Source organism: Pinus tabuliformis, chromosome 6 (assembly GCF_031772625.1).
Source record: "Pinus tabuliformis cultivar Carrire ecotype Pingquan chromosome 6, CPIR1, whole genome shotgun sequence".
In the NCBI taxonomy this organism is placed as follows: domain Eukaryota; kingdom Viridiplantae; phylum Streptophyta; class Pinopsida; order Pinales; family Pinaceae; genus Pinus; species Pinus tabuliformis.
In genome coordinates, this window is record NC_142292.1 from 1,685,535,265 (window position 1) to 1,685,607,353 (window position 72,089).

Here is a 72,089-nt window from a genome sequence, read left to right on the forward strand (position 1 = left end):
TTTCTCCAAAATTGCTATTGTTGTCTTTTTGCATTTGAATGGAAATATTTTCCAAGCTTTGTAAAACCACTTCGTCACCATTTATTTGCACATCCGAATTGGGATTCTCATTTGTATTGGAAGGGGATGGAACAAAGCTTGAATCAATTTCATATGGATTGGGAATGGTTGGAAGAGAACTAATATATTTAAACCAATCTAATGATTCTTCTTCCGTAGGTTTATCTTTGTCGCTAAATCTTAAACAATTCAAGTGAAATCGAATATGAAAATCATTAACAGATTCATGTTTAAACCTTCGTAGATATTCAATTTCTTGACATACCTGTTCATAATCGTAGCCGTCAAATTTACAAATGAAAATTGTAACAAATTGATCCCAACTATGGATTGAGGCAACTGGAAGAGTTTTGCACCAGCTTCTGGCTTTTGCCGCAAATGTGAGAGTAAAAATTCTGCATAAAATGCCTTCATCAATTCCTTGAAAATCGTAATTTGAAATGTTTTGAATAAATTGAAAGACATGGTTAAAAGCAGAAGAATTCCTCTTACCATTGAATTTTACCTGAGACAAGAGTCTTACCACTTCGGGTGGAGTATTGGAAGATGCACGTCCATGGATACAACTCCAAATTGGAAGTTTAAGAGGAGCCATCACAATAAATAAAATATTAAAATTGAAAAGACTCTAATAGACAAATAATCTCAGGCCCTCCTTCTAGCGCCAAAAATGTTGATGCCTCGAAAATCACTGCAACAACATTGGGGGATAACCACCCGGTCCGGACCTTAAAAGCAGCTCCTTTTCCGTTTGGTGTGGTGGCTCCAACTGTTCATCTAGGTCCAGTTACCTTCTCCCTATTGCTATTGGTTTATAATGTATCTTTAACTACCAATAGACAGGGACATCAGATCACTTCTCCTTGCTGATCAGGCAAGAGAATGACCCTTAAGCTGATTTGGGCTCAGCCAAGCCACAACTAAAGTTTTGCCTCTTTGAGGAGAGGACTTAACAGAGTGTATAATTTACTCTAAATGCAAAATTATTCTATGATGCAAGCAAAAGAAACTAATCTAAATCCTATCTTAATTAGGCAGATATAGATCTAACCCAACTAAGAGCAAGATAATTAAAATATTGGGATTTAAATATGTCTTGTTTATAATGAATATCAAGTTAATGAAGTAGTTCAATTAACTGATATTATGGTTACCAAAACACAATCTATTGAGACCTTAAAACTGAAATAATAAATCAAGAACATTCAGGAAGTAGTTCTCAAAATGATATTGATTATCAAATCAATAAACCCAAAAATTGAATAATGATATGTAGAAATAGTTCACACACATTATTATTCAATAAATCAGTTTCATAAGACAGATTTCAAAGTAAGTAGTTACTCCAAAATGAGAAATTAATCCATAAAAACAGAGATACATAATAACAAGACTGAGACAAATTACTCATATTGACAATAGTGCACAAACATGAATAAAATGACACATTCATATCACCATAAAAATAAAACTGATATTTGAAACAGTAGTATTAGAAATACCAATTTATTGCATCCATTTCTCTGTTCTTGGTCTCCAACAGCCCTTTACATTGCTTGAACTTTTGCCTTCAAAACTAGAGCCACAATAGTGCAAGCTTTGTTTCTCATGCATAATTCAATATACAAAGGGAAAATCCTCAATAATCCCCAGATCTGAGATTTTTCACTCCTCCCTCCTACAACTCTAAATTCCAATTACAATAGTGCTTTCAGAAGCTCTAAAATTGCAGAGGAGAGCAGCCCCTATTACATTCTGCAATCTATTACTTATACTATCTGTGAAGGAATTCTTGAGAGGAAAGTTTGGTAAAGAGAAATCTGCCAAATCTCATTGCTGGAGCATTCTCATTGCTTGAAATCCTTTTCTCCATATCTTTTCCACTGTTTTCCTGCAAAAGAAATCAAAATAAATTAAAATGCAATCAAAATATCATTTCTGGCAATTAAATCAAACTCAATCAAATTCTATTTTAAATAAATAATTGAAAATAAAATATCAGCTCTGTATTGATGCTTGTAATGATTTGATTGGCAAAGGATATCATTGGCCAATGGATCTGCAATTAGAAGAGGCTTTGGACAAATGAAATTGAAAACAATAACTTAGAAAATTGATTTTGTTTTCAAAATTCGGAGCCTGATCTTCTGCCTGATTTTTGGCCCAATAAATGACCAAATCTGTCAATGAAATCTGCTCAGAAATATTCTCCTTGATTTTCTCTTTCCAATGAGCCGTCCTGGGCCTCATTTGGCCAAGTATAACTCAATTTATGAGCCTCCAAAGTTGATGAGTCAAATTTGGCATGAATCTGGAAATTCTGTTGCTGGGCTAAAAATCAGAATTTAAATTAAAAATCTAATCCTGAATTAGTCCTTAATTAATTCTAATTTAATTGCTAATTATAAACTGACTAACGAATATCTAATTAACTATTTATAAATAAATTAAATCTAATTAAAAACTAATTCTAAATAATATTTAAATCTAAATCTAAATTAATTAATTAAATGTTATAAATTAATTAATCTGGACTATTAATTAAATAATATATATTAATTTAACTAATATAATATATTACATATTAATTAATTTAATTAATATAATATAATATATTACATTTAACATATATAAACTAATATTATACTAATATTTATATTAACCTACACTACTTACCTTCTCCACTCATACGTATGAGTGTTCTTTTAAAAAAAACTTCAAACTAACATAAAACTTAAAACATGCTTAATACCCCATGTGTAATAAAACTTAATACCCCATGTCTTATCGTGCCATCGTGGAGAAGGCTTTCGGCATTTCGGCGTGGAGAATATCGGGGTTCTTTATAACATGTTGCGATGTCAAAGTATCGCATCGGGGCATCGGTGACTTTATTTTTCGCAATCGGAGAGTCGGGAAGGATGTGATATCGGGGCATTAACTTATATCAAACAAAAACTCTCGATGCGATTCATTGCCCTTTGGTTATCGGCACTTGGGATTTTCGCTCATCGGCATTTCGCATGGGATGGGTAATGAGATTTCGGCCCTTTTAAAATGTGTTGCGAATAAAAGTTGCCGAAGCGATTAAAACAATTTTTATTATATATTATTTTTTTTGTTTTAAATTTTAACTTAATTAAATTAATTAATTTAATTAATTCAAAATTTAATTTTAAACTTAAATTTTTATTTTCTTGTTTTATTTTTATGAACATAAGTTTTTAAACTATAGCTAAAAATAAAACTACAGCTACTTAGAAAATAAATGAAAAATAATAAAAATAAACTACAGCCACTTGAATGTTTGTTTTTTCGAGATTAAGATTTGATTAGAAAATTGGAGTGAATTTCTTAAGTCCCGATGCTTAATTATTTGGCTGCATAATGAAAAATGTTAGTAAAACCCTCTACGAGTTAATATTTAAACTGAATGCGTTATTGGACTAATTTATTTACAAAATGCAATATGGTACATTTTATGCATTTTTAACCCAGGCTAGATAAATGATGAGACTTCAAAGGAGTGCCATTTTCAAACCGGTTGACCAAATGAGGCGAAACAAGCGTCAATGTGAAGCTTATAAAAAATCGATTCTAGCAAAGCAATCAAAACAAGAATCCAAAGAAAACTAAAAATTAACGAAAGCGTAGGGCAATTAACTAAAATAAAACCAAAAAGGTGCTTAGCCAAAATTTTTATAGAAAGGGTCCCCATTATTCGAAGCGGACGCATCAATAATGGGGGGTGTTGTATTTTTACCACAACATATACATGCAAGGGTGTAAACAAATAAAAATATAAGTAAAGTGGAGGTATGGTAAATAAATAAAACGTATTTTTATACGTATTCAAAAGGTATGGTAAATAAATAAAAATATAAATAAACTAGACGTATGGTAAATAAATAAAACCTCTTTTTATATTTAGTCCATAACCCTCGTTCTATTTATGAAGGCTCAAAAAAGAGGTTTTATTTAAGTGAATCCTATGGGCCAAATAAATGAGAGGTATGGTAAACAAATAAAACATTTTTTTATATTTACTCCATAAGTCACCTTATATTTATGAACACTCAAAAAAATGCGTTATATTTAGGTGAAACCTATGGGCAAATACTATGGGACAAATACCATGGGCTAGATTATTATTAATACCATGCAAAAGAACATTATTAACCCTAATATTAGTATTAATAAAAATAAAATTGGCACATGGTATTGACCCATGGTATTCACCAAAATGGAACATGGTATTGACCCATGGTATTCACCTGGAATGTAGCTTATTTAAATGGGTGAATTAAGCCAGCATAGATCCATATTTACTCTGGATCTACTAACCCCCGAGAGGTATCAAATATCGTATATCGTGATATGCAAACTAGCATAGAGTGAAAAAATATTTGATCCCTCTCCGGGCTTGGTGGATCAAGAGTAAAAATGGATGTTGTAATTTAATGTATGTTAAACATTTTAGCTTGGTTAAAATAAAAAATAAAATAAAAATCAACTATTAATTTTATTAATTTTTATAAATTACTAATAGTAATTTTTAAGCTCCAGGTTTATGATAACCCATGGTAATACCATGGTATTCATGTGAGCATAGACTATTTAAAGGGGAAATTCTATCATCTTAGATTCATCTTAATTCTGGGTCTACCAAGTGCTCAGAGGGATAAATAAATTTCATCCCCCTAAGAGTGGTAGATGTGGAGTTAAGATGGATATAGGTTGGTTTTTATGATAATGAAGATATTAAATAGACTTAGGAAATTATATTGTGAAAACATCTTAAGGTGAATGGTTAAAGCATAGACATTGGACAAGTATATTTGTATACTTCTGTTTTAAACTGAAACAAATTCAGGGCTAAAAGGAATGGATTGATTGCGCTAGTCATCCTTCTATAACTTTCCAACATAGGCTGGAGTAAACATATTGTAATTTGGGTAATTTTTCTAATTGCAAACAGGAACATACTTGTGTATTGGCAAGGTGGTTACGAGGTCCATAGAAGTGATGAATTTGAATTTTTCTTGGTTTTATATATAGTATTAGGTTTTTTCTCATGCTTTCTGTGAATGACACGGGTGAATTTTATCCTACACCCACTAGGTTATCGATATGTAATTTCGGTAATTTTGATTTCAAAAGATATTTTAAAGAAATGCAATGATTTCATTTGTGTATTCAATAAACACAATATTCTAATTGAATTCTGCATTTGTGGTTTACCTATACAGATTCCATGGAGAAGTATTAGTGGTGTGACATCAATTTTCCTCAAGAAGAGGTTTTAGTTTTACTCTTTTCTGGAAGCAAATAGTTTCTTCCAACATTTTTGAGTTCCATGAAAAATTTGAAAATCTTAATAGTATTCAATTATGGATTCAAGAGAGACATAGTATTCAATAATGGGTTAAAGAGATCCACACTGAATGATCTATCGGCCTTATCTTCACTTAGTTTAAGACTATTCACTTGGAGATTCTGCATGTGCCCCCACTTCAAGAGCATAGTAAATTCATGTAGAACTTAGAGAAGCTATCTTTAAGATTTTAGTGAAGATTGGAAAAATGTTTGGGTTCAATAACACCCAGTCGAGCATTAAGCTTCCAATAATGCTAGATTTTAACCTGGAGCACTTTTGTGATTTGGAGGAGATGCCCCCTCGTATTTGTGACACATCTTCAGTTGTGAATTGGACTATTACTAACTATCATTTCCTTCGAAAGTTACCTGATGACTTGGGTAGCTTCAACTCTTTAAGAATGTTAAGGAAGGAAAGAAAGTACATTATGCTAAGTTCTCTTATGCTTTTCAAATCCTTCTTGGATATCTACAACGTTTCAGGTAGGAAAGTACATTCTATTAATGAAAATTTGTCTTGATAGAAAGGCCCAATTTCAAATTCTAATGCTTTCAAAAAACATTGTATAATTGTAATGTTTCTAAAAGGAAAGCATATTTTTTCAATTTAAGTATCATGATCCCATATTCCAACTTATTTTTCAGTAACCCATTAGGCTTTGTAGTTTTGAATAAATCCATGTCTTTTGATAAGATCCTCTTCCAAATTAGAACATAGTTTCCTTTTGGAAATAACCACATACAATGTCTTGATTTTGTTATTGAGAAAATAGAGGTTGTGAAACAAGCTTGTGCCATACAAGGACTTGATTCATTGATTATGTATCAATTATGGCTCTTGATGTAACAATGTCTTGATTTTGTTGCTTGAAAATAGAGGTTATGCTTTACTATTTCACAGAATTTCTTACAATCTTTCCATAAGTATTGATTTGTAATCTCATTCACTGAGGGATGACAGTAATGACAAAGGTAATATTCCATGGTTTGAAGTTCCCCTCTTGCTAAATATTTAAATATATCACCACAATTTAACTGTTAGTTAAAGGAATTTTATTTGATTTGTAAACAATTCATTGCTTGATTTATAGATTTTGATTTTTTCCCTTTTTTATTTTTTTCTCAGATTTGGTATGAGATATCTTCCAAGATTTGGGTTCCCTAGTTTCCCCACCATAGCTACGAGGTTCAGATGCTATCATTAAATATTCTCGAAACGTTACAACTTTTCCAGTAAGTGTGCTTTGAAACATTGTTGTTGCTTTTCCATGGTGTTAATGCAAATAAGCACTACAACTAGTGCCATTATTTAGATTAAGTGCCGAAATCTAGGTGGTCTTGTAATGATGGAGTGATTGTTTTCTAGCTACTAAGGCCATATGCATTTTTATCTCTTATGTTGTCTAGAGATATTCAAATTCAGAATAAGAATTGAGGTCTCATTTCCATTGTAGATTGCAGTCAGTTTCTTGAACATAATATATAGTAGATTATCTTTTACTAATCAACTGTGGATGTGATCCCTCGCAAGAAAGGAAATTCAAAGTGACTAAAATTTCACATTGATTTGTCAAAACATCCACACGGGAAAGGAGATTCAAAGTGACACTGATTTCACATTGATTTGTCAAAATGGAGGCAAGAGAAAAGGAAAATTTGTATTCAACAATGCTCTTAATTTCATATGTACATGCACAGACATATTAGTAGAAAATATTGAAGGGTTGCCTAAGTAATATTTTCCATTCCACTACATTCTTTACAGCTTGTAAATAAATAACTCGGAACAATTCATTACACTACTTGTTATTCTTTATTAATCAGTGGTTAAGGTTTTGATATTGAACTGGCTAAGATTTTTCTTCCTTCTGTGAAATTGTGTGTTCTATAATGCTTCTTTTCCATTCACTATGTATAGCATATAAAGTGTGTCTAATGGAGTAGGAAGATTGGAAAGTCTTGTGATCCTTGAACTATGTTACAAGGCAGAAACCCAACGGGGCAGGGTAGGTGCATCCCCACAAAGGGGTCACAAATACCAAAGTTGGTATTGGCTAGTGCCTTGAGCTAGAAAATTTCCTTTACCCTTGTATTAGCAGTGAATCTGGAGAGGATTCTAATATTATCTTTATAAGATTTATATCAGTTAAGATTGATGAATAAAATTCATGAGACATGAACTAGGATTTCCTTGCAAGGTGGTTGTTGATTATTGGAAGCTATGATGGCCATTATGTCAGGCCATGTGGTCACACTCCCTTGATCGTGAGCATGATTATGATCAAGATGGAAGACTTCATAGTCGAGATTGATTGTTTAGCAGTGATAGTTAGTGGGCTCATTCACAAAAGCTTCTATTTCACTAATCCTTTTTATAGAGTTGTCAGATTCAATTTCCAAAGGTTTTAATTACACTATAGAGTTGAGTTCTGAGAGAGTTTTGATTCATAGTGTTAAGTATAGCATCTATGACACTTGAATGAAGACAAGCATAGTAAAGGCATCAGACTCTGTTATAAGATTACCTGCATATTATAAGGGACTTGGTTGGTTTTTTAATAATTTTATAAACAAGTTCCATGTCATGGAAATGTGAAAAAAAACAGTGATATTGCCACCATGTGGCTCTTGTCATATATGGTTTTATACTTTTTCAAAAAATTCTCTAAGAGTTCACAATGCTAAGATTCACTGGGACTTTACAAAGTTTTATTATTTAGTGAAAGACTTGCCAAGATCTTACAAGATTTTATAATTGAGTAAAATATTCGTCATGCCTGGTGAGAGATTCGCCAAAAAATTATATATACATATTATATTATTGATAAAATCGCCTTCCATTTTTCCTATATACCATGGAGATTCGCCCATTTATTATACATATAAATTTGGGGGGGTTCTTAAAATTTTCCCTGGAAATCATCAAACCTTGAAATGTAGAAGGTGCATTGGTTAGGCCAAAAGGCATGACCAAAAATTCATAATGACCTTCATGAGTTATAAATGTTGTTTTCGGAATGTCTTCAATCTTCATTCTGATTTGATGATATCCTGAACGAAGATCCAACTTGGTGAAGTAAATTGATCCTTGCAATTCATCAATGATAGGAATGGGAAATTTATCTTTAATAGTGATATTTTTGAGCTCCCTATAATCTGGATACATGCGCCATGATCCATCCTTCTTGTGCACCAATACTACTGGAGCAGAGAAAGAACTTTGACTAGGTTGAATTATACCAGCCTCTAGTATTTCTGAAACTATATGATCAATTTCACTCTTTTGGGCATAGGGATATCTGCACGGCCTGATGTTTGGTGGAACACTTCTTGGAATCAAATGAATAGCATGATCATGATCACGAATAGGTGGAAGACCTTTGAGATTCTCAAATACCTTGGAATGATTGTCCAAGACTTTTTGAAGATCTGGAGAAATAGATGATTTCGATGTGCGAACCTCTAGCGAACATAATTATGCAATTACACCTCGTTGTTCTTTCTTTAGAAGCTTTGTCATACCGTTAGAGTTGATTATCTTTCTTGGTTTCCCTGCAATACCCCTTAATTCAACTTCCTTTCCTTCCACAAAAAAATTCATGAAAAGTTCTTGAAAATTAAAAGCTATTGTACCCAGGGACTGTAGCCATTGGGCTCCTAGTACAACATCAGAACCACCCATTGGAATGGAAAGCATTGGGTATTCAATACATATTCTCCCATAGATAGCTTGATATTATGGCACTTTCCATAGCAATTTATGGTTCCTCCACTTGCAACCATCACTTGACACTCTGGTGTTGCATATAGGAAGCAATTCAATTCCTTTGCTATCTTACAATGAATAAAATTATGGGTACTTCCCGAATCAAGCAACACTATTACCTTTTTCTTCTTGATATGTCCTTTTATCTTGATAGTTTGAGGAGTGGTAATTCTATCCAATGCATTACAAGATATGGTCGGATTCATTTCTTCTTTATCTAGGGTTTGTTCCTAGAGTATATCCTCTTCTTTTGACATTTCTTGTTCCTTTTCTTCCTCCTCTTCACAATCTATGTAGAATAATTTTTTCTCAGGACACTTATGACCTTTAGTGTATTTGCTATCACAACTGTAACAAATCCCTTTTTCTCTTTTTTCTTCCAATTGTTTTGGTGTCAACCTTGTAGGTTGTGGAAGACTAGGGGAAACAACACTTCCATCTTTATAGTTGTGAGTGGTAGGCTTCCTAGTTGCCATAATTTTGCTTTCCATTTTTCTCGCTAACATGAATTCCTTCTCCAATGAAACAGGTTCACAGCCAAATAATGACGCTCAATTGTTCACTCCATTCACACAAAGGATTCTGCCACCTCTCAGAGATGTTATCTTAGCAAGACAGGTCAAAATGCAGTTTGGGGCTCCTCCTCAAGTGAAATCGATGTCGGATATATGTGATCTAAGGGAGAAGCTGGTAGACAGTAAGTCATCTTTATAACCTCTGCTCATCAAATCACTTATATTTTTAGAATTAGTTGCTAGTTAAGAGGAAGGTTGTTTGAAACCTCCTCGAATATTTTGTATAATCTATTTTTTAACTTTAGTTAGATATTATTTATACCCTTCTCATGCTTTTAGAGAAGGGTCTAGAATTTTATCAAAAACATTTGCAAAGAATGCACTTCTGTAAGTTTGTGAATGCCTTGATCAAATTATGGAACATGGTCATTTATTTTGAATATCAAACTACTTTCCTTTGTTGACGCACTACTGTATACTTGGAGAATAATTTGATTTGAAGAAAGGAGTTGATCTACGTCACTAGTTAAATGAGCAGGACTCCACACATATGGTACTTTTATCTTGTATGATTAGTCATGTTTTATTATATTAGTGATAACATTTCATTTTCATGAATTATATATGGAATATGTTCTTTCTGTTATGTGTTAATTGCACTACTGTATGATACCTAGCTGAAAGTATTTATTTTCATATATGATCATTGATATATGAAATATAGTTTATACATTTCTTTGACTAACTATTTAGTCAAAGAAATTATCTTTACATTTTTTCATCTCTATTTAATGCATGAATGATCTTTATTATCACATGTCAAACATATATCTTTTTAGATCGCATATCACACAAAATACCTAGGTTTATATTAGATTAAGTTAGCTAGATATTTGCATGCTAGAATAGGTCATTTAGTTATCATTATTCTTATTGAAATCGCTTGAAAACCACCCACTCTCATTTTCAAACCCACTCTGGGAAACTGGTCCCATCATCCCCAGTCGGAGCCACCACTTCAAACGGAAAAGGAGTTGTCTTTAAGGTCTAGACTAGGTGGTTATCCCCCATGTTGGAGCAGTAGAAATCTGAGGCTTCAACATTTTGGCACTAGAAGGAGGGCCATCCGACTATGAATGGCATATAAATCTAAAGATCAATTGAAAAACATTCATAAGAGTCAAAACCCCTCCACAACTTCTACTTCTTCTAGATCTCGTTCAAAATCTCCGGATCAAAAATCTGAAGTTGTAGAAACATCTCCCTCGTCTCCTGAAGTATTAAGACAACCACCTTCTTTAGATTACACTCCCGAGTCTCTCGAAGTTCACTCTTTGATACAGAAATTGGAATAGATATCCTTTTCTGCCAAGAAACCCGAGAAACCCGAGAAACTCAAAGCCTCTGAAGAAAGCATCACTTCCTTATTACGAGAAACTGGTGTATTAACTCGATTGCAAAGTGAAAGGCTCGGAGTAACTCCTTTTGAGTTCCCCATTCATTCACGACGTAAGAAATTTGCCACATAAAGATCTGACTAAGATACCAGCGAGGTCACTTCACTTTTCCCTCAATTTACTTCACCATTCACTTCCACTCAATCCACCTCTTCTCAACTATCCATTTCTTCAGCTAGTACTGCTACTAGTAGTACTAATCTAGTAGTAAGTTATTCACCACCCATATCTACTTCTAGGCTAGTCTTCACGTTTTCCCAATCCCCAAAGCAAGTTATGGCCAATCAACCTGCTCAACATTGCCCAAACCCTAATGATGTACTGGTTGTAAATCCAAATGCTCTCCCGGCAAACCCAGAAAAATGGTTACCTAAGTATAATCTTGATGATGGTCTTCCTGTTGATGAAAATATAAATAAGTTTATGTTAGCCATGAATCTCAATGGAGTTGAACATGAAGATGTTGTAATCAGACATTTTCCTTATATTTTCCAAGGATCTACAGATCTTGATATTTTTCCCTTCCAGCAAGCTCAATAAGAAATTGTGATACTTTTGAAGATATATTTCTTGAAAAATTTGGTGATGATAGGACTATAACATCTTTAATCAATGATCTTTCCAACCTAAAAACAAATTCAGGCAAAAGGATCAAAGACTTCAAATTGTTCAAAATCCCAGCTGCCTCTAAACCTGCAGTAGATGGACAAATAGAGTGGTACATATCCCTTCCTTCTAATATCACAATTTTTTTAGATAGAGCCAATAAGGCTACCCTTGTAGAAAACATGAAAGAATATCTATCTGTATAAAGAATAATTATTTCCTTAGAAAAGAGGTCACAGATAGAAGAAAGGAAATCAAAGAAAGTAACATTCAAGGAAGATTCAAAAAAGAAAGCTCGAAAGGACCCTTTCGACCTTGAAGGCCTTCAGAAGGTGTTAAAAACCATGTCAAATGAAATGGTCGAAATCAAGAAACAAGTTGCAGAGTCATCTGCTCCTAAGAAACCTTTTTTTCTCATTTAAGAGAAATCCTTCTTCTACATCTGAGCCACCAAATACTATTTCAAATGCTGAATCTGATCAAGAACCAGAAGAAGACTCACCAACCGAAGAAGAAGTCGAAACTGAAGAAGAAGTTGAGTTAAATGGAATGTGGGACTTCATTCTTCCAACTGAAGAGGAAGCACAAGCTATGCCAGTAACTACAAGAATTAAAAACTCTCCTGATACATCTACAACAATTCAAAAACAAAAAGTTACTACTCCTACAAAGGAGAAGAAAGTAAGTAAGAAATCTAAGACTACTCAAACTGATTCTATTCCATTAAATCCTCCAACCGCTTTTAAAACTTTAGTAATCTTAGATACAATGGAATATAACATAGTCAAAGATATGAAAAAGACAAGAGAAAATATTTCATTACATGAACTCACTAAACTCAAGCAACAACAAAAAATCTTACTTAGAGAGTTAAAAGCAGTTCCTGGAGCTCCCTTACCGTTTGATGTAGTCACTCAAGTTGCTTATGATATGGGAAAGCCTCCCTCATCTTCAAACAGAGTAAATCCCACGTATCTAGTTCTGATAGGTGATAGGTCTATTTCTCATACACCTCCATTTCTTCCTACTTATGATATTTTTAACAGAAATGTCCATAATTTCCTTGTTGGTTCAGGGGCCTCTTCAAATATTATGCCAAGGACTGTGTGCACCAAATTGAATATTACACCTCAAAAATATGTTGTACACATAGTTCAACTCGACAGAACGAAAGTAGAGGTACTTGGAGAAATGATATAGTTTCAACCAGGCTTTCCTCTAATCCAAAAGTTTCACAAATAATCAATATTCTAGTGGTTGATATCCCTAAATTTTATGGTTTAATTCTAAGTAGGGATTGGTTTGAAAAGTTACATAGATACTTTGCAACTGATTGGTCTCACATGTGGTTGCCACACAATGGTAAACCTAACCAAATCAGAGTAGACTGTGAGAAATTCATGAAGTACACAGTCACTGATCTCGAGGGAAGCAATGAACCTATAGCTTTCACCAATAACATCATTGAAAATTACTCAGCTGAGTCATTCTTGGGATCCTTTAATGCTCAAAGATCTCCCTTTTTGGATAATGTTGTAGTATCTCAGATAGAAATTTTTTCACAAACATATGCTTCTAAGTGTATAGATGTAGTTGATAAGCTTGTAGATAATTCGTTATTTTGGACTCTTTATTTTGATGGTTCCAAATCTGAAGATGGTGCAAGTGCAAGATGTATCTTAATCAGCCTGCAAGGAGAGAAAACCATGTTAGCCTATGGGCTTGAATTCCAATGCATTAGCAATACTGCAGAATATGAAGCATTGATTCAAGGGTTGTACAAAGCCATTGGCCTTAATGTCAAGTATTTGCAAGTATATGGAGACTCTGAAATAGTCATTAAATAGGTAAGAAACACAATCCATTGTGTGTCTGGGCATCTCAAATATTATCAATCCCTAGGCCAGAACCTTACTTCTCACTTTACTGCTTTCAACATTTCTTCAGTCCCCAGATTACAAAATGCAAGTGCTGACTTACTTGCCAATGTAGCATCTAAGCTTATACCTCTAGAGGAATTTAGTCCAGATAGATTTTCTATAGAGTTAGTTTTTAGACCATCCATCCCTGATAATGTGACAAATTGGAGAGTGTTTAATAATGATGTTGATATAATCAATTTCCTTACATCAAAAGGATCTTATGAAGAACAAATAATAGATGAACATGAACATGACTTGCAAATCAACTATAAACAATATCAAAACCCAATTCTGAACTTTGTAGTCAAAATGGAAGATCTCTATAATTTGAAAGACAGATTTAAGAAGATTACCAACTCCAAGACTCAGAGTTCTACTTTGAGATTTGAAGTGGTAAACCTAGGTACAACTGAAAAACCTCAAAATGTCAACCTAGGTCTTGGTTTATCATCCGAAGAAAGGATGTCATTCATTAAGTTGTTGAAAACATATAAAGGTGTCTTTGCCTGGGATTATTCAGATCTCAAGACCTATGATACCTCTGTAATTCAACATACTATATCGATGACCTCTAATGAGAAACCAGTTCAACAGAAGCTCAGAAAGATTCATCCAAACCTTGAAAGTCAAATCAAATATGAGTTGAACAAACTTCTAAAAGAAAAGATAATCTTTCTGTTAGATGCTCAAAATGGGTATCAAATATGGTTCCTGTCAGGAAAAAAAAATGGAGATGTTAGGATTTGTATTGATTTTAGGAACTTAAACATAGCTTGTCAAAAGGATAACTTTCCTTTGCCTACCATGGAGCAAATATTGCAATCAGTTGCAGGTTCTGAGTTAATGTCTTTTTTAGATGGTTTTTCAGGATACAAACAGATTCTTGTACATCTAGATGATAGATTGAAGACAACAATCAGTACCAAGTGGGGACATATGCTTATCAGAAGATTTCTTTTGGACTTATCAATGCAGGTGCCACATTTCAACGTGCCATGGATATTGCTTTTAAAGGTCTGATTAATAAATAAATTGTTATTTACCTAGATGACATCACAGTCTACTCTAGGAACATAAACAATCACTTGAATGACCTAAAGCATATTTTTTAAAGATGCAAGAAATATGGCATTTCTCTAAATCCCAAAAAGTCATACTTTGCTTTGGCAGAAGGCAAACTCCTCGGATTCATAGTGTCCAAGAAAGGAATTTATATTGATCTTGATAGAATCCAAGAAATTGAAAAGATTCCTCTCCCACATAATAAAAAGACCATGCAATCATTCCTAGGCCAGATTAATTTTGTAAAAAGATTTGTTCCAGATTTCTCACAGATTGTTCTACCCCTTCAATCAATGATAAGAAAGAATGCAGTCTTCAAATGGGGTAAAGATGAAAGAGAGTCATTTGAGTTAATAAAAAAATCCATTATCAATGCTCCTTCTTTAACAACTCCAGACTTTCTTAAACCTTTTGTATTGTACACATTGTTGAAAAATGTGCAACAAGAAATGTTAAATTTAGAATGTGCTAAAAATAGACCTGCTAAAAATAGCATGTCTAAAAATAGTAGTTTGGCCAGTGAGGTCATTGGCCACATTGGGTGAGAGGTGAAACTGCTAAAAATAGAAAGTTCTAAAAATAGCATTTTTGGGTCCCTTCCTATTTATAGCAGTCCCTAGTCTATCTATAGGAAGTAAAATTAATTTTGGTCTTAACAGTTGTTGGAAATATTAATTAATTAATTCAGTTGAGTTAATTAGTTAAGGAAATTCAAATTTGAAGTCTTTGTGAGCATGCACATGAGTTGTCCCACTAATTGAGGAATTTATCCTTAATTTCCTCCACTGATTGAGGAAATAAGTATGAGTTCTATAATGAGAGAATCAATTGACTTAGTTCTAACTAGTCAAGTCCAGTTATATTATTTTAACAAGTTGTTAAAACAATAAAATATAGTTTGTTAATGCTTGGATGCATGTGACAACTATTATTTTAGATAACTGAGGATTCACTCATGGATAACTGTTGCATGTCAGTTCTGTCAGAGACCCAGTTGAGATCAGATGTGGGACAGTGTACTATCAGATGCTTGGATATTTCTAGTAAGTATTCCTTGCATGGAGAAGGATCTATTATAGGAGATTGGAGGACTTGTGGCCTATATATTGAGGCCTAGGTAGTCCATGATTTTCATCTTCTGATTGAAGATCATCAGAGTACAGAGAGAGCAGGATAGCTATTGAGCTGATTCTTTTTGTATGTTGAAGAGGATTTCCACTTGATTGATAATACAGTGTTGGGGTTTTATGCTGGTGCTTTCCCTAGTGATATTATATGTGTTATGTGTGATTGATTTCTCTTGATCAGTTATGCATGTTTCTACTTGGTGTTGCTCATGAATTCGATTATGCTTCCACTTAATGTTTTGTAGAAGTAGAACAAGTATTATGCTTTAGGACATTGCATATATCGGTTTGTTCTACAGGTGAAATTTCTAAACACATTTTCATCTGATACATCATATACAACAATTTTAACACAGTTGGACGATCAAAACATCGAAGCACCTATCTCTTTTTTTAGTTCCAATTTACAGGGTGTCGAGCTAAACTACTCAGTTGTTGAGAAACATGCTTTTGTTGTCTTTAAAACCTTGAAACATTTCAGATCTTTTCTCCTCAAACCTCATACAAAAATAGTAGTACCTTACCCTGCAATAAAGCAATTATTGATTCAAAGAGAAGTGGGGGAGAAAAGATCCAATTGGGTCTTTGCACTTCAAGAGTACGATGCAGAAATACAGCCAGCTAAAATTGTTAGAGGACAATGTTTTTGCAGGATGCTAACTGGAGCTTCCCACTTATCAACAGAAGAAGACCAAGGTATTGAAGTGCAAATATCGGAGGTAAGCTTCAACAATGCACAATCACAGTATGTTGATTTGAAGTTTTATTTAAAGAATGGATATGCTCCTACACATCTCAATTATAAAACAAAACGTGCTTTAAGGTTGAAATCAAATCAATATGAATTAATTGATGATGTATTATTTAGAAAAAAATATGATTCAATATTATTAAGATGCCTAGAAAACCTGAAGCTGAAAAGGCTATGCAAGAGTTACATGATGGACCAATTGGAGGTCATTTCAGAGGAAACACCATAGCTCACAAAATCTTGCATGCAGGTTATTATTGGCCAACACTATTTAAGGATGCGCATGACTATGCAAGAAAATGCAAAACTTGTCAAACTGCAGCTAGAAGAGAAAAGAAACAAGCATTCTCGTTGCAACCAGTGAATATCCAACAACCATTTGAACAATGGGGATTAGATATAATTGGTGAGATTGTTCCTAACTCTTCCAAGCAACATCTGTACAGCTACTGATTATTTCACAAAATGGGTAGAAGTTGTCCTACTAAAGGTAGCTAATACAAAAAGTATTACAAACTTTGTTGATCAGTACATAATCACTAGGTTTGGCTTACCACAGCTTTAATGTTTGATAATGCATCTTATTTTTTCTGGAAATACTATGGTAGAATTTTCTTTAAAAAGAGGTTTCAAATTGAAGTATTCAACCAACTATTATCCACAAGGTAATGGATTAGCTGAATCAACAAACAAAAACCTTATCAAAATCATCAAGCGGACTATAGACCAAAATCATAGGAATCGGTACAAAGCATTGACATTTGCTCTTTGGGCAGATAGAATAACACAAAAGGCCTCAATCAGTTCTCTTTTTGCTTTAGTTTATGGAAAATAAGCAATTATCCCCACAAACATAGCAATCCCATCTCTCTCCCTAGTGCAATTTATTAATGAAAATCCTTCCTCTTCTCTTCAAGCAAGACAATTTCAGATCCTTAAGCTTGAAGAAGAAAGAGAAAAATCCAAAGCTACGCATTCCCATCATCAACAATTAGTCAAAGCCTCTTTTGATACAACCTCTGTCAGTCATAAAATTTTGAAGTAGGTGATCTAGTTTTGAAATGGGACAAAGCACATGAGGAAACAGGTAAGCATACCAAAATCCAAAGATTGTGGCTTGGCTCATTCCAAGTCATTGAGAAAATTGGTCCATCAACATTTCTTTTACAAGATTGGTCAGGTAGAATTGATTCCTTGCCCGTTAATGGGAAAATTTTGAAAAAATAATTTTCCTAGAAGATGATCTCTTCTAATTTTGTATCATATTGTCTTTAACATTCCTAGCAAAATAAAGGTTAGGTAGTATTTACTTTTGGCTTCTCAAAATAAAGTCTCTGATAATATTTTGATCTTTCGCTTCTATAAGTAGGAAAAGTTAAAGAAATAATTAGAGCATTTGAGTATCAAAGTGAACCTTATTTATTTGGAAAAGCTTGACCTTACTAAAACACTTATTCTACGAACAAGCTCTTATCTTTATAAAAGTATAGTTGCTTTGTTATCAGTCAAGAAAAGAATCTTTAACCTGGTAAGGACTTTCTACAGATGAGTATCTCAAAACCCTATTATTATCATCCAAAAGTCTTAAAAGGGATAATGATTCACCCCATTTGATAAAATTTTCTTTTTTCCGAGTGTAATTCTAAAATATACAAAACGTAAAAGATAATAAGTCTCATTACGAGCTTGTTTACCATGATCATAGGGGAATAATTAAACTGATATTACCAAAACTGCATATCAAAATAGGGTAATAGCCAATGATCTAATCAATCAAAGGACAAGGGGTCTCATCAAGAGCCAACTTGTTTAGTTTAGTTACACCCAGTGAATGGCATTTTCATTATGGGGTTACCAAGTCTATACATTGACTTTTAAGAACTTGAAAAGAAAAATTACATGAAAGGAAAAAACAAGGTCCAAATGAGAAAGAAAGCAAATGAATATCATTTTGAATTTTGAAAATTGCTTTGGATGGGACAATGAATCATTGTTGGTTAAAAGATAACCCTACCGAGGCTATGAACGCCTGTTGGTAGCAGAGGCTCTATCTATGATAAATGAGTAAACAACAAAAACTAATCTATAGAAGACACTTGTTATATCTCTTTAAATCTTAGTATTGACTGATGCAAACATTTGTATTTTTATCACTACAAGAGTAAAGTAGTTGAATAGATAGATTGAGTGAGTGATTATGATTTCAAAGAAATATTGTTTAGTTTATAACTCATGTAATTATTATCCCTATAACTCTTCTAATTTTTAAAGTTTTAGAAATTTCAAAAGATCAATCAGAGATAGTTGGTTCTCCCAAGTGAATCGCCAATTGTTGTACTATGTAACAACCCCCCCATTTATACGAGTAATAGTTAATATTTGACATATAAATGGGGACCCTTTTAAATTTTTAGCCTTTGAAAATAAATGCTAACTCTACAAATTGCCTTAAAACCTTAGAATACAACCCAGGCTTAGAACCTATATCGCAAATTGCATTTTGCAGTTTTCCATGTAAACAATTGTTAACATTCCATCGAAAATCCTGAAATGCAATATGCGATAGGTCCCCGCTGTGACTTTCCTATCGGAACACTTTATGAACACACGAATGCACTTCACAATTCGTAAATTAATAAAGCGTGCCATTGTGTCACCCCTTAAGAATTTGCAAAATGCAATATTGTGATTTTCGCAATCGCATTTCGCATTATCTCCAGGAAACGCTATATTACAATGTTTGAAAGTTGCGATGCCCAAATAAAGCATGAAGTGTGGGGAATTTACTAAGTTTTAATGTAATAATGAGTGCTTTTACACAGTAATTAATGTTTAGCAGCTCGAGGAGAGGAATTGATGTTTTCAAGTTATGGCTAGTTAACACTGAAATCTCATTCAAAATCTTCCCACATTTCAAAGTCATTTCAAAGAGCTCTCAGCCTTATTTTCCCTATATTGTGTGTGATGATATATCTCTTTTGTTTTAGGCAAGCTTCAAAAGAAATGTCATTATGGAAGGTGATGCAAAAGCAGAAGAAGTAGAGCATTTCAGAGTATGACGTATTCGAGATGTCGCCCATATTTGTTGATACAGTTTGCAGTGCCGATGGAGGAGTGACGACATAGGGAAGTCATATATAACAGGCTTGAAGATAAGTGGCCCAAAATTACTGTCACAAAGGCAACAACTGACTGATATGATTAGATGGGTGGTGGAAAATCTCAGTATTGAAGATAGACAATTCAGGAACTCAAAGATGGAGCTAATGGGGTCATTCAAAGTTGAATATTTAAAGCAAATGTATCATATTCCTAACCCTTAAGATATATATGACAAATCATGCCTAGCCAAATTCGTAAAGAATAATGAGGAACCCTTCAATATGATTCAAGGCTAGAGATTTCTAGAGAACAAATTCAAATGTGATAGGACGGCTATGTGCCCCATTGCTTCTTTAGAAAATCCCCATAACTATGTAGCTTCTATGTTATGTAGGATATAAGGATTACCTAATAATACCAATTTCTCTATAGAATGGGTCCCTTTGATAGATTCATGTGTCAATTCTCATATAACGAATTGGGCCACTATCCTATCTGATAATCTAGCCACTGCCATTTTCGAGTATCGTCAGAAGAGATCCACCTCCACAGAGAACCTTCCTCCATTTTATTTCAGTGCATATATCATGGATGCCATCTGTTTCTGTACTAAGTTTCCAATCATGGGTTGGAAACGGACTTTGCAAGACCTCTACCCCATTCATCTCAGACATAAACAAATGTGGGAATCCCATTATATACCCCATTTTTATAAAATATTCCATGGTGTTATTTTACCATTGCATCAGTTTATTTTTAATAAGAAAGCCCTCGGGTTTTCTAAAGAAGCCGCTACAACATGTACTCCCTTTGTATGTTTATGACAAGTTATTAGCAAGAGAAATAGCCCACCAGACTGTGGGAAAAGGCTTAACCAAGACCCTAAAAGATAACAAAAAGTCATTGTGGCCATCCTTTCCCATCCGGTGTGGTTCTTTTTCGTTGGAAAATTTCAACCATGCAAACAAGGAATTACTAAGCCTAGAGAGCCTCAGGCTCCATACTCTGCCAAAGAGGAAATTTGACCTAGACAAGATAGCACACAATATTACTACTGCAGTAAAGATCAAGCCCTTCAACCATGAAGCTAATGATTCTGAAGATCTTTTACAATCTGTTGAATCATTCGAACAAGCATTCGATTGGGCAAAGGAAAATTTAAATCCTGATGATTTTGAAAAGTTTCAGGAATTCAGAAGTCAGAGGCTCGAAACAATCCCATTGCATTTGTTAAGAGTTGATGACAAGTCTACAACCATTGTTGTAGAAATTCTCGTTGTACATTAACCTAATTATGCAATAGACTAAATCAAAACACTTAATCTACTTCTACAATCAAACTTGCGGAAGCTTAATCGATTTGAGCAAGATAAAACAGAACACATATAACAGAGAAGAAGAATCAATACATATGAAACACAGAAGAATACTCTAGGGAAAACCTTAGCTAAAAACCCCGCTATCTGTATTATCATACAAGTGGAAATAGCTCAAGATTACACAAAGCTTTAGCTCTCACAGCTATCCAGCTCTCAATACAATCTCTCACTCTGTTGCTCATAGACAGACTAGACAACTCATATGCCTTTCCCTCCGTCCTCCAAGCCTCCTATTTCCTTGCGTTGTTTTCCCTGGGTGTTCCAGCTATAACCTTGTGTGACACTGATCTCACACACTGCTCCAACACACTGTAAAACTGTGAAAATCTCAAGGAATGAATTCCTTCTACATGCAAGAGATTTTCTTATAGGAAAATTCTTGCAACTGATAATACATTTTCCCTGCCTTTAATCTCAACTAGGTCTTTGTCTGAACTGACATGCATGAGTTATTTATGAGAGAATATTCAGTTATCTAGAGTACACTAGTTTCATGCATGCATGGATTAACTGACTGAACTCGCAATTAGTTCCTAAAACTGTTTGGAACTAATTTAACTGGACTTAACTCAGTTAACTGAGCTAACTAATTACAACTCAAATACAACTCATTCTTATCTCCTTAATTAAGGGATAACTTCCTCAATCAAAGGGATAATTGTTGCATGACTTCACAAAGACATCATGTTTGAATTTCTCCAACTAATTAACTCAAGATGAATTAATTAATTATTTTTCAAACAGTTGGTGAGACTAAATTCGAATTTTAATTCTCAATTTTAACTTAAGGACAAATTAAAATTGGAATATTCTTGTTGCCACATTTCAACACACTCTCTCAATAAGAAAGGGATTATCTGCCACCCCGATCCTGGCTCTATGGAACTCGAATTTACACTTTGACAATGCCTTAGTCAAAATGTCAGCATCTTGCTCCTCGGTTGAAATATACGGCAACAACATGATCCTTCTCGCCACACAGTCTCTAAGATGATGATACTGAATGTCGATGTGCTTGGACTTGTCATGAAATACTGGATTTTCATAGAGTTTGATACAACTCTGATTATCATAATAGATCACAATTGGATCCATCCTCTAATCAAACAAACCAACTAGAATTTTCTGCATCCAAATGGCCTCACATGTTGCTTGACTTGCAGCCATGTATCCAGCCTCTGCTAAGCTGAGTGCAACTGACCTCTATTTCCTATTGTACCAAGAAACTGTAGCTGAACCAACGTTGAAAATTCCTCCTGATGTGCTCTTCCAATCTGATGGAATTCCTGCCCAATTTGCATCTGTAAAGCCCTGTAGCTTCACTCCCTCTATCTGTCTGTACCATAATCCACACTGAGATGTGCCTCTGAGGTATCTCAAAACATGCTTAGTGGCCTTCCAAAACAACTTGGTAGGCTAAACCATAGCTTCACTTAACTGGTTCACTGCATAGCACAAATTTGGTCGCGTGTTCACTAAGTACATCAGTGAACCCACAAGTTGTTGATAAATAGTAGCCTCTACTACTTCTCCTGAAGTAGAATCCTCCTTCCTCCAGTTACCTACTAGAGGAGTCTGCATGGGCTTGAACTTCTCCATGTGGAATCTCCTAAGTATCTCATTGGCATACTTGCCTTGAGACACAAACAAATCCCCATCCTTCTGCCACACTTCCATGCCAAGGAAGTAATGCATGAGACCCATGTCTTTCATCTCGAATTCCCTTGAAAGGTCCTCCTTGCAAGACATGATCAACGTATCATCACCTGTCAATATGAGATCATCAACATAAAGAACAATGACAACTACTTACCTTCTACCATGATGTGGTACAGGTTCGCATCCGCTTCACTCTTGTGAAGCCCAACCCAGTGAAGTAGTTGTCGATCTTAGTGTACCAAGCACGAGGTGCTTGCTTCAGCCCGTACAAAGCTCTCTTGAGTCAGCACACAGGCGACTCATGATCGAAGGTCTCAAAACCTTCTGGTTGCTCTATGTACACCTCTTCCTCAATCTTGTCATTAAGAGAAGCGGTCTTCACATCCATCTGATGGATCTTCCAACCCATCTGTGCTGATATTACCAACATCGATCTGATAGATGAGTACCTTGTTGTAGGAGCAAAAGTCTCATCATAGTCGATCCCCTCGACCTGTGAGAAACCACGGGAAACAAATCTTGCCTCATGTTTCTCCACACTACCATCAGCAGCTTGCTTTACCTTGTAAAGCCAACATGAACTCACAATTGACTTGTTCTTTGGTCTTGGAACCACATCCCAAACACTATTCTGAACTATGGAGTCATACTCCTCCACCATAGCATCAACCCAAATCGGCTGCTGCACTACTTCCTCAAAGGAAGATGGCCCGGTCTCAACACATTCCCCAACAATGGCCATGTATCTAGTGTACCTATCAGGTGACCTCCTTTGTCTGCGTTGAGAAGATGGTTCTCCCACATTCTCTCTTGCATCTGAAAACAATTTTTCAGCTTCTCTCGTGTGCTTCCATCCCTCTCTAGAAGACTCTGCTTGAGTGGATGCCTCCACTGTCGAAACCTCTGCATGCGGCTACTCCGCATCAGTTTGAGGCTCCTCCTCCTTAGGAACCAAAACTTCCTCCACAACCTGTAGTTGGAGCTCCTTCTCAAGGGAAACTCCCATGGCCTTTTTCTCATCAAACTTGAGATCTCTGCGAACTGCAGTCCTCCAACTGGTAGGCAAGTACACCCAATAGTTATGCAGTGTATTAGTGTACCCCACAAGTATTCCCAACTTAGTTTTCAGCTCAAGTTTCTTCCGGGCATCCTTGGTCACGTGGAAATATACCGATGTGCCAAAGATCCTGAAGTGACCCACATCTGGTCTCTTCCTGGAGAAAGCTTCCTCTACTCTCTTCATCCCAAGAATGCGATGCGGGCTTCTATTTTGAAAATAGACTGTTGTGTTGCATGCCTCAACCCACAAATGAAATGGTTGGCCTTGGTCATGCAACATCGCCCGAGATGCCCCCACAATTGTTATGTTCTTCCTCAACTCCCATCGGCAATTATCCTAAAGGTGACTGAAATTCCTCCTTTAGATGTGTTCTACAACCCACTGCATAAGGATGTAGTAAGAAGACAAAGGAAAAGAAGGAGAGTGGAAACACCCGAGATCCCACGAGAGAATGATACAATGGACATAGTGTGGAAGGATATTCCTTCCAATCCGGCTGAAAATTTGACCAGACTTTCACAGTTTACAGGGCTATGCAACTTCCACCATGGATAAGTCCACTGAGGTATCTATTTTGTTAAGGGAAAGGGAATAAAAGATAGCGTAGCTCGAGCAACAACTTGAAATTGAGAAGGAAAGTGTGAACAAGTAGCCCAATTGCAATAGAATATGGAGGTATTAAAGATAAGCCATGAAGTAGACATCTCTGCGAAGAACATGCAAATCCAAGAATTGCAAGAAGCCATGGAAAAATATAAATATGTCCCTACCATTGATGAATTCATCAAAGAGGCATTAGAACTAAATTCCCTTCTATCAAAACTATTGGGTGTGGAGCATGATTATCATCCTAATTTAGAGGTCTTTGTTTCAGTCGGATGTATACCCTAGGAAGATTGTACACCCCTCCATGCGAGGGGAGGCGTGGGGGGGACTTGTCCCCCCCCCCGCAGGGGTTCGGGGGGGGTATTCCCCCCCGGCTAGGGGGTCCAGGGGCTAGCAGTCCCCCGGTGGGAGTTTCGGGGGCAGCGCCCCCGAAGCTAAAAACAGATGTAAAATTGCCTTGTAAAAGTATAGTAATTTCTAGTCAATCTGGGCCATTCATTAGGTGGATGATCTAACGGTAGAATTTATGTCTAGTTTAGGGTTTTGTGCCCTAGAAGGAAACCCCTCTCTTTGTATGAGGGTATTGTATTGAGGCTGTGGAATATATGTGTATTCTCAGAGCGAGAAATAGAGATGTGAGACTGTGATAGAAAAGAGAGGATATTGCAGTGGATCTGTTGTAGGATATGTCTCTTCATTTTGCTGGATAATAGAAAGGAAGGACTGGCTATTCAGGGTGCAGGTAGCCCAAACTGGGTGAACCATGTATATCCGTGTCTCTCTGATTTTATGTGTTTGTGTTTTTCTGCATATTATATGTCTTGCATTTCTCTATCATATAAAGTATTTTTCTAACAACTGGTATCAGAGCCGAAGGTCTATTTGGCTAATAAACTCGCAGGAAAGAAGGGTTTCTCATTCGAGTGGGAGAAATGGTGGAAGATGGTAAGTTTAGGGTCGAGAAATTTAATGGCCAAAACTTCCCGCTGTGGAAGATGCAGATGGAAGGTTATTTGTATTAGAAAGATTTGTACCTACCACTGAGCGGAAAAACAAAGAAGCCGACGGCTATGACAGATGAAGAATGGAACATTCTCAATGGAAAGGCACTCGTAATAGTATGATTGTGCCTCGTAGCATCAGTCGCCTTCAACATTTCAAAGGAAACAATGACAAAGGGTTTGATTCAGGTGTTGGCAAAACTATATGAAAAACCCTCGGCCTCATACAAGGTATTTCTTATGAAACGGTTATTTAATATGAAGATGTCAGAAGGTGGATCTGTTGTAGACCATTTAAATGATTTTAATACAGTTACAAGTTAGTTAAGTTATGTAGGGGTAAACTTTGATGATGAAGTTAGAGCTCTGTTTTTCTTATGCTCATTGCCAGAAAGTTGGAATGGTTTAGTAATGGCCATTAGTAACTTTGTTTCTAGATCTAGTACTTTAAAGTTTGATGATGTTGTTGGTGCTATCCTTAGTGAGGAAATGTGACGGAAAAGCTCCGATGAGACATCGGGTAATGCTGTGAGTGCAGAGTCTAGGGGGAGAAGAATGGAGAGAGGAAAGAGCTCAGGATATCGCAGTAAATCAAGGAAAGGCAGATCCAAGTCCAAATCAGGGATAGTGTGCTGGAAATGTGGAAAGAAAGGACACCTAAAGAAATATTGTAGATCTCGGGAGGGAAAAGAAGGAGATGCATAGCAAGAAAACAATCATGAAAGAAATGTGATAGGTGAGGTGTTACAATATGCTTTGATTCTTTCTTTCGAAAATATTACTGATTCCTGGGTGGTAGATTCAAGGGCCTCATTCCATGCCACACCTGATAAGAAATATTTTCATGACTATGTTCAAGGAAATTTTGGACAAGTCCATTTGGGTGATGATAAACCTTGTAAAATTGTTGGAATGGGTAAGGTTCTTGTAAAACATTAGAATGGAAACAAATGGCTACTAAAGGAGGTAAGGCGTGTTCCAGATCTGAAGAAAAATCTGATTTCAACAGGGTAGTTAGGCTGTGAAGGTTGTGTGACAACTTTCACAGATAAATCTTGGAAGGTCACCAAAGGAGCCTTGGTAATATTAAAAGGCAAAAAGATTGGTACATTGTATTTATGCAATGGTATTTTTAACTCTGTTAATGCTTTAACTTCCAAAGGAGCAGATGCAGCATTATGGCATCATAGGCTCGGACACATGAGTGAGAAGGGGATGAAGATTCTTCACTCAAGGAATTTCTTGTTGGGTTTGAAGAATGTTGATTTGGACATCTGTGAGAATTGTATTTATGGAAAACAGAAGAGAGTCAGATTTCTCAGAGCTGGGAAAGAAAAGAAGAGTGAAAAATTAGAGCTTGTGCATACAGTTGTATGGGGACTTGCTCAAGTATCATCTCTCGGTGGCTCTCGTTATTATGTTACTATTATTGATGATGCAACTAGAAAAACTTGGATTTATTGTATTCAGAATAAATCTGATGTATTTGATACTTTCAAGAAATGGAAAGCTTTGGTTGAGATTGAGACATGAAAGAAATTGAAGTGTCTCATATCAGACAATGGAGGTGAATATTGCAGCAAAGAGTTTGATAGGGACTGTTCAGAGCATGGAATTCACAGAGAGAAGACAGTTCCAAGAACACCACAAGAAAATTGTGTCAGAAAGGATGAACAGAACAATCATGGAGCGTGCAAGGTGCATGAGATTACATGCAGGATTGCCTTTACAATTTTGGGTAGATGTTGTAGATACTGTTGTTTATCTAATAAACAGAGGGCCTTCAAGTTCCTTGGATGGTGGTATTCCAGAGGAAGCATGGACAAGTAAAAAGGTAAACTACTCCTTTTTAAAGCCTTTTGGTTGTGAGGCCTTTGTCCATATTAATAAAGAAAATAGAACAAAGCTTGAGGCAAAATCAAAGAAATGTACCTTTATTGGATAGGGTGTTAATTATTTTGGCTATCGCTTATATGATTATGAAAATCACCAAATCATTAGGAGCAGAGATGTAATATTCAATGAAAAGGTCTTGTATAAGAATCAGTTGCAGGAAAAGAAACAGGAAAAAGAAAACAAGGAATGCACAGTTCTTAATGAGATCACTAAAAAAGTAAAGGTGCACAAAAATAATAATAATCAACAACCACAACAACAGCAACCACCACAATAGCAATAGGCACCCCAAACACCTGAAAGTGGTGTTAGAAGATCTACCAGGATAAGTATACCCCCTGAATGATACTCTCCTTCATTATATTATTTATTGCTGACTGATTCTGGTGAACCCGAATGTTATGAAGAAGCAATGCAGGTTGAAAGTAGGAAGAAGTGGGAGCTGGCCATGGAAGAAGAGATGGACTCCTTAATGCATAACCAGACTTGGGACTTAGTCAGGTTGCCTGCAGGTAGAACTACATTGCAAAATAAATGGGTTTACAGGCTGAAGGAAGAAGATGGAGGAAAATAGAGGTACAAAGCTATACTTGTGGTGGAGGGGTTTGCACAGAAGAAAGGTATTGATTTTGATGAAATATTTTCTCCTGTTGTTAAAATGACTTCAAATAGGATCTATTTTAAGTCTAGTAGCAGTTGAAGATTTTCATCTTGAGCAGTTAGATGTAAAGACAACCTTTCTCCATGGGGATTTGGATGAAGAGATATATATGCAGCAGCCACAAGGATATGAGGTAAAAGGGAAGGAAAAACTAGTGTGCAGATTGAACAAGAGCTTGTATGGCTTAAAACAGGCTCCAAGGCAGTGGTATCTAAAATTTGACAGGTTTATGTCTGAACAAGGTTATACTAGATGTCACTCTGATCATTGTGTTTATCTAAAAAAGCAAAATGATGGCAGCTATATTATATTGTTATTGTATGTAGATGGCATGCTTGTTGCAGGGTCTAACACGCAGGAAATAAATGTGCTCAAAATAAAATTGGCAAATTCATTTGCAATGAAGGATTTGGGAGCTGCAAAACAAATCCTTGGTATGAGAATAACTAGAGACAGGAAAATCGCAAATTAACATTGTCTCAGAATGAGTACTACATACAAAAGGTGTTGAAAAGATTTAATATGCACAATGCAAAACCAGTTAGCACACCTTTTGCTAGCCATTTCAAATTTAGTAAGGAGATGTTCCCAAAGACCCAATACGACATGGATTATATGTCTAAAGTTCCATATGCATCAACAGTTGGAAGCTTAATGTATGCAATGATCTGCACAAGGCCTGATATTGCACATGCAGTGGGAGTTGTAAGCAGGTACATGAACAATCCAGGAAAAGAACATTGGATGGCAGTGAAATGGATTCTCAGATGTTTGAGAGGTACCGCAAATCAAGCATTATGCTTTGGTGGTTCAAACATTTCTCTATAGGGATATGTTGATGCAGATATGGTAGGTGACAGAGATAATAGGAGGAGCACTACAGGATATGTATTTACTGTAGGTGGAACAACTTTCAGTTTGGTTTCAAAAATCCAAAGTGTTGTTGCACTTTCAACAACAGAAGCAGAGTATGTTGCTACTACAGAGGCTAGTAAAGAAATGATTTGGTTACAAAGGTTTATGGATGAATTGGGTAAGAAGCATGATATGGGCACGTTATACAGTAATAGCCAAAGTGCCATTCATCTTGAAAAGATCTCAGCATTTCATTCCAGGACTAAACACATACAGCTCAAGTACCACTTCATACGATCAGTGTTGGAAGATGGAGAGTTGAAGCTGGAAAAGATACACACTGGCCATAATCCTGCAGATGTGCTAACAAAAGTTGTAACCTGGGAGAAACTAAGAATATGCTCAGTTTCAATTGGTCTTCAAGGATGACGATGAAGATGAGAAACAGCTAGGTCCAAAGAGGAGTCATTGTCCAGCAAATGAAGCAGTCGTGGAGTTGCTACAATCATTCTCCATGTGGGAGATTGTTGGGTGTGGAGCATGATTATCATCCTAATTTAGAGGTATTTGTTTCAGTCAGATGTATACCCTAGGAATATTGTACACATGTCCATGCGGGGGGGCACGGGGGGGGGACTTGTCCTTGTAAAAAGTATAATAATTTCTAGTCAATTTGGGTTGTTCATTAGGCGGGTGATCTGATGGTAGAATTTCTGTTTAGTTTAGGGTTTTTTTCCCTAGAAGGAAACCCCTCTCTTTGTATGAGGGTATTGTATTGAGGCTGTGGAATATATGTGTATTCTCAGAGTGAGAAACAGAGATGTGAGACTGTGAGAGAAAACAGAGGATATTATAGCAGATCTGCTGTAGGTTGTGTCTATTCATTTTGCTGGATAATAGAAAGGAAGGACTGGCTGTTCGGGGTGGATGTAGCCCAAACTAGGTGAACCACGTATATCTGTGTCTCTCTGGTTTTATGTGTTTTTGTTTTTCTGCATATTATATGTCTTGCATTTCTCTGTCATATATAGTATTTTTCTAACAAAAACAACAAGATATATTTTTCTAGAGAATGTCACATGGCACTCCTTATCTTATTACCAGTGATCAGTTAACGGATAAGGCGATTGATCAAAGAACTGAATTTAATGATTTAAATACAAAGATCTCTGAATTCATTGAATGGCAAGAAACTGAAGAAGGAAGGAGAGCTAATATGCCCGAGATTGAGGAGACACATAAGGACATTTTATTTACAGATTGGGATGCGCGGATCAAGTAGGTTGAATTAGCAGTGGAAAGAGCAGCAAGAGTGGCAAAGAACATAGTAAAAGTAGTAAATTACACTTTGCACACTACCAACTTGATGAAAGAAGGTAATCCAAAGACGCTGCCAAATTTGAATGACTTGGATAAAAACTGGAAGGCAAAGGTGAAAACCCAAAGGGAAGCAATCACAAAGTTATCAAAGACTGACTGGGAGGCATATTGGCAATTCCTTGTCAAACCTCACAGCCAAATAATGACGCTCAATTGTTCACTCCATTCAACGCAAAGGATGCTGCCACCTCTCACAGATGTTATCTTCACAGGATAGGTCAGAACGTAGTTTGGGGCACCTCCTCAAGTGAAACCGATGTCCAATATATGCGATCTAAAGGAGAAGCTGGCAGACAGCAAGTCATCTTTATAACCTCTGCTCATCAAATCACTTTTATTTTTAGAGTTAGTTTCTAGTTAAGAGGAAGGTTGTTTGAAACCTCCTCAAATATTTTGTATAATCTATTTTTGAACTTTAGTTAGATAGTATTTATACCCTTCTCATGCATTTAGAGAAGGGCCCATAATTTTATCAAAAACATTTGCAAAGGATGCACTTCTGTAAGTTTGTGAATTCCTTGATGAAATTATAGAACATGGTCATTTCTTTTGAATATCAAACTACTTTCCTTTGTTGATGCACTATTGTATACTTGGAGAATAATTTGATTTGAAGAAAAGAGTTTATCTATGTCACTAATTAAATAAGCACGACTCCACACATATGGTACTTTTATCTTGTATGATTAGTCATTTTTTGTTATATTAGTGATGACATTTCGTTTTCATGAATTATATATGGAAAATTTTCTTTCTGTTATGTGTTAATTGCATTATTGTATGATGCCTAGCTGAAAGTATTTATTTTCATATATGATCATTGATATATGAGATATTGTTTATACATTTCTTTGACTAACTATTTAGTCAAAGAAATTATCTTTACATGTTTTCATCTATGTTTAATGTGTGAATGATATTTATTATCACATGTCAAACATATATATTTTTAGATTGCATATCACATAGAATACTTGGGTTTATATTAGATTTAGTTAGCTAGAGATTTTCATGCTAGAATAGGTCATTTAGTTATCATTATTCTTATTGCAATCACTTGAAAACCACACTGATTTTCAAACCCACTCTGGGAAACTGGTCCCATCATCCCTAGTCGGAGTCACCACTTCAAACGGAGAAGGAGTTGTCTTTAAGGTCTGAACTGGGTGGTTATCCCCCATGATGGAGCAGCAGAAATTTGAGGCTCCAACACCCGGGTCGATCCAAAATAGTGATGTTAAACTCTTGCAACAAAAACAACCATCTTATAATTTTGCCCTTAGTGATAGGTTTATTCATTAAGTACCTAATTGTACCTAATTGCATAATGATCTGTATGTATAAAATTTTCGTAGCCAGTAATGTAATGTTCGAATTTATTGATGGCATGGACGACAACTAAAAACTCCTTTGTTGTTACAGTGTAATTTAACTCTGCAGGAGTCAAATTTTTACTAGTGTAATAAATGGCATAAGGAGTTAAATCCTTTTTTCATAGTACAACTCCTAAAGATGTGTCTGAAGAAGCATCAATTGAAATGTGAAACTGTAGTTTCTAGTTCAGTCCTCTAAGAATGGGTGCTTTAGAGATTTTCTCCTTTAATGTTTCAAAGGATTTTTGGCAATCAAAATTCCAATTGAATTCACAGTCTTTTGTGAGCAGTTTGAAAAGTGGGGATGCAATTTTTGTAAAGTTTTCTATGAATCTTTTATAGTAACCAGTGAAACCAAGAAACTTCTAACATCTCGTTGACAAGTTGGAATTGATAATTTAGAAATAACTTCTACTTTAGATGTGTCAACTCTAATTCCATTTCCTAAAATATGGTGTCCTAAAACAATTCCCTCAGTAAACATCATAAAACATTTTTCATGGCTTAATGAGAGATTTGCCTCTTTACATATAATGAGACAATTTTCCAAAATTTTAAGACATTCTTCAAAATAATTTCCATAAACTATAAAATCGTCCATATATACTTCCACACAATAATGAATTAGATCAGAAAAAATGCCTATTACTACTCTTTGGAATATTGCAGGTGCATTACATAATCCAGAAGAAAGTACTTGATAAGCATAAGTTCCCCATGGATAGGTAAAGGTAGGTTTATATGCGTCTTCTGGGACTACTTGGATTTGATTATACCCGCTAAAACCATCCAAGAATTAAAATTATTTCTTTCCTACCAATGTATCTAAAACTTGATCTATAAAAGGAATTGGAAAATGATCTTTTAAAGTGGCTTTATTCAATTCTCTATAGTCAATGCATACTCTCCATTTTCCATTCTTCTTAGGAACAATTACTAAGGGTGAAACCCACTAACTGTCTGATATTGGATTGATAATTTACATTCAACAATTTTTGTAGTTCCGCTTTAACAATTTCCCTTAGATTTGGATTCATTCTTCTTTGAGGTTTTCGAATTGGTCTGGAATTTTCTTCAGTGTAAATATGATGTATACAAATACTAGGCTCAATTCCCTTCATGTCAATATATTCCCATGCATAAGTGGAGGAATGTTCTTGTAACATATTTATTAGTTATTTCTTTTGAAATTATTCCAAATTATTATTGATATTCAAAGTTTTTCCTCGAAAGATTTCAATTGTGGAATTGCCAAATTTTTCCATAGAATGCAAGGATAGTTGACGAGATGATAAATATTCAATATTGCATTGTTCTTGAAAACTCTTACTTGATTCACAATATGATAAAGACTCATTATTTTCCATTAAATTCAAAATTTGATCTTCCTCATCTATTTGTGAAGTAGAAAATATTGGTCTTAGATCAATGTCATCGTCTAACCATTCTTCATTTCAAATTCTATTGTTGTTCTTGCAAGTGGATATAGTTTGAGTTTCTTTGTTAAATTTCCATCAGAGATAAGCATGTCACCAGATCTACAACTTATGAAAGCATCAGTTGTAGCCAACCATGGTCTTCCTAAAATCAATGGATGTCCTCCTAAGTTATTCTTAAGTGTTAAAATCATGAAATCAACACGATATTCCCAAGAATCTAAGGATACATGTATATATTCTAATACACCATCAGGTTTGATTACAGATATGTCTATTAATTGTAACAATGTAGGTGTATATTGAAGATTAGGAAGTTTTAGTTTATTCATAGTTTGTGTACTCATGATGTTTATAGTTGCTCCTAGATCAATCAATTTATTTGGGATCCTCTACACCATTGATGTGTGTCTTCACAATGGGACTTCCTAGATCAAGATATTTTTGAATTGTTTTTTTACCCATCATGATATCTGCAATTTTCCCAACTAGTTGTATTCTTTTGACTTCTTTTCTTTTTCTTCTTGGTTTCTTTATGCTCAACTCTCTAATTGTCTTTGTAAAAATTGGTATTTCCTTAACGGCTTGTAGCAAAGGAACTTTATGAAAACATTCTTCAATTCATCTAACATATCATAATCAGGCAATAAAATATGTTTTTCTACTCCGTCAATTTTCAATCTCTTGGGAAAAGGTGGTTTTGAAATAGATACTGAAGGTTGTTGCATAATAGGAGTTGAGTTATTTGGATGTGTTGGAATAACGTGTTTTTGAGTTTTTTCCTTTTCATTAAGAGATTTCTCTTCTTCATATATCTTTTCACTTTCCTGAATAACAACTGACGAGGATTTTTTCTCCAATACTCTACTAGATCTAAGTTGGAAATTGTTTAGTTGTAGTGGAGTTATCATGTAAGCTTGGAAATTTTGTCCTTCTGTATTGTAAACAAGTTGTTAGTTTTTATTATTATTCGAATTTGGAAGTGGTTGGGTAGGTAATTGGTTTGGTCTTTGAGGACATGGTAATGAAATTTTTGGATTCAAATTATGGGGTTGAGTTTGTTGAATAGGCTGAGGATAATATTGTGGAGGAAAAATGGGATATGACTATTGAAATTGTGGATATTGAGGGTATTTTCTGTAAGGATTTTTCCATCCTTGTGACCAACGTTGTGGCAAATATTTCCAAGGCATTGGTGCATTCCAATTACTTTGCAATGGTTATTTAAATGGTTGGTGGGGCACTACGAGGTCGTGGTGGGGTGAGTGATGTTTTTGGAATTAAACTCTTACCTCTACCTACAAATTTGCCTCTAGAATCTCTTTCCATATGCATATCATGTTTTTGTTTTTAATTATGAAAGACAAATACGCCCATTTACACTTCTTCGACAACGGCACCAAAATGTTTGTCAATTTAATTGTCTTAAATTGTTACATAAATTATCGACCGGGGTTGGTAAACTTTTGAAGCGAAAGTGCACTATATATGCTAGAACTCTTCAGATTGTTAATGTGTATGATTGAGTTATTGAAAATTATTTCTAAGGATGTTTTGTGTTCCTATTTTACTCTTTAAAGAAAATGAAATTAACATATTCAATCTCAATTACATTCCTACTCACTCCTTTCTAATGAAATAAAAAATGCTCTTTACACTTGTAAAATGAAACTAAAGCAAATTTACACTGTCTTATTGAATTAAGAAAAACTTAACTAATCTATTGCAACACAAATTTAATCTCTAAAAGTAGAAGTATTCATCTAATGTTCTAACAATCCTTTGCATAAAAAATAAAATGAAATTGACCTCTAGTTAAAATGAAAACCATACATCTTCTCATTATCAATCACTCATGCTTTGAAATAAAATGCTTTTGAAATGAAATGCTCTAAACAAAACTACAAAGGAATCACTCATGCTTTAAAATGAAATACTTTGAAACAAAATTGTAAGGAAATCACTCATGTTCTGAAATGAAACACTCTGAAATGAAATTGTAAAGAAATCTATGAAATGCTTTTGAAATGAAAGTTGTAAATAAATCTATGAAAGGTGTCTATGCTACAATTATCATCATTAGTGAAATATTGCTATTGCTATTTAATTAAAATCAATGTTGCAAAATGATTATAGAGCATATAAATAACTGAAATAAATGATAAAAAGGAAATATAGAAATGCAAAACCTTCACTATTTGCAGGGGCCCTCCACAAATAGGCGGTCATGAAACTCTAATCACACAGTCAGTTATGCATCAAGCTTCATTCTTCATTAATAGGAAAATGGAGTTTTTAAAACATCATTGTCGCATACATCAAATTCAACCTCTATTCATGTTTTGTTGCACGGTATTTATAAAAGCTCATGTCAAATAATTGTTCGAGGCTTTTATGCCTACCATTAGCTAACAAACTTCTAAACTTAGCTTCTAACAGGTATCAAAATATCATTTTCTCATGATTTTCTATTTGGCAAAGCAAATCATGAAGCATAAGATTTTCGGACTCTCGCTCGCCTGTTCAACAACACGTTGACTTTCACCCTTTGACCATGCAATCGAACAATCCTTTGATGATCTAGTTTGGATGGATAGGAGGGAATCATTGAAGGGATCAATCTCCACCTGTCCATATCTTTTTCTTCTTAGCTGGCACCTCAGATCCTGGTAAACCTTGGAGTTGGCTACAAAAACATAGATTAATTGCATAATTTTATGAATTCGGTAGCTAATACAAACATTAATTGAATAATAAGGAACATTCTTAAATATGAAATATAAGACAATTAAATACCTTACCATGCCAAAAACATTGTAGTTTGATGCCTTTTGAGTTGATGATGATGGTCAAAGAGAGGAAAAATTGGTAAGGCATATTGTCAAAATGAAGCATTCATGAGGCTCTATAGGTAGTGATAGAGAAGAACATGACTTTGATAGAAAAACCTATGAGCATGAAAAATAAAGAAGTAGCTCATCTGAAGATATATGCATCTATAACATTGTAAAAGAATCTCCACTCATGACAATGGGGGCTCAATACACTGAATTAGAAAGATCAAATTCAAAAGAGGAAGATATTGATGAGAAGACACATTTAAGAAGAAAACTCATCTCTGCTTTAGAAAAGATTAAGAGGCTTACAATGAAAAACCAAAAAAATAAGCAAATGTTGCAGGACTATGACAACAAGGAACGTGTCTTTGATGAATTAAGGAAAACAATTGTTATCCTAAAGACCTGGCTAGAAGAATCTAAAAGAGTGGAGGGAGTGATGAAAGATTAATAGAAACTAAGAGAATATCATTGTAAGAAACTATAAATTGAGATTGTATCCTTGAGGAATGATCTTAAGAAGGTAAATGATTAATCGAAGTTTGGAAGGAGTTCTAAAATGTTAGATAATCAACTCAGCATCCAAATATCCCTATGCATTAAAATAGGCATAGGCTATCATGAGGATGTCAAAGAAGAGTCAATTCCAAGAAAATCAAAGACATAAGAGTCTAATACCTATCTTAACATGCTTGAAGGAATCAACAATTAGTCAAATTGAGTGAAAAATACGGCCACGAATCAATAGAGAAATGATCAAACCAGCCACACAAACAGTAGGAAGGAAGGTAATGATTATCTACAACAAAGTCAACTAAATCCTATTAGTATAGAATAAGACAACAACAAAGGAAGGTTAATAACAACAATTTGAACAACTACAAAAATGAAGTGAAAATTTAGCAGGAGTCACGTCCCCCTCAAAAAGACAATCAATAAAGAATTAGAAGAATTTTTCCTCAAAGGTCGTTTGCTCCTAGGTATCAAATTTTTTCTATGGGGCATTGTTTTTCTTGTAATATATTTGGCCATAAAGCAATAGATTGTATACATCATGCAAGAAATTAGAATACTATGAAAAAAAGTAAGATATCATCTAAGATATCAAAGAATGAGTATGTGAGAAAAAATCTAGAAGGTATGATAAGAATGCCATAAGAAATCACAATTATTCTACCCCCTTCTTAGATCATGTTTAGTGTTACATATGTAACATTTTGGGCACAAGACAAAATATTGCAGAAGTAATTTTATAGAGTCTATTGCAAATCAATCAGAAAGAACCTACTCAGGTTAGGGAGAAGAAAACATAAGCAAATGTCATCACCAAAAATCAGAGTAAGAAGATTTGGAGAAGGGAGCAAGGGGCACAAGAGAAGTGTACTTTAGCTTTGTGTGCTCAAGATACAGATAACCAATGATATATAGACAATGGTTTCTCTCATCATATGACATGAAAAAAGGGTAGATTTCTCTTTCTAAAGGAAATCAAAGGTGGAAGTATCATTCTTGGAGACAATACATCATCTAGAATAATGGGCAATGGATTAGTTAGCCTTGATAATGAAAAAGGAAAAGCTAAAGATGTCCTTCTTGTTGACGGCTTAAAGAACAATTTTCTAAGTGTAATCCAAATGGTTGATATATGACACAAAGTCACATTTAATTCTAAAGGATGTAAAACAAGGAAGGAAGACTATGGAAAATTAGTGACAAGAGAAATCGGGACTCCAGACACTGCATATGCATTGAAAGGAAGTAGAGATAGTCAGTGAATATTGAAAGTAATATCTCCTTAACATTCTCAATGAAGGGAGTAATACACAAATGTAGTCTGTCACACCATGTAGTATTCATAAGGTGCACTGCCAAAGATAGAAGAGTTTTCCCCATTAGTGAGAAAAATAACCAAGACCATAAGACAATGCATACAAAAACAATAATAAATGTTACAACAAGATTTGTTAAGGAATAAGAGTGGTCATGACAACATGTAGTCTATTTTTTTAATGGAGGAAGAATATATGGCATATAATTGAGAAGGAAAATGAACAACAAGAATGTTTTGTTGGAGAAATCATAACATCTAGAAGATATGTGAACAAAAGTACAAGATGAAAGCCCAAGACAATTTAGGTTTCAAATAATAATGTTGCATGAAATAAAATTGGACATAGTCTTGGTAGGAGGATCTCAGATGTAGGTAAAACCTCAGAAGAAGCAATAAATGGAGGAGGCCATCAAGGAAATGGAAATGAAAGAGTAATATATATGAACCAACTATTCTAATATGAGCTAGTGACTTGAACAATGAAATCAACACAAGGCCCAAGTGAACTAAAGTAAAGAGATGTTCGCAAGAATATCAAACAAGCAAAAATAAAGAAGGTATATCTTCAATATTGTCAGGAATAGTTATATGTTAGGAGCTCAGATAGAAGAAAATAGAATAAGCTCAAGCGGAGCTACAAGATAATTAGTAGTGTGTGTTCAAGGGGAGTTATTTTTCCACGAGCGATGACGAAATGAAAAGTTTGATTACCTCATATTCTTATCTCATGTAAATTGTATCACTCAAACCTTGCTTACCTTATACCATTTGAATCATTTCAATTTATATAAGTGGATGAATTAGCGTGACAAACATGTCATATCAAATCATATGGCTCTTGGAACAACCATTACTGTGCATTAGTTCATTTGTATAGCAACAAAAATATAGCTTAGTCAATTGGTATTAGAGGGGAAAGCTTTTGTTTTCAAACCAACCTTTGATGTGGTAGCATATTGGTATAGTAACAAAAGATTTGGTATCAATATTTAGAGAACAAGTAGGAAAGCGGAGAATGAGTAGAGAATGCAGTTTTGAGCAGAAATAACCCTTTTCCATTGATGTCAAAGGGGGAGAATGAGCAAACACTGGAGAATAAATTGGAGAAAAGTAGTATTAATTGGGTAGAGTGAGAAAACATAGATAAAGTGAGCAAAAAACAGCCTGGGAGGATAATAGCCTAGCAGGGGGAGTGCTTGACAGGGGAAGTCAAGCCCAAATCTATTAATGAGCAATAATTTATAGTTTTGTTGCCGTCAATGCAAATGGGGGAGATTGTTGAGTGTGTCGGCATATTGATTTCAAGTGTTGTCATTGATGTCAAGTTCAAGTGGATCATGTTGAGTATATTAGCAGTGCGTTAAGGCTATTATGTCATTTATTTCTCTATTTCTTAATGAGTGTTGGTAGTCTAGTTTGCTTGTTGGGTAATGGATGTGCAACCTAGAAACCTATGTTTGAAGAAAATTTTCCTACAAGTACCTATCCTAACTCACAAGGAACAAGAAGAAACATGCACTTCAAGTGAAATAGTCTAGCCATGGTTCCAAATGATTAAGGTTCCATGGTGTCTAGAACTTTACCATATATCCAAACCTCATCGATCTATCCAAGCATATGGGGTTGCATTCAGGCAACCACTTAAGATGTGGGTTGGATCAGTATTTCCCTGCCAAGAAGGTCGAGCACCATCAAATTAGGCTCTTGGATAGACTTATGATGGGATGGGGTTAATTCCATTTGAGTATTAATAAAAGGTACTCCCTTGCGGTGGAAACCACCAAGGTTTACACTAATGATTTAGTAGCAAGTGATTAATTCCCCCCCCCCCCCCCCAATTCCATACCAAAACTAGGAAGGGACCCCATCCCCCATGATATCAACCATTTTCTAAAGCACATACGCATCTCATCGGTTTGAGCTCACAAAGTTCAAGTTGCAAACAAACAACTAACTTGACTAACAAGTAGTGGAACAACACAGGTGGACCCCAATACGACGTGGTGGCATAGGTGGTGAAAGATGGTAGTGATGTGTGTAAGAGCCCTATCCTAGGGTCTTCTAACAGATCTATTTCTCTAAAATTTAAATGCAATAAGAGGCAATAATTTACTTTCTTACAAGACTTTTAAACAATGAAAATTTTACCAATTACATTTTAATCCTTATAACTTATAGTGAACATTTCATTTTAATAAATTTACATGAGTAATATATAGAGGAATACCTATACTGGTGGCTGGTGAAGATGCCTTTGATCTGCTGCCCCTGCTGAACGCTCCTCTTGACTAACCCAACTGGATTTACCTCCCAGCCAACTAGGAAATAATTCCTAGCCCAAGAAACCTCCACAAGTTCCTTAACCCTCCGAGCCCAAGTCCAACCAGATGTAGTGTGTGTGTCTAAGATGAATGATCCAGACCAAGATGAACAATATTTCCCTCCTCTCAACAACCCAAGAAACCTCCACAGATTCCTAAGGTCTCCAAAAAATCACAGCAAACTAAAATCACAGCCAACCCCCAAAATCCAAGCAAGACCCAGCATCCCCATTTCTCCCTTCCCCCTTCCCCTTTTATGCCCTTCCTCTCTTCTCCAACTTAACCACCTCTCATTAATGTCATTAATTTCCCTTTCATCCTTACAGTTGACTTCTCTTCTCCCTAGTAATCTGAGAATACATTTGGAAATGTGAGATGAGGACCATGTCTTCTCCCAAGTAAATGTGAGATGAATATATATATATATATGTGTGTGTGTGTGTGTGTGTGTGTGTGTGTGTGTGATAATTAGTTGGACAGGACCATGTCTTCTCCCAAGTAAATGTGAGAGTACATTGGGGGATGTGAGATGAATATATATATTGATAATTAGTTGGAGAGGACCATGTATTCTCCCAAGTAAATGTGAAAGTACATTGGGGAATGTGAGATGATAATGGAAGGAGACCATATCCTACCTAAGATTCAATTTGAGAAGGCAAGTTGGGAAGAATATAAATAATGAATTTTATATTAGTAAATAAATTTATAGTTTCCAAAATGAAAGTATTCACCAATATTTCTCAATATTTTCAGGTAATGTAAACATTAATAGAATTTGCATGATAAGATTTAAGTGGGGCATTACATACACCCCTCCTTTAAAAAACTTCGTCCCGAAGTTAGAATGAAAAGATACAAGGAGTTCAAAGGCATAAAAAAATGGAGAGTGTTATAGCAGTACAATTTGATAAGTCAAACAATGACATTACTTCCCATCAAGAGTCTCCAACTGATTTATATCCTCCTATCCATCCTGACCTACTTCTGTTCCCACCCTATCCGCCCTCTACTACTTTATCAGTGGTAACAGCCATACTAACCACTGATAAAACTGACATGGTGGAAGCGTCGACTATATCGACCTAACTTCCCCAGCAGGCAACTGGCAATCATCATCACATGTCTAGGGGAGCATGTCCACCATTTCCCTCCCACGATTCCAGGTTTCGGAGGATACACTATGGGAAATGCCTCCACCCCTCCTTAAGAACTAGGGTCAATGCCCTAATATGGACCACACTACAGAGCTGGTTGGACTTGCCATCGAATAATCTAGTCAGGTTGTCTTGCCACCTGTCATTTGCATTTTACTCTTGTCATAAGAGTGCATATCAAGTAGATACCAAATGTAGTAGAGTAATGTACATTATACATTCCCCATGGGATGTCTTGACCTTCCCTTAATGGAAGAGTAGATCTCAGCTATCATATAGTTCTTCCGCTTGCGGTTTAGCTCTCATTCATGCATTCGTATAACAACAAGACGTATAATCATCACATTGTTAAGTCTAGTATCCACATGCCAATTTTGTAGTTCATATTGGAAACAAATCATAATTTCATTACGTTACTTATTAGATAAATCATATCCACTTAAGCCATACATGAAGCAACTATAGCTCTGATAAGTCATGCACTATATAAATCATCACCAAGTACATCATACATTAGGTCATACATCAAACATTTTCATCATCAAAATCAAACCTAAGTAGTCCCACGTGTCCAACCAAATGCATCAATATTACATAATGTTCATAAATAATAACATGGAACTGCAAAATAGAGCCTTAGTATGGGTAGCCATCTAAGTCAAAATGGGCATCACAGATGCTCATGTGACAACCTTGTGAAACCCCTTGATAACAATTAGAGTTGAAACAGATTCAACTGTCCACCATGTAAAAATAGCATTTGAACCCGGATATGCTATAAGGTGGTACCAAAACCGAAACATAAGCAACGGATTAGTGCACTATCAATTCCATTAGAAGGCGCTAGTATAAGTTTCAAGCATATAATTTCTTTAATACCTCAGTGAATCTAAAAGTCCCACTCTTCCAAGTTGCTGGTTTTTCATCTTCCAAACAAATTAGTTAACTTAAAAATAAAAGACTCCAAACTTCAAACACTGTTCCAAGCATGATTTTCATACTTATTGAGAGAAATGTCCTCTAAATGTCAAAGGTTCAATTTATTTTATATTTAATCATTGTTACTAGTACTAAAACAATTTCATAATATATATTGCAGCTCACAATATGAGAAATAAATAAACAAATGGAATAATTGCCTTTGCCCTACTGCTATTAGTATTTCCCTTCTAAATGGCACCACATTTCTAAATATGCCTACTCCTTTCACAAGTGGCCAGTGACCACAAAAGTTGCGAAGAAATTTGAGGGTCCTTTTATCCAAAGCTAGAGACACATTATTTTTCACGGCATTTTTATTCAACACTAGAATAAGGGTAAAAGTGTATTCTAATATTTTCATAGGTCTTTCATTGACTAAATAAGCTTCCATTCTAAAATCCAAATTTCTCTACGAATTGATCTTCTCATTTAATTTAAGATCATTAAAAGCAATTATCACAATAAGCCTTACAGAAGTCCATGGTATTCAATCTATGTTTTCACTAGAAGATTCCACCACCCATAGAATAATCATTAACGTGACATATAGGGTATTTCAACACATCCTAATCTGAATTCCCATGCTTCATAGTTGTTTACTTCTTAAACTCGAGATTTGTTACTATGACTTCCTCTATGAAGAATGACAATTATACTATCTAAAAGATAATCCTACTATTCGAATGGAAAAATCTACTTTATTTTTAATAAGAATAATGATAATCTACTATCAACAGAATTAAAAGCCACCCTCGTATGTAAAATAGAACTGACTTCATTCTTTAGATTGTGACACATTTTCGGCATAAATTATTAGCTCCATTGTAAAGCTATATATGGATGCTAATGGTCCAAACTATTTTCAATAAAATCGTATATTTAGGCGAATAGGCATGATTTGTTTCGGAATATGGCTTCTAGAATTTCTTTTCTTTAAAAAATATAAACTTATGGATGGTCTACATTTAATAATATGAAAATATTCTTTGTCATATACACAATCTAATCAATGAAATCAAGTATTTCTAAAAAAAATTTCTATTTCAAAACTTATGTAGTGTGTTTCACACCTCCACTTCTATCACAGCTTTACAAATTCTCAACATAGATTAAACACAGCTTTACAAATTCTCAACATAAATTAAACAGCTCATAAATTAAATGACACATCAATATTTTAATAGCTATCAACATATATTAAGATGTATTAGACATTTAATCTATATAACTTTACTACTTTTTAATAACCTCTAAAATCAACTCATACATAAAACCTAACGCCACCGTACTTATTATTTCTTAAATTATATATAAAATCAAACATTGCCATACTTATATAAATATGAATAAATGAAAACAATATAACCTTACACCAAAAAAAAAAAAAAAAAATAAATAAATAAATTCCTAGATCAAACCTTGTCCCAAATACTTCGGTAAAAGATTCCTTTCTTAGTCTCGTTGCCATGACTTTCACTTTCAAACGAGCTCACCCTTCTGTTAGAATGCCTTGAAAAGTGAACTCTCTTTGGTTCCAAGGTGCTAAAAGGGTATCCACAACCAAGAAACACAGTCAACACCAATGCCCTATTGAATTGGTTTTCTCCCCAGACGGTTGTCATGCTTGGTGTCACCATTTTTTATTCATTTGCCTTAGCGTTTGAGCTTGCCAAACGTTTTGGGTTTGTTGGGTCTTTTAGTTTTCAATGAGTTAACTGATTCCTGTTCTTGGGCAGTGAGATTTGAGGAAATTCAGTAGGTGGGAACTAAACGTTCCCCAGAATGGATATACAGAATGGAAGAATTCAGCTTCTGCTCTTCATGGCAGGCCTCACAATTTTTAGTATGACAGGCATGTATTTTGCATGTATCTTTTGAGAGAAAAAAAAAAAAAAATAGTACCAACAGTTCTTTCATTATTTCATATATGTTTCACCTCTGTTTCACTTCTTGAAGCATGCCCACTTCTTGGTCTGATCATATGCTTTTATTTCCCTTGCACAGCCTTTGAGTTTAACCCGTATGATTATGATTAGACCATTTTCTTAATCTAGATTAGGAACTTTTCTGCCATTATGAACATTTTAAATGGATAGTATAAAACGCGGACCCTGGACTCTATGGTACAGATGTAATTAAGAACAAGCTCAAGTTATTAAGATTGGGCTTTAAAATTTTAAGGCCCAGTCTCTATGAAAGGTTCTCTTGAAGTGGAGAGGAGGATTCTCCACATGAAAGCAAATGATCCAAAATCAAATTGCAGCAGAACCCGATGTGACTATGTATAAGTGGTCCTGTCAGTGAATCCTCTAAAGCTCCAAGCTAGGTAAATTGCACAACCTAACACTAATGGAAGTAGGAAGACCTGTAACTTACCCATGAAAATGAAACCTTCTTTGGAATCATATTAGTTAAAGGTTGAAAATCTTGGAAGAGACCAAATGTTCTTTTTCTCTTATTATTTTAATTTGATCTGGTAAAACTTAGTGCGCTCGCTTAATTTCATGTTTATTAGGTAACTAGAACTTGTAGCTTGAAAGGTCCACAACATTTGCTCAGAAATTTTGGCCTTCTCTATAGAGTTGTGAATAGGTGTCAATTTCACAGGATGGTTAAAAGCAGCAGGAATCAATTTTTTTTATTTTTTTTCTCAAAAATTTGATACTTGAATTATGTTTTTGATGGTAGAAATAGATTTAGAACCATAATAAAACCTGGTGTGGTACCCAAAATCTTGCTGCTTAACTGCCTTTAACCAAGATTACCAAAATTTCCAAAAATTCTTGGTCTCCAAAAATTCCTGCTAGATCTTTAGGATGACCTCTCAAGTATTGCAGTCAGGACGTGCTTGAATTGATTAGGGAACTATTGGTGAGTAAGTTCATGTATTCTATTATTGTTGTTAGCTAAGCTGAGTTGTTTTGACCACTGATGTTGTTAAAATAATAAAAGAGCTATATTGCTAACCTCATTGGATTTGTTGTTGTGTAGAGCATAGATAAGCTCTTTTTATAGTTGAGATGGCCATTGTTGTTGCTTGATCACAGATGAATAATTTAAGTGTCATTGGCCATCAGTGTTATTGAGACCCCAAATGAGTCCTATCAGAATCCCTTTTGACCATGGACCCTATTGAGAGCATAGATGGACCAAATTGGTAGCCATATGTTGGGCCTTGAAAATGTCATTCATTTCCATTACACTTTCACTATTATGTCCATTATATCACCTCTATTTCACTACTATGTCATTACATTCATCACTTTCATTATCACTGGGCCATATTTATGTTTTTCCAAACTTTATTAATTCTTAGCCTTTTTAAGTGAATTTGTGGTTAAAAATTAGAAAATAATGTGCATATGCTTATACCTAACAAGTGGGTTGAGATTTTTGACATATGTAGGTAAAGGAGACTTCTAGAAGACCCTTATGTGGTACTCTAAGGCCAAATTCGAATTTGAGTAGAAAGAATCATGGGATCATGAGGATATGTGTCACATCTCCTAATTGTATTAAAACTCTAAGAAGACATGTGTCTTATCAGTTCCTATTTTGATTAGGACTCTAGAGGTAGAGGGAGAGATTCATGGACTCTCATTAATGAGATGGCTTCTCATCTTTTTGTATAAATAGGAGATCTTTCTCCTTCATTTGTTAGCTTAGAGTTTAGCGCTTAGCTTGTGAGTCTTGGCTTGTTAGTTCTTAAGCTTGTTAGCTTGTGAGATGGCCTTGGAAAGCTTTGCAGAACTTTGTTGTACTTTGTAATTTTGAAGAATTTGAATAAAGCTTTGATGTTCTCAACATGGAAGGAGATGTGAAGTAGATGTCATGGAGCATATTAGAATGTAAGGTAGAGTAGATTTCATTTTGTAATTTTGCTTTGATTTCATTATGTCATTTGATTGCTTTCAAGTTTGATAGATTAGATTTTCCATTCATGCAATTTTAATTCATGTAAGTGTGTTCAACCGGTTGATTGTAGATTAATTTTTCTTTACATGTTTTTGCATCAAATGGTGACATGAGATTTGCCTCTCTGCTGACTTTGTTTTTTTTAACTTTTCAATTTCAGTTATGCTTTGATTTCAGTCTTATTTATTTGCTTTGTCAGTTAGTTTAGATATCAAATTCCTCATATCATTGACGATTATCTCCAAAAGCCATAGCTAGACTAACTGGCGAGGAATCGGATTATGAATGTTGTGATTTGATTTTAGTTTTACTTTTCTGCAATTACATATCAGATGCTCATGTCATTGATGATTATCTCCGAAAACCATAGCTAGACTTACTGGCGAGGAATCGGATTATGAATGTTGTGATTTGATTTTAGTTTTACTTTTTTGCAATTAGATATCAGATTGCTCATGTCATTGACGATTATCTCTGAAAGCCATAGTTAGACTAACTGGCGAAGAATCGGATTATGAATTTTGTGATTTGATTTTAGTTTTACTTTTCTGCAATTAGATATCAAATTGCTCATGTCATTGACGATTATCTCCGTAAGCCATAGCTAGACTAACTGGCGAAGAATCGAACTATGAATGATGTGATTTGATTTTACTTTTATTAGTTTGCAGTTTTTTATTTGTTTGAGTGCAATAGCTTAACTTTTATTTTTGTATTTAGACAAGCAGCATAGACAATGATTTGAGATCTTTTGAAGTGCTAAGTTTTGGAAGTTACCATTAGGGACATAAACCTTGTCTTGAAATCTACATCCATACTTGACCTTTAAAAGTATTCTTAAGACCTTATAATAGGATTTTCATTTGCATTAGATACTTTAGGAGATCAACAAAAACAAAACCCCAAAACAAAATAAAATCTATAAAACAACGAAGTAAGAAAAAGGTTAACTAAGCACATATGGTGCACCACACTTCATCAGTTTACGATACCCGGATTGATAATTTATATAGAGCAATCTAAGACATTAAATTGACTAGACATTTTGGCGTCGTTTCCGGGGAAGTGTAATTAGGAGACCGTATTTCCTACATCTCAAAAAAAAATTAATAATTCTTGAGTATGCTATAGTCCTGCACTTTGTGTGATCTGGAGGATCAGAAAAAGGATTGTTATGTTAAAAAAAAAAAAGGGAGACAAAATAAACTTCATCATTTCAATTGATTCAAAAAAAAAAAAAAAAAAAAAAAAATAAAATGAAACCCAATTGCTTTGATAGGTTCAACTGTCCAAGATTGACTGGTTATGGTTTGTAGTGGTCCTCAAAACACTGTATCCTATTTTAATAAGGTTTTGCAACTTAGCTGCGGAATGTAGCCTGATTCCGCAGCTAGTTGTGAATTCCGCAGCTGATTTCAAGGTTTAATAGGTTACAGGCATCCAATGAAGAAACCGACCACATGGGCATCTCCAGAATTGTCCCGACATGGATCCTATCCTAGTCACCTAGCCCAGATTGATAAAAAAAATCAGCTTAAGACCTCAGTCAAAGTCCTATTTTTAGCATGTTTTCATTGAAGTCTTTGCTGCCTGAAATTGAAAATCATTAATCCTTCTTATAAAAAATTACAATTTCAGATAATAAATAAAATAAATAAAATAAAAATAAAAAATCTATGGCTATCTTCAATCCTAGCTTTCACTGTGGCCTCAGTAGAAATCTGCATCCATGTTCAAGTTTTGGCCTTAAAACGAACCTGCAAAAACATTTAAAAAAATAATAATAAAATATGCAAAAGCCTCCTCTAGTTATTTGCCTGACTCTTGTAATCAGCGGCAGCAGGCCAATGTTAGTGAAAATCCTTCATACAGCCAGAACATCCCAACTGAGAACATACCTATATGGAGATGCCTGCTAACATTTATGAGAAATTCACGGCCTTTATGGAGTGCCATCTCTACTAGATTGTCCATACTTTTGGAAAAAGCATGGATTATCTGTTAGTGCTAAAATTGGGTTGGGTTTCTCTTTTGCACTCAGTATTGTATTGGTACTTCATACGGAGGCACGGAAATGACTATGACTTTGGTCTTGGCCTGCCACATGATATTATTTCAAAGACCAATAAAAAACAGGATGGTTTTTTTACTATGAAGATCATAACTTGAACTCTTTTCCAACCTCACACGGATTTGCATCAAATTTGAATCCACTATAAGATTCCCATATGTTTCTTTGGCAAGCATTTGAAACAAATTTTTGAGCTGCTCCAGCTAGAATAGATCTCAACACTTGCTTAATATGATAGGAAACATTTTTACGGCGTCCCCTCCCTAAAACTGACTAATTCATTTGCTGTTGATTGCATCTGAAAACAAATTTTTCCTGAAATTGATTTTACAAGTCGAATGCAACAACTCAGGAAAAACGTAAAACAGAGAAAAAATTCAAACTTCAGATGCATGATTTGGCCAAAAGAAGGTGAATTTGGAAAAAATAAAACATGGGTTTTTTCGCCAGTAGAGTCAATTAGATAACCCAGAAACCGTTTTAAGAAATTCGTGGTGGTTTGAGATAATTTATCAGTTCTATGAAGCCTCTTTTTGTTTGCCGCGTGAGAAAAAAACAGTGATTTTTTTTAACAGTTGCGGACATATTTCGATTTCTTTGAGAAATCCGCTCAGATCTGATTTCCTTGGATTCCAGGTCATCCACCATGTCATTGAATATGTGGAAAATATATATATATATATATATATATATTAAATGAACAAAGAACAGTTTAAACAGGGCACGCTTTGATTGTTTGAGGAAACACGTCTTCCGCCACCCGTCTAATCTTGTTCCGCTACTTCCTGTTTGACAGTAAGATGATCAAATACGGCACTTCTCCAAGCACCCATCTAAAAGCTATTCATATGACTCGGCGTTTTACTTGCTAAAATATCGGCACAGGTGTTGATACTCATGGATTTTGTCTCCATTGACAAGTTTTGTACGTGTTTAACTTTATTATGACATGCTTGGTAGTCTCACCATACTTTCAGCCAAAAAATCTGCAATAAAACAACCTCTGTCAACCCGTAATCCCATGAAAAGCGTCGATCAAGCTCATCTTTATCAAAATGTGCTTACAGCGAGGGTGGATTATATGCTCTAGTTTTAAGTAGTTTGAATAAATCAATAATTAGCAATGGCTGAATCCAGTTTCTAAAATTCCTTTAATCAGTGGCCTTGAGAACTATGCCTTGGAACCAATGGATCTTGCTATTGATCATACAGAAGTAAGAGGATTGCGTGCTAAATTTCAAAATTGATGGTTGGTTGTCTTTTAGCTACAGAAAGCAGCCTAATTCCGCAGCTAACTGGCAATTTCGCAGCCATTTTATTACTTCTATAGGTTATAAGTGTCGAGAGACAAAACGATCCACATGGGTAGCTGGGAAAATGTCAGTACATGGATGGTGTCCTATTCATTTGATCCAATCCGATGGAAAAGACCCCGGTCAAAGGGAAGTCAAGTTGTGTGTTATCACTAAGTCGCCGCATGTCAAGAAAAAAATAATAATTTTGAATCAATGAAATGAATATGTTATTTGTTCACTTTTCTGAAGGTATTGATTAATTTTGAATTGATGATGAAAGATGAATGGCTAACTTTTTATTCAAGATTTTTAGCTACAGAAACCGTCGACATTCCGCAGCTAAAGTCCAATTCCACAGCTGCAAAACCTCATTGTTCAAATCAACCTTTCACATAAAAAATCAGATTTTGATGATTCAAGTATCGTTGGAAAGATATCAACAAGATTTACACAATGAGAAATCCATCATTAGAGTTTGAAATGGCAAATAATGAAATAAATCGCTGAAAAGAAGAAACATCAACTTGAGACACTAATTCCAAATCAGGTATAAATTCTTTTGATTTTTCTTTTAAGAACTTGTTTCATTAATACAAATTCTTAGTTTTGTGTGTAAATATCATAACTAGAGAGATTGGCCATCTCTCTCCTTTGATAATCTTACATTCCATTGCAGAAGAAGTATTATTTTTTTTGCAGGTTCCAGGAGGAAGGATAAATGACTACAAGAGAATGGTGTCTCTCTAAGAGACCAATTTGTTTCATAAGAGGATGATCAGCAACAAAGAGGAAATATGTTGATGCAAAATCAGATCCAAACACTTGAAAAACTTTCAGATACTATTGTCTCCATCACATCCATACTTCATAATAAACCATTCACCTCATTTCACTCCATATTTTCCATTTACATTCACATACACTTTCCATCTCTTTTTGTCCATTCATAACCCACAAATAAAAGCAAGAGGCTCATTCACATGCTTATTGCCCATTGTCATTTCTACTCTCCATTGCCATCTTCCATTTTCATCTTCCATTTCTTGTCATTTTCATTTCGCAAATAAGCCCTGCTTCAATGCAAATTATTGAGTCCATAGTCCTTTGAGTCTAAGTTCTTTGTAAAAACACCTTGAGGCTTGCATGCCTTAATGGCAAGTTCTCATGCTGACAAACAATGGGAATACATTAATGTCCCTTGTTCGTCAGATCTTCTAGGTGACTCGACATCGGCAAAATCATTCGTACCTAGCAAGATGTGTTTGGGCATCTTGACTCTCATTGTCATCAATGGTGAGAGTTCTCGTGTTGACTAGTGGCATCCATTAATGGCCACTAAGTCAACAATTTCCTACTATGTTCGACATCAGAACATATTTTCACATAGTAGGAATTGTGCCAATAAATTTTGAAGACATGAAGACTATTATTTTCAGCATTTTGGAGCAGATTCAGCAAGTTTTAGTAGAAGCAATAAAAAGTCATCTTATCTCTTTATCCATGACTCCCCTTGTTCATCCACTTGAAGAAGAATATGATCAGAATTTTGCAGCCACCACACATACAACTCATCCATTCCAAATGGTAAGTTAAGGTATGTCATTTTCTAACTTTTGACCATAGAATTCCATAAAAAGCTAGAATGATAATTGTTGGAAAAACATTTCTTTTCCTCATTTCATAAAATTGTCAATACCATCAGTTGGGGGGGAATACATTCATCTTCATATCTTGCCATGTCCATATCATACTGAGGAGCCCACATACTTCCAACATATTGTCACTATTACATTGTTATTATGAGCATACAATGGCTTTTCAAAAAAGTGCTTAAAAGATAAATTGGATACAAACAAAATCATGGTTGTCACACAAAAACCAACCATCATGCAATCCAATAAAGATATACTTTGCAAAAATAATCAAAATATCATTATGCAAAGTTCAAAGATCGAAATAGAATGCAACAACAACAAAAAATTGGTTGTAACACAAAAACCAACCATGTTGCAATTCAAGTAAAACACTTTGCAGAAATATGAAGTTATCAAATGATATCATACAAAGTTAAGCCAAAGCTCAAGAGAGTTAATGTAATATATATTGCATGAGGACATGCAATAACTTCAGTTGGGGGGTATGTTGGGTCTTGAAAATGTCATTCATTTCCATTACACTTTCACTATTATGTCCATTATATCACCTCCATTTCACTACTATGTCATTACATTCATCCCATTTTCATTATCATTGGGCCACATTTATGTTTTTCCAAACTTTATTAATTCTTAGCCTTTTTAAGTGAATTTGTGGTTTAAATTTTAAAATAATGTGCATATGCTTATACCTAACAAGTGGGTTGAGATTGTTGACATGTGTAGGTCAAAAGGAGACTTCTAGAAGACTCTTATGTGGCACTCTAAGGCCAAATTCGAATTTGAGTGGAAAGAATCATGGGATCATGAGGATATGTGTCACATCTCCTAATTGTATTAAAACTCTAAGAAGACATGTGTCTTATCAGTTCCTATTTTGATTAGGACTCTAGAGGTAGAGGGAGAGATTCATGGACTCTCATTAATGAGATGGCTTCTCATCTTTTTGTATAAATAGGAGATCTTTCTCCTTCATTTGTTAGCTTAGAGTTTAGAGCTTAGCTTGTGAATCTTGGCTTGTTAGTTCTTAAGCTTGTTAGCTTGTGAGATGGCCTTGGAAAGCTTTGGAGAACTTTGTTGTACTTTGTAGTTTTGAAGAATTTGAATAAAGCTTTGATGTTCTCAACATGGAAGGAGATGTGAAGTAGATGTCATGGAGAATATTAGAATGTAAGGTAGAGTAGATTTCATTTTGTAATTTTACTTTGATTTCATTATGTCATTTGATTGCTTTCAAGTTTGATAGATTAGATTTTCCATTCATGCAATTTTAATTCATGTAAGTGTGTTCAACCGGTTGATTGTAGATTAGTTTTTCTTTACATGTTTTTGCATCAAATAGTGACATGAGATTTGCCTCTTTGCTGACTTTGTTTTTTTTAACTTTTCAATTTCAGTTATGCTTTGATTTCAGTCTTATTTATTTGCTTTGTCAGTTAATTTAGATATCAAATTCCTCATATCATTGATGATTATCTCCGAAAGCCATAGCTAGACTAACTGGCGAGGAATTGGATTATGAATGTTGTGATTTGATTTTAGTTTTACTTTTCTGTAATTAGATATCAGATTGCTCATGTCATTGACGATTATCTCCGAAAGCCATAGCTAGACTAACTGGCGAGGAATTGGATTATGAATGTTGTGATTTGATTTTAGTTTTACTTTTCTGCAATTAGATATCAGATTTCTCATGTCATTGACGATTATCTCCAAAAGCCATAGCTAGACTAACTGGCGAGGAATCGGATTATGAATGTTGTGTTTTGATTTTAGTTTTACTTTTCTGCAATTAGATATCAGATTGCTCATGTCATTAACGATTTTCTTCGAAAGCCATAGCTAGACTAACTGGCGAGGAATCGAACTATGAATGATGTGATTTGATTTTACTTTTATTAGTTTGCAGTTTTTGATTTGTTTGAGTGCAATAGCTTAACTTTTATTTTCGTATTTAGACAAGCAGCAGAGAAAGTGATTTCATAATCAGTATTTCATCTTTTATTTGATTGAAGTAGCTACATATTTACATTTTTGTTTAAGTACTAATTCCATCAATAACATGTTTTGAGATCTTTTGAAGTGATAAGTTTTGGAAGTTACCATTAGGGACATAAGCCTTGTCTTGAAATCTACATCCATACTTGACCTTTAAAATTATTCTTAATACCTTAGAATAGGATTTCCATTTGCATTAGACACTTTAGGAGATCAACAAAAACAAAATAAAATCTATAAAACAACGAAGTAAGAAAAAGGTTAACTAAGCACATATAGTGCACCACACTTCATCAGTTTACGATACCCGGATTGATAATTTATGTAGAGCAATTTAAGACGTTAAATTGACTAGACACCATATTAGGAGTGGTTCTACTGTGTGCACAACTCAGCCGTTTTGGTAGCCATGCTTGTGCTTGGGTGAGAGCAAGATGGAAGTTGGCACACTTCAATTGTGGGGAGACAAGACTTGCTTGTTTGTATAGCCAAGGATGAATGCATTACACATATCGAACACAGAAGCGTAGATGTGTTGGTTTGGTGTTTTATGGCATTGAAGCAAAAGTCTGTTTCTTAACATATATGATGGGGTGGGAGCAAGATGCAATTGGGTATCCTTCAGTTGTGTGGACTGATAAGCCCAAGATTCTGTTGCACTTACTAAACCCATATGACATCTAGGTCAATGGTGCTAAAGCAAAGGTGAGTTGCTTAGGTAGTTGTGACTATGTTGGGGTGGAAGCAAGATGGAAGTGGTAGTGATTCAGTTTTGGACACATCGGATATGCACTTATATGTGTTAATGAACTCGAGATGTGTTGGCTACTGTAGAAATAAGATGGAACTTGGTTGATTTGATCCTACTTGAGGTATAGGACTTGCCATCAATATGTGGGTCGCATCTTGACTGTTCATTAGAGGTCATATTTGTTCAATGTCTTATACCACGTGTAAAGCCCCATCCTTTTGTAACAGTTCAACTAAAATTCTAAACTCCTCATGCCAACTAAGCTTGCGATAGTATTATTCGTAAGCAAGGAAGATAACCTATAGAAATCCAGAACTCCAAAGTAAAAACTTGACCAAAATCGAGCTACTAGGAAGCCATTCGTCGGGTTAAAGAGTCTTAATGGAGAACTGGCCAAAATTGTAGAGAATCCATGCTACATTGTAACCTCTAGGAAGGTTGGCAACTTCATTCAGGGGATGAACAACCACATGCTCATCTGCGAGAAGCTAAACTCAAGGAACAACAAGCCACATAAGCATGGCAAGAAGAAATATTTTGGTCACAAAAATTAAGAATAAGGTGGCTTTAGATAGAAGATAGTAACACAATTTTCTAATCGCTCATCCCGAGCTTGCCAAAACATAATAGAATTCAAACCTCGGCACCATAGCATGGGAAAAACTAGAAGAGAAAAAGGGGATTGAAGAGGAACTAGTCTCTTTCTCCAAAGACTCACTTAGTGAACCTATTGCTAATGAAAATGAGGTAATGACTTGATAGTGAAACACATCCTCAAGTTGGTCACCCATGACCTGAGTCAAGAATTAATTAAAGAAGTCTCACCAAGAGAAGTTGAACATGCAGTGATGGAAATAGAAACAGGAAAATCACCTAAACCAAATAGCTTCCCTATGGATTGAAGCTCAAGTGTGAAGGCCCCATTCAGAGCAGAAAGCACAAGTCATAATTGATAGTGCTTTTCATTGAATGGAAGATCAATTTTCAATCATTAGAGAGATGCAGCAGATAGAATGTCTTGAGACAAATGACCCAAGGAAGTTGCCTGGGGGGCGAGGAAGATACCCTCATAGGTTGAGATATCCCAATCAATGCCATAAAGCATTCTACTCTTTCCTTCTGTTAGCCCATGTCTATAAATTGACCACCTTTGGAAGAGAGATGAGGGTGTTGATACTTTTTTTAGCATCACGCTGGTGCACAGCCAAGCTGTAGCTTATGCTTTGTATGCTTGCTTGCTAAGGTCTTGTATTTGGTGACTTGTAATGCCTTGCTGCATTAGGTTTGCTGGTAGATACATTCACCAGAAATATTTCTATAAAAGTCAATTTTTTTTTTATTGGGCATTAACACCTTATTCTGGTTGGTGCCAACGAGGGGGATGTTGGCCATGCTTTGCTTTGGTCTAATTGGTGCCAACAAGGGGAGACCTTGAGTGCAGAAGTTGACTAGTGAGGTTATATATTTATTGTTCACAAAAGCTCCTTCCACGAAGAACTCTTCAGTAGTTATATTTGGTGTCAAGTCTAATAGTAGTAATGTAACCTTGTGTCTGGAAGACCAGAAAGGTTTTGTAATGTTTCCTTGGTCTGGTCAGCCAGCAAGTGGGTGTTGAGTGCAGAAGTTTACTGCAGAAGCTAGACACTTCAGGGCCTATCACTGATATCACCAGACTAGTAACTGCTATAAGCTCAATCTTACAAGGTAGAAAAGCTAGAAATGGCAAGCCATTGCACCACATATTACATCTCCTCTGTTATGTCACCACCTTAGCTCGGGGGTGGTGTCGAATAACACCCATTTCTGGTGGCAAATTCAATGACTCATTCTTGCACTTTGTCATGATGTAGATGTTTTAAATAGTTATAATGCTCTCATCTTCAATTTAAAAGTCTGTCTGTAACCTACTTAAATGCAAGAGTGTGATCTATGCTTATTTTCATGATGTCAGCCCATAGGTAGACTCTTCTGTTATATAAGTTGTAAACAGACAGCACCCTCCTTTGTTGGGGCAAGATTAAAGACGAGATTCAAAAATCATGGATTTAATTATACTGACAGGGAACATCACTCTGATTAAAACTTTGAAAACAAGTCAATGGTCACCTTGGGGAATACAAGAGCTTAAGCTTGTTACTTATAGGAGAGAGAGGAAATTTATCCCATAACTCAGTTGAGAATTTATGCATGCCTGAAAAGAACTAGCCCAAGGTAGTGTATTGCCTAACAACTAACAGTGTAGCTCTCCATTACATAGAGGGGAGGAGGTATTATGGACATAGCGACTTGGCCTAGGCCCATGCAGATTTGGATAAAGAGATAAAACAGAAAATATTCTTGAGGGCTTCTCTTTGCCCATAATGTGGCCAACGTGGGTTTTTCATCCCTAAGTATGATAATCTCTTATCCACAAGAAGGTCTCCATTGTTAAACATGAAGCAAAATAGCTTCAAAAGTTTGTTTAGTCGACCCTCCGACAATGGGTTAGAGAAAAGCTACGTGTATCCCATAGTATGTTCGTGTTTGGAGAAGGTTGCCACTTTTCCCCATTTCCAGTGACAGCAGCATTGGAATGCCAATCTTGAGCATGAGAACATTAAGAATGAGTCCTTGAACCTGTTCTAAAATAAACATATCCATGCTAGCCAGTCTTAGTTTTCTTTTTGCTCAAAGAAAGGGAGCTAGTTCCTCGATCTACTGGTAAAGAATTCATTGGATGCGTTAATGTCTTTCTTCAGAACCTTAAGGTTGAGACCTAGGGAGACTTGAACGATAGATTGCCCTCAAACTTCACAAGAGGGGACCACCACAGCTGGTGATCATTAAATGACATGCCATATCTGAGAACTAATCCTTCCAGGAAAGAAAAATCTTAACAGCCTCACAAGCCTTCCAAATGCTCTACAAAACAAAAGTACTACTACTAACAACTTTAACTTGAGAAGGGGTGATAAAAATCCCTGCCATGTATGCTTCTTGAGTGGAAAAACGTGATTGATTTGGCACGGGAGACGGACCTTTCAAGTGTCATTTCCCTTAACAGTTCAAATCACCCACTTGGCACATAAGGTTTTCACCTGAAGGTCGGTTGATGATACCCAGAACGACCAACTCTTTGAGGCACACAACACGACACCTAATTAATTATGTTGAGGCTTTGAGCCCCTTCCTTTTGTCACTCTTGTGTCTTAGACCATAAGAAATTTTAGAGATCCTTCTCTAATCTTGCATAAGCTATTTTGGGGTTGACCAGACATGAAAAGTAGTGGGTTTTAAACAAAACCTTCATGCAAATTTGAAATTTCGTTGCCAAGGTTGAGTGTTTAGCGATCCCTTGACATATCATATCCTTTCTACAAACAAACCAATACAATTGGCTGACTTTACTCTGATAATTTAGAAAGGTTATATATACTGCAATACATAAACAAGAATGTCAAGGACACTACCAAAGAACCTTCACTTTGTCCCCTTTACCTAAAATGAGTGTATGCATTAGAGGTCAACCATTTTTTATTTTTTTAATGTAATTCTTTGTGAATGATGTGTACAGACATTGCAAGGTTAACTATGTAATACAGTCCAGACGTATTTCGTAGGTCACTCGATCTGATCCGTCAGATGGTGTCCAAATATTTTTCCAGTATGCTATAAAAGGTTAGAGTGATTTAACATTTGAAAATGATTGCAATAGATGGAGACATGATAGGATGCATACAGTCCCAAAATTGGAGTTACATACCAACCAGAAATAAGGAATGGAAATACAAAATAAATAGGGGAATATATAATATACAAGTTAGATAAATAGTAATAAACAAGGTTTAGAAAACAAGCGCTTTTAAAGAGGTAATCACCTGCATGATTGAGCTAAAACGAACTAAATGCAATCAAAGTTAAAACGGATTCGACCGAAACAAGTTACTAAAGCAAGAAATGTAGACTAGCATGAAAAGGTAATGATCAGCAAAGGGAAAAACCTGGATACATCACACGAAAAGAGTGGACCCGGTGACAATTATGAATGGAAATATAAAAATAAGAGAGTCGATGGACAACGAATAAGGGGATCTTTGTCACTGGACAGGAAAGGAAGTTTGGGAAAATTATTCTGATTTTCATTTGCAGGACAAGGATAAAATATTATGTAATAGAAGAGCACAGAGGTGCGCCTCATAAAAACTACAGCAAGTTAGGGTTGAAAACCCAAAATAAATACAGAAGCTAATGAAAGGGAGCAACCAGAAGATGTAATGAGGATTAAAAACGATTTCAATGAAAAGAGGTGGAAAATGAATCACCTGAGTTTGGCAGGTAAAGAAATATGAATACAGATGTCCAGCAGCATTAAGTCCAGCCCCTGCCTAGAGTTTAATCAGGGGTATGCCTGAAGGTGCCCCTGAGCGCAAAAATAAATTATAAAACACAGAAACTCCTCAGACTAGTCATCGGATTGGTGGAGGAAATGGCAGAGTCAAACCAAATGCGAACGGAATATAGGCTCCCGGCATAAGTGAAGGCTAGTAGCCGTGGGTGGGGATTCGCATCAAATGATAAGGAGACTTGTGGAAAGTATAAATTGTGGGTTTAGTGGGCTTTGGGTCCAAATTTTGAACCAAAGCTCTGATACCATGTGTAAGAGCCCTATCCTAGGGTATTCTAACAGATCTATTTCTATAGAATTTAAATGCAATAAGAGGCAATAATTTACTTTCTTACAAGACTTTTAAACAATGAAAATTTTACCATTTACATTCTAATCCTTATAACTTATAGTGAACATTTCATTTGAATAAATTTACATTAGTAATCTATAGAGGAATACATGTACTGGTGTCTGGTGGAGATGCCTTTGAGCTGTTGCCCCTGCTGAATGCTCCTCTTGACTAACCCAACTGGATTTACCTCCCAGCCAACTAGGAAATAATTCCTAGCCCAGGAAACCTCCACAAGTTCCCTAACCCTCTGAGCCCAAGTCCAACCAGATGTAGTGTGTGTGTCCAAGATGAATGATCCAGACCAAGATGAACAATATTTCCCTCCTCTCAACAATCCAAAAAACCTCCACAGATTCCTAAGGTCTCCAAAAAATCACAGCCAACCCCCAAAATACAAGCAAGACCCAGCTTCCCCCTTTCTCCCTTCCTCCTTCCCCTTTTATGCCCTTCCTCTCTTCTCCACCTTAACCACCTCTCATTAATGTCATTGATTTCCCTTTCATCCTTACAGTTGACTTCTCTTCTCCCAAGTAAATCTGAGAGTACATTTGGAAATGTGATATGAATATAAAATTGGGTAATTAATGGGAGTATACATTTGGGAATGTGAGATGAGGACCATGTCTTTTCCCAAGTAAATGTGAGAGTGCATTTGGGAATGTGAGATGAATATATATATTGATAATTAGTTGGAGAGGACCATGTATTCTCCCAAGTAAATGTGAGAGTACATTGGGGAATGTGAGATGAATATATATTAATAATTAGTTGGAGAGGACCATGTCTTCTCCCAAGTAAATGTGAGAGTACATTAGAGAATATGAGATGATAATGGAAGGAGACCATATCCTAACTAAGATTCAATTTGAAAAGGCAAGTTGGGAAAAATAGAAATAATGAATTTTATATTATTAAATAAATTTATAGTTTCCAAAATGAAAGTATTCACCAATATTTCTGAATATTTTCAGGTAATGTAAACATTAATAGAATTTTCATGATAAGATTTAAGTGGGGCATTACAATGTGGCTCAAGCATTGATATGGAAGTCTTAGGATGGTGACACATGGAACTTGTTTTCGACACTTTTGGGTGACCAAGTGGATGTTTGGCATGTGACACATAACAGGTGATTAATAGGACACATGGCAAGATGTGACACATGGTGGGTGACTAGTAGGACATGTTGTTATAGACATTTTTGTGCCTCGCAGCATGGAGCATGAAATGTCAATAATTACAGGGATCCTCAGTCCCTAAACATGTTGTTCTTACCCCTAGAAGAACAAGGTCAGCAAACCACAGCACTTCCCATCAGTTCTCCACCTGAAAACACTCAGAAACGGGCTATTTTTGGATCATGTCAGCTGCTCCACTGAGCATCTGCGCTGGAATGCAACTGCTCCTCCTTGTACCTGCGCTGAAAGTCAAATCTAATGAAGGCTACCTGCGCTGGGCGAGATTGGCCAAGTGGCACAGTCATTCTGCAAGGTGTCAATTGCCCAGGAAGCTTCCAAACTGACACTTGGTTCAAGAGATTCGCCCTGTGATGAGTAAGAGGTACTTGATCTCCATGTGTAAGCAAGGATCTCCAAGTGGACTCAAGAACTGAAGATTAACTGAAGAGGGAGAGGACACAAGGCAGCTTTATGTCAGTCTCAAGCTGACTCATCCTCTCTTCTTCTATCCTATATATAGAGCTCTTCTATGAGGTCTAAGGAGGCTGGAATTTTGTGCAAAGCAAGGAAGTGCTGTTGGTTTACAGTTAGAGCTATTGGGTGATTGCTTTCATAGAGGTGAAGAGGAGATTTCTTGCTGCTGGGGAGGTGCTGCTGGATTGGAGCCATTGATGGTTGTAACCTTCTCAGAACCCTTTTACTTCTATCAATAAAGCTTTGAATGTTCTCCTATATACTTGTATTGCATTGATGTATTGTATTTACTTGTATATCTGATTCACTCTAATCCATGCATCAGTTATGAGTACATGTTTCTTGTAGTTTCCCTCTCTTGTTTGTGCAGGATCTGTGTGTAGCTGGGCCGGCAAAGGGAGCAAGGAGCTGGGAACAAGAGACAAAGAGAGAGGACAGGATCGACAAAAGCGAAAGACACCGGTTGGTCAATCTTTTCTTCCTTCTCTGTACTTTCATAAAGGAAAATATCAAAGCTTTACTTTCAGTTGTTGCTAAGGACTGTCACCCTTAGAGTAGGGATAGGGTCATCCGAGTCGGATACTTTTCCCCACAACAAACTGGCGACTCCGCTGGGGAGCGTATCCGTTTGATTTGTGTTTGTAGTATCTTTGCTATTCATTTCCTGAACCAAAGAGTACCGAATCGAAAAGCTTTTGACTATATCAAAAGCGAAGTAGAGGGGCTGCTACTCTTGCTCATTTTTGAGCAGATTCATGATTTGAAGAGCTGATCTACAAAAGACTCTTGTACTCTTTGTGATAGCTTTTCATCCTCTTGATCATCCCTTAGCTTGTACTTGACCTATAGCTTTTTGTTTCAGCAAAAACAGTGAATTTTTGAGCTTTTTATGACCCGGAAATCCTTGTAAACGCAACTCTCGTGTCTCAGTGCAGGCTGTCCACAGGCAGTCTGCATTCCAGCGCAGGTACTCCCTTCGGGAACTGCGCTGAGAGTCAATTTGACAGACCAGAGCCTGCGCTGATCCAGTTAGGCTATGTCTTCCTGAGGTTTCCCACTGTGTCTTAGCCCTGTTTTCACTGTTGTTTTGCTGCTGATTGCTTGTCGTTGTACTTGCTGTAAACCAATTTTCCTTGACATTATTCCGCCTCAGTTGTGTGATGAAACTGTGATTTTTCTTTCAGTATTTCTTGCTTCAGTTACAGTTTCCCATTGTGAAAAGCGAACCAGTATAGCTGTGGCCTCTTAGATCCTGAACTGTAAAAGTGTCTTTGTGATCTTAAGAGCTAGTTTTATTACTGTTCATGGCTGTTTGAGTTTGTTTGTTTTTCATTTTATGGTTTGAATCTATACATTTCCAGTGTCTAAACAAGTCGATCTTAAGGTGTTTTTTGATTTTGGACAAGCTTGTTTACTTTCGCTCGAAATTAGATTCAAAGTTATACAACAGTTTCCTTTTTGTCTTACATCAACATTAAGGATAACGAAAAGAAATATCTGCATTGTGCATTTTGCATTTGACTGTGTGCTTGACGATTTAGGAAAATTTGCATTTTAGTGTGTGTTCTATGATCTGTGCGAAAAGTTGTGTCTTTCTTTTCCCTCAGTAGATTAAGGTTTTCAAAGTTGAAAGATTGAAAAGTTTTGCTTCTCATCTTAGATTGCATTTAGGAAGTTGTATATATACATCTCGTGGTGATCCTTAAAGGCAAACTGCTAAGCAAGATCAACATTAAAATAAACTCAATTTACATAACAACGCTTTGTAACATAACGCAAACATCTAGAGGTCTAGGTAGAGACGTGTTCCGGCGTCGTTAAACATAGTGACTGTCGATCTCTACGAAGGTGGGTGATTCCTCCTGAGAGTCGGTGGCACTAATACGGACTTGTGCTCCCACGTACCGTCGCGTATATTGGGAGACCCCTATAGGCATTTATCCTTTATCCTTAGGAAGCCGTGTCGGCTGCCCTACTGATCGCGATGCAGTGAACACAGCATTCACGAAGATCGACCACCCGTACCGTAAAACGTATTCTGTGGTTTCGCGAGAGGTTTGGCACACCCTCTGCCTAGATCTCCAGAGCAGTTTCTTTTGGCCTTTTTCAAACTCTATAACTGAAAAAGTCCAACCGAGCATTTGTCACTTCGGGCTCGTTAATACATCGAAGGCGACTAGAGTCATCTTTAGCTTTTTCTCGACTCTTAAAACATGAAAAAGCAAGTTTGTGTCTAAAAGCGTCGTTAATAAAAGTTATTTTAAACGGAACAAAATCACCTGTTATTCCCACGTTGATCTTTCAGTTGAAAAGTATGGAGCCCACCAACCAAGGAGGCAACCTTGGCGGAAGTCCAAATCCCTTCTCCTCTTGGGGAGATGTTGGTGCGCCTCATATGGTGACATTGTCACTTCCAGGATTGACAATTGGCCTACCTGTATGGCTCTTTTCAACTAATGTAGTCCAGATCGCCACTAATCCTGAGCAGTCGAATCAACAGTCAAAACAGTCTAGAACTACCCACCAGTCTTCCACTTCTTACAATACTTCCTCTGATCCTTCATCTTCTCAAGGTAGGGCTGGCAAAAGTCAACCTCCCAAGGAGAAGAAGGAAAAGAAGAAGAAAGAAAAGAAGCAGAAGGAGCCTATGGCGAAGGCAGCTGGGGGCAAGCAAAAGACAGCTGACAAAAACCCACACACTGCACCGACCGGGCCTAAATCGCCATGTGTCATTTGCAAAGGGATCCACTTCCATCGTGATTGTCCTTGTATTCCCCGGATACTAAGGGACTGGTCCCCGAGGTTGCACAATCCGGTAGCATCAACCTCTGATAGTCATGTTGATTGCAGTCCGTCAACTAGCGAGAGTGAAGGACGAAGAGGGAGACCAAGATCACCCTGTGTATTGTGTGAAGGCAAGCATGCCATCCACAAATGTCCATTCTTAGATGAGGCCAAGAGAGTTTTGGAAGATCGTCCGGTTTCACCGTTACGACTTCCTCCTGGATACCAAAAACTCGTGCCTAATCCCTTGATAGTTGAAAATCCAGTTGACCCGCCCAAGTGGTCAGCTGAAGTGTCAGTCATTGAGAATGAACCTACTGAATCCAGACCAGACGAGAGTCTAAAGGTCGAAACGGCAGTTGACCCGGTTCTTCCTTCAGAGGTTTCATCGTCCAATGACTCTGTCATTGAAGACCCATCTTCAAATGACACCGTCGCCGAAGAGTCATCTTCATGCGACACCCTCACTGAAGAGAATAAGGATGACACCATCTAGGTTCTTTTCATTAGCACCGACTCTGATGAGCGTCAGGGCAATGCGCCCATTCCTTTATCGCAGGAAGGAACATCATCAGGGTCATACCCGGCCGTATATTCGGTCCCACCACCAAGCAACCTGGTTGTATCCTTTGATTGGAATCAACTAGGCAGACCCCGGTTACCAGCCAGTATACCATTCAGAATCATTGTCCAGATCTATAGAATGATTATGGCTGGTACTATCATTGATGAAGGGGCGTCTGTGAGTATCCTTTCCTCTATTGCTTGGAAAGCACTGGGTTCCCCAGCGCTTTTACCTGAGTTGAGAAATCTCTCAGGTTTTGATAAAGGAACCAGTCGACCATTAGGAATCCTCCCCAATGTGCCTATTACATTGAAAGGGAAGACCGTCAATATGAACGTGTTGGTCGTCCAAGGACCCTTGGATTATAACCTACTCCTTGGACGCGACTATATTTATTGCATGGGAGCGATAGTCTCCTCACTCTTTAGAGTAACGTGTTTTCCACACGAAGGAAGGGTGGTCAAGCTCGTAGACCAACTTTCATTTCCGGGATCTCGCATCGCAAATAGTCAAATACCATTCCTAATGGTCTGTTCACTCAAGATTCGCCTCCACCCCCAGTCCTCCTTCCCGATGAGTGCGAGTGATTCGGAAAGAAAGACTAGGACCCAGGGGGCATGCACCCTGGTCTGCTTCGGGCAGAAGAAACCCTGGGTATAAGGTAGAATTTCCGCAAAAGAATATGACTAGACCGTACCCCGTCCGTGGATGGAAGAGGGGTTGTTCTGGAATAATATTCTTTTGTCAAAGTTATGTGAGTGAGATAATAAGCTTCTCGCTCCCCTTGTCTAGATAATCAGGATACCGAGGATGAGGACCATTTGCTGTAGCAAGTAGTAACCATCTTTGAAGACAATCCTCACCCATTAAAACATATGTTTTGAAGGATAAGTAGGGGCAGCCTCCAAAGAAAGAGATTCTATTGTTACAACAGGTGGCCACCATCTTTAGTAACCTAATGTTAGACATCGCCGAAGAAAGAGATTGATTTGCGGCAGCAAATAGAACCCTCTTCGGATAATAAGAAAGAAGCAAGCCTCCCTCAATAATACCAATGTTTTGTCTTTGAGTAGTGTTCTTCTCTTGTCACAAATAGCTGTTCATTAAAAGTTGGGCCGACGGGAAGCCTGAGTACCGCATAAGACCCCTTAAAATAACGAGAAGACTAGTATCGTTAACATTAGATTGGCAAGATGACAAGTAGCTGTGAACACCCAAAGAAAAGCAGAAGTAGGGGAGAGGAGGGGCAGCCTCGAAATTCTGTCCTATGCCTGGGGGCATGCAAACTTTTGGAATGTAAGCAAGGGACGACTATTTATTTTTTAAATTTTTAGGTCCTCCCTTTAAACCTGTAGGTCTAACCCTTTAAACTCGTAGGATTAGCCGTTTCCGACCTTACATGAAGAAAGCCTGTGGGGCAAAGGTAAAAACTTGCCAAAATTGGAGCATAGCTTCGTGAGGTAAAGCTCCTTAAAAAATAGCTATCTCACAGGAGGCGTTCTTATGACTGGTATATCGAGCAGTTTTAGCACATAGTTCATGCTCGTTAAAAAATAAACGCAAGATCCGAGCAGTTTTAGCGCATAGTTCATGCTCGTTAAAAAATAAACATAAGTTTATGAGCAGGCTTTCCTTCAGAGTTCAAGCTCATTCAGAAAAAATGAACCGGTAAATAACCTTTTGAGATCGTAAATTCATCAGCCATAAAAGCCTTGGTCGTGTTTGTGCACCGTCACCTCCACTGTTCATTTGGCCGATCATTCACCCCCATTTGTGTGTTTACCTCTTTTGAGAAACAGCTGCGAAGAGTGATTTCACCTAGCCATCCTTGTGACACTGCCGTGATTGGAAAATTCCAACCTGTACCTGGAATCAGTTGCTATCCTTGTTTATCACTCGTTCCTCAAAAGACGAGTCTTCTTTGAGCTCTTTTCACTGACTCGTAAAATATGAAAAGTTTGCCGAGTTTTGGCCTTCCAGCTCGTTAAACGACCGGAACGCTATCCCTCCTCTAGATTTTAATCTTTTTGGACCTGAGGGATTATTGCACAAAAAGATCGAGCGCTTGTTTTGTTCGGCTCGTTAAAGCAATCGAAAACTCATCCCTTCTGTATTGTTTTATACTTTTTCGGACTTAAGGGATTAGATGACGAAAAAGGAATTCTGGAGTTGACTTTATGTACCTTTTCAGACTCTCTAAAAATGAAAAGGACCGAGTTTTCTTTGTCGTTAGACTCGTTAAAATGATTAAATAGCGACAAACTTGTCTTTAGACGAGAACGAGTTTCCCTATCGCTAAGCTCGTTAAATCATAGCGATGGGCTTGCCCGAAGGGCAGGTTATAGAACAAGCATATGTTATCCTCCTCAAGCTTGACAAAAATAAAGAGGTACTGGTCAGAAATGACTGGGGAAAAATTGGGAGAACATCAAAGCTTAATGGTAGCAAGTCGCTCTTGAACATGACACTTTTCCTCCGTTCCACATCGGGTTGGGTTGTTTCATTCACCGGTCTCATCACCATGGTCCTCGCCAAACCATCCACATTTGGGGTAATGCTACCGATCCATCGCATCAGTGTCGTTATATGTTCAAGAGAGGTCATTCTGAAAGTGTCAACCGTGTCCCATCCACTGCCATACATTATCCTTCATCCATTCATGATCGCCACCCTGAATCATATGTCACAATTGTTTTCACCTCCACTAAAATCATTAGCTCCGTTCCGTGTCATTGATGTGGGATTCATTAAGGCCCTCCTTTGACGGATCGCTTCTTGTCGACTTCAGCTCATTATCCGAGAAGTTGATCTAGGAACACCCCCATCAGTACTTTGAAGCTTGCATGCCTCAATGGCAAGTTTCTCACTTCCGGCGACAGGTATACATCAATGACCTTCGACCAGAAGATTTTGCGTGGCGTTCGACGCCAAGTCCTTTATTCACGCCACGTGAATTGTACTGCGGTACCTTGAGGGTCATTATCATTATCGGTGATTCCTCTCGCGCTTGTTAACGGTTTTCATTATTGGCCGGTAATCAAGCGATGTCTTTCCATGTTCGACTTCAGCGCAATTCTCACATGGATCGACTTGTACTTAGAGTGAAGATCGAACGAGTTTGAAGACCCCGGATCTAGTTTCATCCATCCGGGCTGCGATATATATTCAGGAAATATAAAAGCATTTGTCATGTACATCATTGCAGCAGATGATCATCCTATTCAAAGGATGATAATTTCAGCAGAAAATTGTCAGTCTACTATCAGACGATCGTCTGTTCTATGTACCAAAATGTATTTATAAAGATGAGCATGGGAATGCCCGCCTCAGCTAGATCATGAAAACAAAATGAAAAATAATGTATTGTATTGTATTGTATTACAGGGCGCCTCCTCAGCACTGGAATGAACTTCGGACCCTCTAGATAAAGCATTTCACCCGATAAACGGCCTCATACTTTAGGGGGCAACTATTATAGACATTTTTGTGCCTCGCAGCATGGAGCATGAAATGTCAATAATTACAGGGATCCTCAGTCCCTAAACATGTTGTTCTTACCCCTAGAAGAACAAGGTCAGCAAACCACAGCACTTCCCATCAGTTCTCCACCTGAAAACACTCAGAAACGGGCTATTTTTGGATCATGTCAGCTGCTCCACTGAGCATCTGCGCTGGAATGCAACTGCTCCTCCTTGTACCTGCGCTGAAAGTCAAATCTAATGAAGGCTACCTGCGCTGGGCGAGATTGGCCAAGTGGCACAGTCATTCTGCAAGGTGTCAATTGCCCAGGAAGCTTCCAAACTGACACTTGGTTCAAGAGATTCGCCCTGTGATGAGTAAGAGGTACTTGATCTCCATGTGTAAGCAAGGATCTCCAAGTGGACTCAAGAACTGAAGATTAACTGAAGAGGGAGAGGACACAAGGCAGCTTTATGTCAGTCTCAAGCTGACTCATCCTCTCTTCTTCTATCCTATATATAGAGCTCTTCTATGAGGTCTAAGGAGGCTGGAATTTTGTGCAAAGCAAGGAAGTGTTGTTGGTTTACAGTTAGAGCTATTGGGTGATTGCTTTCATAGAGGTGAAGAGGAGATTTCTTGCTGCTGGGGAGGTGCTGCTGGATTGGAGCCATTGATGGTTGTAACCTTCTCAGAACCCTTTTACTTCTATCAATAAAGCTTTGAATGTTCTCCTATATACTTGTATTGCATTGATGTATTGTATTTACTTGTATATCTGATTCACTCTAATCCATGCATCAGTTATGAGTACATGTTTCTTGTAGTTTCCCTCTCTTGTTTGTGGAGGATCTGTGTGTAGCTGGGCCGGCAAAGGGAGCAAGGAGCTGGGAACAAGAGACAAAGAGAGAGGACAGGATCGACAAAAGCGAAAGACACCGGTTGGTCAATCTTTTCTTCCTTCTCTGTACTTTCATAAAGGAAAATATCAAAGCTTTACTTTCAGTTGTTGCTAAGGACTGTCACCCTTAGAGTAGGGATAGGGTCATCCGAGTCGGATACTTTTCCCCACAACACATGTGGCAAGGTGTGATAGGTGGCGAGTCCTTATTGGTCCACATAGCATCGACATGGTAGAATATAATGCCTCAAGATTCACACCGAGAGGTGGTTTTGTAGGACTTTGCAATATCAAAGAATTTTTCCCTTTCAAATATTTTTGAATCGATTTGACCAAGTATGGATGAAAGATGTTGTGGATACCTCATTATACCGTTTGGTTTAAAAAAAATTGTGAACGCCAATGAGCGATGAGTGATGAAGTGGAAAACAAGAGAGTTTCCCATCATTAACAATAAACAAGAAAGTGAAGACTTTGTCCATCAAACTGCCTGACCTAAAAAGTGTTAAGAACAGCAACAAGTAGTGAAGCAGAAAATGAGAGAGTTTCCCATCATTGGTAACGAAAAGGAAAGTGAGGACTTTGTTTATTAGACCGCTCGACTAGAGGATATTGTAGTAGACACTGAACTTGGCCAATGCACAGTGAGCGGTGAGTGGCAAACAAAAGAGTTTTTTTTCCATTTGAAATAAACGATGATAATATGGTTTGATTGGATTGCACAAGTCACTAGGCTAAGTGCCTTTAAGCTTAAGCCATTGTTTCCAACCCTTGTTCATATGACTCAAGAGACTGAAAAAAATCGAGAGTTGAGATCATAAATTTAATGTTTTTGTGTGCCAAATTTGTTCAATCCATGAAAGGAGAAAAGTCTAAAGCATAAATCTATGGGTTCTACAATCTATAAATAGAAGCAAAATGATGTGATAAGTGTTCATTCCCATGCAAATTACCTTGTGAAACTGATCGATGTGTGATGAAGCCAAGCCGAAATACCATGGGTGAAAACCATGGATCGATTCCCATGGTAAAGAAAGCACATAATCTATAAAACTAGAGGAGAAATCTTGAAGAGGTGTATTAGGTTGTGTAAATAAAAAAGGATCAAGAGAGTTTGATTTATTGCGTGGAAGAGGAAACACATATCTGAAGAAGCTTTGTGTCAGTCATTGGAAGAGTATGTAGAGAAGAGAAATGTGTTGCATAAAATAGAAGGAGATAAGTGTAGAATGATGGTAAGTTTAGAAAACATATGCACAAGAGTCCTTGGTAGAGGTTAAAAGAACAAAACATTGAGATCATATCTAGGCCATAAAAGAGAGTGGGCAAGGATGAGCAATCCAAAGAGACAGAGTCTATTGCATAGAAAGAAGAGATGCATAGTGGATTTGTATGTTGCAATCATATCTAAGCCAGAAAAGAATTGATGATGAGTATATTGGAATGTTGTGATCAGATCTAGGTCAGAGGTGAAGAAATGCAGTGTAGAGACATAGTCTAACTACAAAAGAAATCTAAAGAATTGGTGTATGGGATATTTGTAGGTTAAGTTCAAATTTGAAGAACTAGTAAAGAATTGGGATCCAAAATAGATCTGAGGAGCTAAATGGTAGACTTGATTAAGAAGTTTGAATTATTTAATTTTCTTATAATAAAAACTAATCTTCTAGTCTGATAATTAATTCCAATGATTTAATATCAAGTTATCTTATGTCACTTATATCAGTAAGCAATTATACACAGAAAATATCAACAGTAATGCAATACTAATCATACGATCATGAAGAGAGCCAAACAAAAGAGAGACACAATTTATCTTGGGAAAAACCGACTTTGGGGAAAATCCATCCAACTTTTTTTCTAAGGAGAATTCAATCTTCAACAAAGTTTACAATAAAATTTTCTAGAAATTTGTGCCAATTTCCAAGGCAAAATACCAGTCAAACCTGGTCAAAAATACTGATCAAAATCCTTCAAACTAGCAAAGCTAAACTCTGGTCAAAGGGTCCTAATTTCGACCTATAGTCAACTGGTTAAATTATCCTATGGTCAAAGTCTGAGATTTTGCGGTCAAAACAATCCTCCTTCCATGGTAAAACTTGTCAAATATTCGATCAAATAGTAGCAAAAAAAATCTCGGTCAAAGTAAAAAAATAGATTCAGTCAACACTGGTCAGTGGTAGCTTCAGATCTGGTCAAACTATGCTCTTCTTTTGTTTAGTAACTTCAGAAGTTTGGATCAGAGATAGAGAGATGTTGTGTGTTTCATTTTTTTCCAAATGAGGAGGTTGAGTTAATATTTATAGTGGTCAAACAAGATGGGTTTTGACCAAGGGTCATACCCATTCACATGGTGGGGTTGACTTATCTTTTGGGGCCTACATGAAGGCTGGGAAAAATAGTTTTTATTTTTAATATTTAATCATTTTCTTAGGCTGACTTAAGGGGCCCTTTTTGCATGCGAGAATACCTCCAGATGCTACACAAAAATCAACATGAATGAGTAAGTTTTATTTAAAAATTTTGTGGATCCAATTTTGAAAATGTGATGAAAGAGGAATATGATAGGTAGAATATGTAGGTGTTTGTATATCATTGGATTTGAGTCTCCTCTATGTTGGTTCCTTTAAAGATAAATGGGGTTGATGCCTCGCTAATAGTGGGAGTTGGTGCTTCCATCAAGTGGGTGCTTGTAAATAAAAGGGGGTTGATGCCTCATGTGGGTTGGTGCCTAATAAATCTAATGTAAACTAAATTTGGTGCTTGCATTTACATTGCAATGCAAAAAAAAATTGTGGTTTTCTCTTGTATGGGTTTCCACTAAATATCCCATGTTCAATGCCTTATGTGATTGATGCATTATTGCATGATTGAATGAGTTTAAATGTATAAATATCTTGAGTATTCAGAATTTGATCCATAATAGTCATTTTTGGACACAAAAATGACTACTATGGACCAAATTACGAATACTCAAGATACTCAAGATTATCACCACAAAAATATTCAAGCACTCATGTATAAACAACTATTAAAATTTATATAATAATGATTCACCCCCATATCAGTATTTTCTTGGTTTCAAACAACTTGTTACTAATAAAAGTTTCAAATTCTTTCCCTTGTTAAAATGTGCATTTCAATAATTTTGACAGAGGATAGGCTCCGGAAAAGAGGCTTTATAGGACCCTCTCGCTGCTCGTTGTGTGGGGAACACGAAGAAAATGCCTCCCATATGATGTTGTTCTGTAAATTTGCTGCAGATCTGTGGAAGGAGGCTTTAAGCCCATGGAGCATGGATTTCGTTCCCCCTAATCACTTCTCAGAACTGTTCTCAAATTGGAAGCGTATGTACCCTGGTGGCACTGCTCAGAACCCCCATATCAAAGAAGCATGGCTCGCCCTTCCCAAATTAATCTGCTGGCACATTTGGCTGGAAAGAAACCAAAGGATTTTTAAGGACAAGAAGAGCGATCCTAAGATAACCTGGGTAAAAATTAAAAGTCATCTTAAAGATTGCTTGGGAGACCAGCTAGACAGGACGGATCTCAGTGAACAAGAAATTGTATGGGGAGCCTCCCTAGATCTCCATTTCTCTGATAGAGTTAAGGCCCCCTCTCCTCCGCTAAAACATTGGCAAATCCGCCTTAAAGATACAGAATTTGCTGAGTTTTGCATCAAAAAGGCGAGGAAAGCTCTCTTTTTTTACGGTGCAGCAAAAGGCAATCCAGGCACTTCTGGAGCTGGTGTTGTTATCAAAAGCGCAGAGGGCGAAATTGAAACTAGATACGCTTGGGGAGTGGGCATTAACACCAATATTCAAGCTGAAGCACTAGCTCTCCTCCAGGGGCTTAAGGTGCTCAAGTTCTTGGGAATCAAAGATGCAGTTGTTTTTGGGGACTCTCAGACTATTATAAAGGCCATTGCTAAGCATAATCAATTCCCTGACAAACTCCTTTCAGAGTCTGGAATTCCTTCACATAAAGAGGGACAACAATAAAGAAGTTGATGCCGAAGCCAATAAAGTGGCTCTTCTCCCTCTCGGAAATCTTATAAGAGACAGAGACGAAGGCTGGGATCCAATCCCCTAATTGTCCGATAAAAATGTTTTACTGTCTATTATTGAAGCAGTTTGTTTGCATTTACAAAT